Source organism: Gallinula chloropus, assembly GCF_964237585.1.
Source record: "Gallinula chloropus genome assembly, chromosome: 1".
Taxonomy (NCBI): Eukaryota; Metazoa; Chordata; class Aves; order Gruiformes; family Rallidae; genus Gallinula; species Gallinula chloropus.
This window is the reverse complement of record NC_140085.1, coordinates 205,498,232-205,570,016: the sequence shown is the minus strand read 5'-3', so window position 1 is coordinate 205,570,016 and position 71,785 is coordinate 205,498,232. Positions and strand designations below refer to the sequence as shown.

At 43.1% G+C, this 71,785-nt stretch overlaps 1 protein-coding gene across 1 annotated transcript; it reads left to right on the top strand.

Moving 5' to 3' along the window:
* The first annotated feature begins 29,877 nt into the window (after window positions 1-29,877).
* Window positions 29,878-69,891, top strand: ALKBH8 (alkB homolog 8, tRNA methyltransferase). The gene is made up of 11 exons (XM_084261402.1): window positions 29,878-29,952; window positions 32,696-32,936; window positions 33,963-34,094; window positions 34,950-35,045; window positions 36,451-36,555; window positions 37,307-37,377; window positions 53,073-53,179; window positions 57,463-57,617; window positions 58,434-58,699; window positions 68,132-68,281; window positions 69,194-69,891. The coding sequence occupies exons 1-11, from the start codon at window positions 29,911-29,913 to the stop codon at window positions 69,761-69,763; spliced, it is 1,935 nt and encodes a 644-aa protein (XP_084117528.1). The 5' UTR covers window positions 29,878-29,910; the 3' UTR covers window positions 69,764-69,891.
* Window positions 69,892-71,785: the final 1,894 nt, after the last annotated feature.

Sequence of the window (71,785 nt, the reverse complement as noted above, 5' to 3'; positions counted from 1 at the left end):
AATATGCATCTGTCTGAGAGGTTAATAGCTGCTGGAGGCTGAAAGCATTCAAGAGTAAGCCTTAAAAGTCACCTCTTCCTCTGAAGCTAAGGGTTTGTTTTGTTTGCCTTCAAGAATGCTGCAGATACAGCATAATCATTAGATTACAGTTCATCCAAACCTTCCTCTTCAAAAAAAACCCAAAAACTGATTGCATCAGTCATCTTGAGTGCAGAGAAAAAAATAATCATTCATTCACTTATTTTTAGATTTAGTTGTTCTGTTTCAAAGCAGGTTCTTCTGAGCTGAATGACACCAAATACCATCATGATACTGATTTCAGGTTGCAACTTTTCTTTCCAGGAGCATCCTTGGTTGCCACCTTTCATTCACCTCAAAGGCCTATCTGCATTTACCTGTGAGGGACAACAATTTTGAGCTTTATGTCTCCAAAAGTGTTCTGTTACTGTATTTTATTTTATTTTTTTTAATGGGAACATTAATGCTTCTCCGTCCTGAACACCAGTCTGTAATAACTAGGATTAGAAAAGGGAAGAACAGCTGATATATGTTATGAAATGTCCCTTGAGGTGGATAACAAGCTGGCCACAAGCCAGCAGTATGCAAAGACAGACAACAGCACCCTGGGCTCCACAAACACAAGCAGAGCCTGTAAGTAGATTGAGGGAAGGGATTATCTTCCTCTACTCAGCACTCCTTGGACCATGTTTAGATACTGTCTAGTTTTGAGTAATACACAAAGGACACCAATAAACTGGAGAGAGTTAAGCAGAGGCCACTGAAATGATGGGGGAGAAGCTGGCAGGAGATGGTCTTGTTCAGCCCGGGGCAGAGACAGCTTTGGTGGTGACCTACAGAGAGGTCATTGAGAAGACTTAAATGGTCTTTCACTGCAGAGCAGGAAGGTGAAAAACAACAGGCATAAACAGGAGAGGTGCTGCCTGGATACAAGGCAAACATTTTTTCCCCAAGAGGACAGTCAGGCAGTAGCACAGGTTGCCCAGAGATGTTTTGCAGCCTCCATCCTTTGAGGCTTTAGGTCCCAACTGAATGAAGCCCTGAGAAAACCTGACCTCAGAGTTTATCCTGCTGCGAGCAGGAGGTTGGGCTGGAGACCCTCTGTGGTCCCTTCCAGCCTTTGATTCTCTGCTTGTCCCACAGACACTTTTCTGGGGAGATCTCAGATATCCTGAGTTATACCCAAGTACTCATATATACAACAGACAGGAGGACCAGCTCCTTAATATTTTAGTAGTTTAAGAGCTACCAAATTCTCACTAAAGTCCTGTATCAGTGAACTGGAACTCAGACTGGCCAGATCTGTAAAAGACAACTAAAAGTCCTTCTATAGATATATTAACAGTAAAAGGAGGGGCAAGGAGAATCTCCAGTCCTTACTGGATGCAGAGGGAACATCAGTGACAAGAGATGAGGACAAGGCTGAGGTCCTTAGTTCCTTCTTTACCTCAGTCTTTAATAGTAAAGATGGATATTCCCTGAGTACTCATCCTCAGGAACTGGCTGACAGGGAGGGGAAGAATAACAAAGTCCCCATGGTTCAGGAGGAAATGATTAGCGACCTACTTGGCCAGTTAGATACCCACAAGTCAATGGGGCCAGATGGGATCCACCCGAGGGTGCTGAGAGAGCTGTCAGATGTGCTTGCCAAACCCCTTTCCATCATCTACCAGCAGTCCTGGCAGACTGGGGAAGTTCCACTCGACTGGAGGCTGGCAGATGTTACACCGATATATATAAGAAGGACCTGAAGGAGGATCTGGGGAACTACAGGGCTGTCAGTCTGACCTCAGTCCCGGGGAAGATCATGGAGAGGGTCATCTTGGGAGCTATCACGCAGCACATGCGTGATGGCCAGGGGATCAGGCCTAGTCAACATGGGTTTACAAAAGGTAGATCCTGTCAAACTAACCTGATCACCTTCTATGACATGGTGACCCACTTAATGGACAAGGGGAAGGCTGTGGATGTGTCTACCTGGACTTCAGGAAAGCCTTTGACATGGTTTCTCACAGCATTCTGACTGAGAAACTGGCTGCCACTGGCCTTGACAGGTGGACCCTCAGCTGGGTTAAAAAGTGGCTGGATGGCCGGGCCCAAAGGGTGGTGGTGAATGGAACCAAATCCAGCTGGAGGCCGGTCACGAGTGGCGTCCCCCAGGGCTCATTCCTGGGTCCGGTCTTGTTCAACATCTTTATCAATGACCTTGATGAAGGGATTGAATGCTCCCTCAGTAAGTTTGCAGATGACACTAAACTAGGAGGAAGTATTGATCTGCCTGAGGGTAGGGAGGCTCTTCAGAGGGATCTGAACAGACTGGACCAATGGGCTGAGACTAATGGGATGAAGTTTAATGTGGCCAAGTGTAGAGTGCTGCACATGGGACAGAACAACCCCATGCAGCGCTACAGGCTTGGGGGAGACTGGCTGAAGAGCTGTCAGGCAGAGAAGGACCTGGGGATGTTGGTTGACTACAGGCTGAATATGAGCCAGCAGTGTGCCCAGGCGGCCAAGAAGGCCAATGGCATCTTGACTTGTATCAAAAACAGTGTGGCCAGTAGGTCTGGGGAGGTGATTGTGCCCCTGTACTCGGCATTGGTGAGGCCACACCTTGAGTGTGCAGTTCTGGGCTTCTCACCAGAAGGACATTGAGGTCCTGGAGCGAGTACAGAGAAGGGCAACCAGGCTGGTGAAGGGGCTGGAGGGCAAATCCTATGAGGACTGGCTGAGGAAGCTGGGGCTGTTTAGCTTGGAGAAGAGGAGGCTGAGGGGTGACCTTATCACCACCTACAACTACCTGAAGGGGGGTTGTAGAGAGGTGGGCGATGGTCTCTTCAGCCAGGTGACAGGAGATAGGACAAGGGGAAATGGCATGAAGCTGTGCCAGGGCAGGGACAGATTGGATATTAGAAACAAATGTTTTCCTGAAAGAGTTGTCAGGGCCTGGAACAGGCTGCCCAGGGAGGTGGTCGAGTCACCTTCCCTGGACGTGTTTAAAAAAAGGGTAGATGAGGTACTTAGGGATATGGTTTAGCTTAGGATGGGATTGTTTGGACTTGATGATCTTCAAAAGTCTTTTCCAACCTCATGATTCTGTGATAACCTGCAGTGTTTCCCACGAAACAAGCTTGGCTGGAGAATGGAACAAGTTTACTCCCTTTACCTTATCTCTCCCCATCGCTCACACCCAAAAGCCTCCACTGCTCAGACCATAAGCAAGTAATTTTAAGTGACCTACAATTCAAGAGTAACAGTCTACAAGATGCCGGCCAGTATCAATAACACAAAAAGCTGAATATAAATAAAGCCCCAGCAACTCTATGACCCGAGTTTGGTCAAGCTGTGCCAATTCTGAACAAGCACTGTTATCAGCCTATCCCATGGAATAGAGACATATCTACTTCTGCTTTCCGACTTGCATTCAGGCCCAAAGGTGGAAGAGGAGTAATTTTGAAAATAATTTTAAATCCCAGTAAAAACAGAGAGTCTTTGACCATCTCAATTGCAGCACTTAGGCCTGGGCAAGAACAGAGCACAGACCTCTCCAAGTCACAACACATCCTGGGTAATGGCTCCATTGCTGAATGGTCTCAAACCCCAGTTCCATGGAGTTCAAAAGCACTTCATGTTGGCTCTGTAGTGGCTTTGTCTGACACAACAGATGCAGCCACTGGCAGGGCCCACCTCAAAGATCAACAGCAGATGCCTATTTTGTGTGAGTTCGGTTTCCCATCTCAGTATAGAAGGGTATTTTCATTTCTGTGTGCCTAAGACAAGGCTGTACTGAAGAAAGTCTTGGAACAAAATGTCACATTTGATTGATGAAGTTAATAAGCGAGACTTGACTTCAGTCACACTGTCACAGGTAATAACATTTTTTCCTCTCCTAATCTCCATCACACATTGACATTTTATGTTTCTGAATTTCACTTGGAAAGTGAGGGAATGGCGAGGCACCAAGTCGAAATTCACTGAATTATTCCTCTCTAACAGATCCTGTGAGGATGAGCACATACAACATAATTAAGCAATACAAAGAAAGACCCTAAGTAAAAGCTTAAAATCACAGCTGGGCACAGTAGGGAAGAAGCACAAAAACCCCCTTGCCTCAAACCCCAGAACATGCTTTGAAAGCCTGATTCTATAGTCCTAACTTACAGCTTCACTTCAGACCATTACTGCCTCTCCAGAGCGATACATCATCTCACAGATCTAAGACAGAAACAAGGAAGCATCAAAAGGGTCTTACAATGCCAGTAACAGACAGTCATGTAGGACTCAAGAAAACTTGTTTGCCAAATCTCATATGGCAAGTTACCTCTTACACTGTCCAGTTAACTCTTCACACTGCAATTCTTCAGTCAATTTTTGCTCAGCGATAACCCAGTTTGCTGCAGACAGCATCAACCCAAAACACAACACTGTAGAAGCATCTCCACAGTTCATTGTTGATCTCTGCCCTTTAAAACAAAAAGGGGGCTGTTGTTCTGTACCCGTATCTCAAAAATTCCACAAAGGACAGGTACGTGCAAGTGGACATACCTTGCACGCAGAGTCATGGTAACTATCTACTTTTACCAAGTTCTATTAGCTCTGCTCTATTACAATGTTGAAAGATGTTCAGGGGAAAAAAATTCTGTGAAGTCACTTCAGGTCACCAGGGAAGACTTCACTGGGTACCTTCTATTTCTAATACTAAATATGAAGTTAAAAAGCAGAGAGGAAGCTTTCTACATCCCAGAGTACTGTAAACTGGAATCCAATGCTTAACTTCAGCAGGAATCAGAATATCCAAATGTTGCTGCTGTCTATCTTGTTTCTATCCTTAGCATGCTTACTCTGCTTGTTGAAGAACGTGTATTTTGTCCTGAGGAGGCCTGAGTAAATGATGCATCAGCTAAAAATGAAGTCTCATGCTTGCAAACACCTTTCAGCACATAGCAACATTTTTCCTCTCTTCATGTATTATAGAAAGGCATAATTTTTAGCCAGTTCTCATGAACTTTCACTTGACCCTTGATGAATACACCCAGGAGAACTGCAGCATCATCTTGGTGCTTCATGTGAGCCTATATGGTTTGCAGTGCAGTGTTTCTTGGCCTACTTGCTCTGCTTCCATACACATTGTACAACAGCTTGCACTGCGAGGAAGCCTGTTTTAATAAAACATCACACTTCGTAGCAACATTCCTTCAAGTTTAGAATAAATCCTATGAGGCTGGATGCATAAAATCAAAAAGGGCTGCCTGGTAAGCTCCCAGACTAATTACTGCAGAAGCTCCATGGAAAAAACCCTAAAACGATTATTTCCAAAAGTGAATGACTGATGCTCTCTTGCCTTCCCTGCTTGGGTTCCCCCCATTGCCTAGGTGAGAGGAGGGTACCAGGTAAAAGGGAAAGATGAGGTACTCACTTGTTACCAAAAGCCTAGATCTGCTTTAGAACCCTATCAATTCCCAGCACCCACTAGTTTGTGGGGAAGAGATATCACCCTATCAATGGGTCACATGCAGATCTTTAACATGTCAATATAGTCACAGCAGAGATGCTTGCTCTGTCCTTTCCAACACCTGTTATATTTGCCTGGACCAGGTAGCATTAATCCAGCTGTCAGATCAGTACAACCTCACACCAAGCATCAGTGTAAAAGCATGTAGCACTAAGGACTTTCATACTTATTTTGGTAACTGATGACAAAAAAGGAGGAAAGGAAGATAGGAGGGGAGAAGGGGAGAAGACGAGAGTAGGAGGGGAGATATGTCAGGGCAAATGCCAAACACTGCTTTCAGGCTAGAGGAGCATAAAGCAATTGATTTACCCAGGAACTTTGTGAAGGTCAGACACAATTCATACTGATCTAACAGAAAATTGGTGCCTAATTTTCCCATCACTGAATCCAGATTACTTTGGCATGCCAGTGACAACATTTCCATTGAGCCCTTTGAGACAGGCACGCAGGAGTAGGGCACGTAACAGTTTCTGCATGTCCTTCTGTAATGCTACAAACACACTTCCCTAAGACAGGGTTCAAAAATAATGATGTCGTGAAGCACCACATTTGTGAAACTGAGCATCCTATAGCAAGTGTGATGGACCAGCTGTTAGCTGCCTGAGGTCCTGCAATCTGCAGAGGGACTGCAATAAATGAGCAACACAATCTGCAGTCAAGAGAACTGAAAATCCCACTGCAGTTTTTTGCAAACTTCATGGCCTAATATTTAATCTCCTGTTTGCTGCTCAGTGAGATGTTCTGCATCTCAAGGGGCAGGAAACCAGGACAGCTTCAAGTACATGACCTTAATGGAAGTTCTGGTTATGCTTACTGCCCAGAACACCACATGCAGGGTTGATTGCTCTGGTTTTCCCAATCTCTGTTGTGAGAAGTGGAAGAAAGAATCTATTTGCCCATAAAAACCAGAAAGTTTTCTTAAGTTGCTGCAATAAATATTGCATATAGCGAATATAACTCCATGCTTTGGTTGAAACAGGCTTAAGGCCTTCTTTAGGGATAAGTTTTGAATGGTAAAATGGTGGAAAAGTAAAAAAATCACTTTAGATGCATCTTCCAAAGTCTGTTATTCAGACATGACTGTACCAGCAGCCACCAGTTGACTCTTCAACTTAAAGATTCAGAAGTATCTAACTAAATTTTAGTTTCCATTAACAAGGATTGTGAACACCTGTGAAAGTGGCTGTATTTAGATGTGCTTCTCTCTTCTCTAGCTAAAACTAACACCAATCAGCACCAAAAGCAAGCACTACCTCTTCAAGCAGCAGAGAAAGCAAGCTAGGACAGAGTTTGGTGTTGGGGGCATTCACAGCGAGGGGGATACAGTAACACCCTTCTAACATAACAAAGCAATAGGAAATGATGATGGAGATCAGCAAAAGGTAAAGATGGAAAGAATTGTTTGAAGGTCAATAAAATTATACGAGCAAGTGAGACTGATAAAACATACTTTAAGGCACAGCCCAGGAACCATCCATCTGCAGCAATTGCACAAGACACCTTTTCTCAACCATGTAGGGAAAAAAAGTCAGTGGCAAAGGAAGGGTGAGGTGCCACGGTGTTCCCCTAACCTCTGCCACTTCCTGCTTGGTCCTACCAGGCTTTTCCTTTCTTTTAGGTGCTGGCAAAGATGTGATAGCAGAAGATTGGAAAGGAGGGAGAAAACAACATGAGGAGAGAGAAGAAAAGACGACCGCTGGAAATGGTTCCTGCAACACAATTACCAAGGGGTAAGAAGAACAAAAGAGGGTAAGAGAGAATGCAGAACAGGACAGGATGACTGGCAGCATTGCCATAACATACTTATTCTTAACACAATGCAACACAAAGTCTTCTTCCCTCAGCATCTCTTTCCACTTAGAATAGTGGGGCATACATTTTTATAGTCCTACGCTTTACCTCATAAATGTAAAGTAATAGTTAGAAAAACATCAAAGACAAAAAGTAAAGCAACTTTCCAGAACACTTGCAGCAGACACACCCATAATAATAATAATTTAGTAATATCAACTGATCTCATCCTTGAGATGATAACTGATGTGATATCACACAACATGCAGCCCCAAGTGTTCTCCAGATTCAGTGGATTGGTTATTTTCAGTGGGGTTTGTGGTTGTTGTTTGGTTGGGTTTTAGACTGAATGGGAACCACAGTCTCACCTTTCATCTAGTCCTGAATTGTTTGGGTTGCATATAATTTTAACAGGATTGCCAAGATGCTCAAGAGCAAGAGCATTTCCTCATGCTGCAGCACAACTCAAGTTACTGTCTAGAAGAAAAATATCCCTCAGTTTCAAATATTCTCTAAAATGCAATAAATAAGTGTGGGTTGGGAAGAGAAGGCACTCCAGCTAACACAGGCTATACAGTATTAAAAAAACTTCTAATGCTGAAACATTTTATTTGCCCTCCAACAGGAAATGTCAGTCCTACAGTTCTTGGTCATCCTGTTTGCACACAGGTGCCTAAAGACTCCAAAGATGTTGTATAAAAGCAACTATCCCTGAACTAAAACACTTGTACAGTAGGTAGCCAGGACAAAGAAGGTTCAAAGACAAACATGACTATCTCAGATCCTTGCAGATTCACTGTGGTTCCCCATCAAATAGGTGAGGCAGATTGAATGGCATTTTCTTAATCTGTGCCCAGGGTGTGTCCTGTTTTCCATGCCTTCCTCTGGGAGCACCATCCTTCCTCTCCCTTCCTCGCTCTTCCCCCTTCCTCAAACGGTTCAGCAAGAACTCCTCTTTTCCTCCTTCAGTCCATCTGTTCTCCTCGGGCTGCTTTAGCACTGACAGTGTGAAGGCCTAGCAAGCCCAAATTTAACAAACCCCACGTTGATCTTAGTGTTTCAGAGGCACAACCTGTTTGATGGCACACATCCAAGCCAGTGTTGATATGGATGTGGCTTTGTGAAAGCAGAGTGGGAGAGGGAATAAGGGACTTGCTCTTATAACTGCCTGCCAGAGCTATGGAAGAGGACTACAGTTTCCATGACCACAGGAATGCTTTGTATTACGGTGCCCAATTCCCATCACCTGCACGCCCACCCGACTGTGTGAGTATTATCAGTGCAGTAATAACTTGCTGCTACACCATGGCCAAGTCCCAGTATCTGAAGCATGCTAGAGGACAATGAAAGGCAGGGATTGATTTTGGGGTTTAAATATATAAACGAGTCTATGAAAATAAATTTTTCAAGCAGTGACAAGACTTCTGTTCATTATCAGTGCAATCTGGAACTGGCCACTGGAGCCCTCGCTCAATCTGCTGATCCCACTAGCATCACAATTTCTAGGTCCTATGAAGCTTATCAGTTCACCTTCGACAGACACCAGCACACTATACGGGCTGGTGTGGCAGATGGTATACATGCTAAGGAGTAACTCTTATGTTTGTGAGATTGATAGCCAGTTGTACACAGTCCTAAATAAGCATTATTTACAGAAGGGGCCTTTCCTCTTCACACACCTTCAGAAGATACCGGTTAACTGTGAACAAATTAGCAGCATGGTATAGAGAGCTGTGGAGACAGAACCTCATATAACTCACTTCTTTAGATTTCTTTGGTCCTGTCCCTTAATCTCTCTGCCTGAGCATCCTTTCCTGAAGAAGCAAAATCATACCTACCACAGAAGCTACAGCTACATCAGTGCACAGCACAGACCAACAGAAATGCCTCTGCTGAGGAAAAATTATGCCAAGCATTTGAAATTCAAATTATGTAGATGGGGGTGAGAGGTGGGTGGGGTAGATTCTCTTAAAACAAAACAACTGATACAGACACCAGAGTAGCTCCAGCCTGGTACCCAGATCTGAATGCCAGGGTGCAGGACGTGCTCTCAAAACAGACTCTCCCATTTTTTCTCAGATGTTCCAAGACTTGTCCACAAAGTGAGGTGAAGAATGACAAGCAGGAACAACTTGAACATTTGCTTCAAAACCATGCACTCCATCTTAGCTAAAACATTAGCGTAGGCATGTCTTAATAGACTAAAACCACCTCAGAGGTCACCCTGGGTACAATGTCACCAGAGAGGAGAGCACTCACAAGTACCCACAGTTTCCTATAAACAGGCATGAGGACCACAGCATCCTGTACCTCCTAAATCTGCTCTAACAAGTTGTAATTTCACCTGCTCAATCTCCCCATTGTTGTTAATTCCGGTCTCTGCACCGCCTGTATTTCTCCTGTTCTCGAGGCTCCTTCGTACATCTGTGACTATAGCTGGCTGAACCAGAATGAAGTGCTCAGTCTGAGGATCTGCAGGCAGATTAGGACATGTAAAAAACACCACACCCAACCACTTGGTTCCATTCAGGTACTTTATCCACTATAAATGCTAGAAACTATCTTGAAGGGGCTCTCAGCTGTAATAGAAAGCTGAGAAGTGTTTCCTCACATTTTGCAGGAGAAGGGGCCATAGCACTCCAGAACAAGCTGTCAGAAGGCTTTGAAGCTAACAAACTTGGTGTGGGGCTCTTCATTGGTTTTGTGTTAAAGTGGATGAGAACTGCTCACTCAATTACAGCTGAGAGGTACTTTTAAGAAACCACTATCTCTCACACTAGACTCCGTAATTCACTGGAAATGTTCCCAGAGCAGGACTCCTGGCTTAGTTTCATTGGGAGAGTTCAGGTCTCTTGTATAGCAAGACTGCTCTGAGACCTGAACCACCACAAGGCAACTGGAGAAGGTCTCCAGAGGATGTGTCAGATACTCAAGATGGATGTGAGCCAAATCGCTAGTGTAAACATATCCATAATTTGTTACAAGACCAAGTCAAATAGGTCAGTTTTCCATTAAAATGCTTGCTTTGCCTGGAAAAGGAAGAGTGCTCACACAGTCCCACGTAGCACTGAGAAGTGCCTTAGGAGGCTGCTCCCGCAGCCTCTGCTGTCAGACGACTCATTCCACCGCCTGGCAGGAACGAGCAGCGTTTCCACCTCGGGCTTGGCAAATCCTGCGGTGCAGCACAGCTCAGCACTCAGCTCAGTTATGTGGCTGAGCTCATATCACGTTATGTGGATGCTGAGGATGCTAAGCCCAAACCGTAGCCTCAGTCCTGTGCCACCACAACCGTTCTCCACATCTTTTTATATCAGTCTTATTTTTATTTTTCTTTACTTTATCCTTTCCTCGCTGGAATCTCACTGCTTGGCTTCCTTCCCAGCATTCCAGTAAGCCCTACCCTGGAGTTTACCTGCCTTGCCTCCTTCTCAAAGCTTGCGTTCAAGGAGGGTAAGCTATTTCATGCAGTCTTTTGGCCTACATCACTGAGTAAAAGATTTCAAGGGAATATCAAATAAAACAAGCTTTCCAATCAAGAAGGCTGAACAGATGTTAATAAAAAAAAATAAAAAAACTGAGTCTCATGAGCCAGAGGACATTAAATCCAATCAGATTTGATCTCCAGGCCAGCCCAAGCTTGCTCTTCTTGCAATTTTCTGCTAACACTTCAAACGACCCCTTGGGAAAATGAAAGCCTGCCTGGCTGTGTATAGCATTTATGCCCTGTCTGTACAACTAAACAGAATTTTTGTTAACACTGGCTATAGCTGATCACAGTTTAACTGTAAGTACAAGTTCTCCAGACAGCTTGAAAACGCAAAAGATCTAAATACTAGCAGCAGCCTGGAGCCCTACACACACACACACTAGCATTTGTGCAGCAGCGTTTTGTCTGCTTCATCACTGCAAGCAGCAGCGAGACTCTGCACAGGGGAGATGACAGATAACCAAATAACCACTTAATGCAACAGAGCCCTGAAGTTTCCCCTGCTAACTATAGCTTAGCTCGAGGGGCTGTAATTCACTGACCAAAGTGACAGAAGGATTTTGATCAGAGGAAATTCTTGGGTTCACAAGAGTCAGTGGAGCTAATGAGATGCTGTCCCATGGCTAATAAAGCCCTGTCTCAAGAGCTGAGCAGGGAAAGGTTACATCCTTAGCCCTAGCAGGTTTTTACACTGGCAGAATATGTTTTTCCATTACCTCAGTGAACCATCAGGAAAGTTAACAAACATATTGTTACAGGATTTCCCACTGTTTAGTGTTTTCCTGGAAATATTTTCTGCCAGTTTTCTGTCTAGAGTGACACAAACAGCATCCGATGCTGTCACATGATTTCACTCCTGAACATCATAGGCTTCCTGTCTCTGAGCATCTATCAGGCTTGGTGATAAGTCAATTGCTACAGCATTGTGGTTTTGCATTAGTTTTAGCTGAAATATTGCTGCAGATTATAATGAAATTATTATAGCTGAAGAAGTAAAATGATATTTCTAGATGTAATTCCACCTGTTTAGTTTGGAAAAGCAGTGGTCCATGTTTTTTATGAAAGTCAGAGAAAATGAGGCTCTCCTAAGAATCAGTAAGTCTCTCCTGTACTTGTGCTCTGCTAAAAATACTAAATAGACCTAAGTACACAACACCTACTGAATTACTGCACATAATGAGTCTTTGGCTGTTCTCATTTTAGGGAGACGAGATGTTCTCCTCACAAGCACACTCAACTGCTTCAAGTATCCAAGGATCCACCAGTACAAAATAATGTTCCTTAAAAACACATAAGGAAACGTTTGCAACGGAAGGCAAGTGGTAAGCCTGCTGTAGTGCACAGGGATGCTGCAGGAATTAAGAGATGCCATTTCTTCTATTCTACTTCATTTCAGGATAAATTAAGATAGCAAGGGGAGAGGAGGGAGAGGAGAGAAGAATGAGAACCCGGATTTATTAAAGCATGCAAGCCACAAAATAAATTTCTTCCAGTTTCTAAAATGGCTCCTTTGTTTCAAACGCCTTTGTCATAAACACCAGGTTGTTGTGATCTGACTGTTGAGTTGACTGAATTGGGACAAAGGTGTCGTTCTTCCCCCTCCTTCCCCAGCCCCATGCTGACACACGCTTTAGCTACTCTCTTTCAGTTATTTTTCACGGAAACGGTAAGAAAAGCAGGAACGGCGAGGGCATGGAGAGCCATAAAAGCCAACAGACATCAATCCTGGAGTTAACTCAGGAGCAAGTGTAACTTCAGCACACAATGACCATGCGGGGGGATGAAGGGGAGGCAGGGAAGAAGAGAGCGCCCTAAAAACCCGCCGAAATACCATCTCTGTCATGCCCACACCTCAGCGTAACTGAGGTCCCCAGCGCTCGGCAGCTGCGCGCCGCGGCAGCGGGGCAGGGCAGGCCGGCGTTCCCCTGCGCAGGGCGGGCAGCCGGGCAGGGCGCGGAGCACACTGCGGAGCCGCAGCGCCGTGCCCCCGGCTGCCCCCCCGGCGCCGGCCTCCTCCGGCCGTCCCTGCGCGAATTACAGAGGACGGGGGCGTTAAAGAAAAATAACAATTAAAAATTTAAAAAAAAACCCAACAGCAACCAAAAAAACCCCTCCAAATACGCAAACCACCCGGCGTCCCCCCAGTCTCCTTACGCCGCAAGGTCTTCCCGGGGAGAGTCCTGCATTCAGAGGGGCAAAACTTCGCTCCCACCGCCGAGTGGAGGGGGCGGAGGGGGGGGGGGGGCAGCGCAGGGGCAGCGATGCGATGCCCGGAGCCGCCTCCCGTCGCTAGGCGACCCGCGAGGCCGCCGCCAGGGCCCGCCGCCGCCGCCGCGCACTCACCGCTCCGCGCCGCTACATCCCCGTGGCGCGGCGCAGCGCAGCCGCCGTCCCGGGCCGTCCTTCCTCGCCGGGCGGGTGCGGCGCTGCCGCCGCGATCTGGGTCACCCGACGCGGCGCCCGGCGAAGGTGAGGAGGAGGAGGAGGAGGAGGAAGGCGGGTGGCGGTGCCGCCTACCGGCGAGCGCGGGGGGAGGCTGCGGCGGGGCCCGAGCCCGCCCCGTGGGGAGGGGAAGGGGCGCCTGGGCGCATCGGCCCCCTGCGCGTCCTCTGCCAGCGGTACCGCGGCCCCTTCCCCTCCCTTCCGTTTCTGACCTTGCCCTGTCCCAAGGCGAAGACGGATTTCCGAGCCCTGTCCTCCCCACGCTTGCCCAGGAAAGGCGATACCTGTCTGCTCTTGGTGGGAACCCAGCCACAGGGGTACAGCTAAGGTCCCGGCTAGCGCGAGGGTGGTACCCAGCTAGTCAGCATCCTGCCTCCGTATCCCACCCATCTGTCAGGGAGATCAGCATCCCTTCTTCCCCAGCAGTGTATCCTGAAGGCTTTTTGATCTTCAGAGTTTAAAATCTGCTCATGGTGCTCACAGCCATGCCAGTCTGTCTATCTGTCTCTCCTCTTCAAGAGAATAATGACTGTTGTCTGAAGCATCCACAGAATCATTTAAAGTTGCACAGTGCTAGAACTACTGCCAGTAGGCAAACAGTCTGTGTCTCTGTTCATCCCTCCTGCTGCATGCATCTGTCCAGATGTTCCTTTGAAGCTGTAAGCAGGCTGTCAGGCCACATCGGCATCTTCACATCGCCCAATCGACTTGGGTTTTCAGATGTCCTTTGAAAATGCTAATTAACCTCTTTTTCAAAGTATTTTCTGTGCCTAACCTTAAAAAAGCTTTCTGCATGGCTGTTGAAAGGACGTGGTTTAATTTTTTCTGAATCTCCTTTTTCAGTCATTTTGATCCCATAATCGACTGCCACATTCAAGAAGTAAGGTGAAAACACCAGGGTCACAAAGTTAAACATTTAATGACTGGGAAATGCTGTCCCCGTCTTACACACTCAAGGCAAAGCAGACTGCTGCCTAATCCTCGTCCTAGGTAGAGCTGTGTAGCCCCTCTTTCACAACACCAGCATGCCCGATGCACCTGTCTGGCAGTTGCTGCAGAGCAGATTGAACGTCAGGGACGGGTCTCAGCAACCTCTGCGACGGATGTGATGCCCATTAGCAAGCGAGGTCCCATGCTCAAAGGAACCCACTATATGATGGGTATCAGTCTGCAACTTTATTACTTCTTGCCTCATTCTTTGCACACTGAAGTAAGTTTTTAAGCTTGATTCCACGCATCGATCCGACTAGAAAAGTAGCTCTTTCTCCTGTATTATGGTGTTTTTTCAAATCACTAAATCCCAATGAATTACTGCCTGCACACACACACATCCTTGCTCTCAGTTCCTGAGCCTGTGAAGAGCAGCTCTAGCACTAGTGCTGGAACATCTCTAGTTCGGAGGAGCCACTGCATCTCTGAACAGAGTAAACCTGGTATTGGAGAACTTGTCATGGGCGTCAGGAGCAGAGTTCATTTATGCTTCCCAAAATAAGTTTGGGAACAGAGCTTTGTGAGACCATTCATTCATAGTTATGCAAGATCCATCATGAGCATGAAAAGCCAGATCCATGCTACAGAAGCAGCCTTACCTTCTCTGACCACAAACATGGAGGAATTTAAAATGTATCCTGGGAAGGCCCACTGACTCCAGTCCCTGGTATGGCAAACTTAGGGGATCAGACCAACGGGTTTGGAGTTTCCAGATGGCCTCCTGTCCATTCTCTGGAATCACGTAGCAGTACGTAGCTATACTGCAGTCATGCAGTGCCATTCCAGACCGGACTGGACATGTCCCTTGTTACCAGATTGTAGTTTGATGTAGCCGTTCACTCAGCGTCTCAGGATGGGAGTTATCGGGATTATTACACTTCCTATTGTGTTCAGCGTCATTGTTCTTATGGCAAGGTGAAACAAAACAGGATTTTAAAGCTAACAGGGGTCTGGATTAAAAAGCCCCCAGCTCTTTTGATTATAAGCAGTTACAGAACATTTTATGTTGGTGTTCTTCCCTTCTAACTGCATAATTGTTTTTAATTGATGGTAAATGAAAGAAATTATGCACGACAGCAGAAACATAGCCTGTACTTAGAACTGGCAGTGAAAATCATATTAGAAAAATAGATACAGGACCCCACTAGTTGAGCAATGTCACGCTTTTCCAGCAATAGCTCATACAGCCTGCTGTGTGTAATAAAAACCAGCACAGTCACCTGCATGATTAATTTAGCATTGGGAAAAAAGTGACAGAAGCAGCAAAACCCCCCAAAACAGATAGCAGCATACCTAGCTCAGATAGTGCTGAAAAATCAAAAGCTTGGGGCCCTCATTATTTCAGGTAGAAGCTCTTGTTGTTGCACAATTTACTGATAAAGACAAGACTGATAAGGAGTACACATGCTATGCCCTTGTGAAGAACCTAATGTGTTCTGGCACCATCCAGCACTTTGCTCAGAAGATATGCCACCCAAGCATTATTAAATGCACTGTAATGAGTTACATTTTAATTAATGCTTTCAGAATATTGTTTTGTTTTCTTTTTAACAAACAGCATTTTTTTTTCATTCTGTGACAATACAGATGGTGGTAGAATAACTGTCGCTACAGCTGTATTCTTTTACTTAAAATAGGCAAGAGAAAGAATGTATTTTACCTAACAGTCCAAGTACTCCCCAAATAGTCTTTAAAATTGTAGTAAGGAAAGACAAGGAAGGAATAAAACCAACCTGCCCTGTTTATATAAGGGTCTTTGGTACCTCAGTGTTCAAAATTTAGTCCTGGCTATCAACCTGTTTACATTTTACTCAGGATTAATTAGGCTACCCACAGCATAAATTAAAACCTTCTCAGGTTGTTTTCAATCTTCCTCTTCTTCCTGAGGATCGTCAGGGTATGATAAACCACACCTCTGTCATTACTCTGCTAGCAGTTTTCTCAAGACCTGTGTGTCAGCTAAAAGGTTTTAGTTTTTATTTCTTTGTGTTTGCTCTTCTATCTCTGTTAACCCAAGTGTGATTTAAGAGACCATAATACATTAGGCAACTGGGGACAGTGCTGTGTATTTAAAAGAAAAATGCTGTAATAGAAGCATACTGCTAAGTATAATGATACTCATGATATCAAAGGAACAATAGAGGATTAAGTGCTGCAAGACCAGCTGCTGTGTTTCTTTATTACTTTGACTGAGCTGATCAAACTTTTCTGTTTGTGGGGAAATGCTTTGCATTAAAAGGCCATACCTTTCTCTGGTACTCTCGCCTACTGGAACACATGGAATCTGATTTCAGTTTAAACAGTTAATTGCCCTCGCTCCATAGGAAAGGCATCTCAGCTCTTGTTTGGAAACCTGTATGTTTATATGAAACTGTATGGGATCTTGGTGTTAGGCCTCTGGAGGAAATCACTGAATCGCAGAATGTGTAAGGTTGGAAGGGACCTTCACTGGTCATCTAGTCCAACCACCTTGCAGTAAGCAGGGACACCTTTAACTAGATCAGGTCACTCAGAGCCCCATCGAGCCTGACCTTGAATATCTCCAGGGATGGGGCCTCCACTATCTCACTGGGCAACTTGTTCCAGAGATCTATCTACTGAAGAACATTTTCCTAATATCTTAATTTTTTAATATTTTACCTAAATCTCCCCTTTCCAAGTTTAAAACCATTACCCTTTGTTCTATTGCTACACGCCCTCGTGAGCAGTTCTTCCCCAGCTTTCCTATAGGCACCTTTCAGGTACTGGAAGGCTGTTCTAACATCCCCCTGGAGCCTTCCCCTCTCCAAACTGAACAAGCCCCACTCTCTCAGCCTGTCTTCACAGGAGAGGTGCTCTAGCCCTTTCATCATTTTTGTAGCCCTCCTCTGGATGCAGTCCAACAGGTCCATGTTCTTCCATCAAGGGCTCCAGAGCTGGACACAGTTCTTCAGGTGAGGTCTCACCAGAGCAAACCAAACACTAGTATATGGTGAAATGGAGCCTTTCCAAAGCCAGTAGCAAGCAGATGACAAATGACTGATGTAATTAGTGAGTCTGATGGTAACTACAACTTTTGTTCACAGAAGAATCAAGCTCAGATTACTTTTGGTGTAGGATATCATCAACAAACATCCAGTACCTGAAGGGCCCTACATGGAAGATGGAGAGGGGCTGTTTGCAAGGGCATGTAGTAACAGGACAAGGGGTAATAGTTTTAAAGTGAAGGAGAGGAGATTTAAAGTGAAGGAGGGGAGATTTGGATTAGTTGTAAGAAAAAAATTCTTCCCTGTGAGGGTGGTGAGGCACTTGCACAGGTTTCCCACAAAAGCTGTGGCTGCCCCCTCCCTGGCAGTGTTCAAGGCCAGGCTGGATGGAGGGTGTCCCTGCCCATGGCAGGAGGTTCAAACTAGATTATCTTTAAGGTTCCTTCCAACCCAAACCAGATTATGCATTTGGGGTGTAAGTTACTGGCTGAAAAAAAAAATAAAAATACTACAGTGAGGATCATTGCAGGGGAGGAGTCTTGGAGGCTGCCAGCTGAAGCAGGAATCATGTGAGAAGAATACTAACTATAGTGGCCTCTGTAGTGAAAGGTGTCTACAGTGAAGAAATTTCCATCTTCTGGCTTGTACTATGTATGCAACTGGACAGGTGCTCCTGTATCTGACAAAATACATGTCCAATCTCTAACTTCTGTAACTTTGTTTGCTTATGAGATCTGGTTCCCCAAATTAAAAACTATTTTCTTGCTGTGTTTGAGTATCTATATTTCAAGTATCACAATGACTTTGTAATCATTATGATGCTTCAAATCTTTGTCTACTTTGAAATACTGAATGGCTGGCGATTCCTTGTGCCTAGTTCAGGAAAAGCATCAAATACAGAATTGTTCTGAGATGATGTGTTACACGGCTCTTGAGCACTTACATTACAGCAACTAAAGCAGTCTGCATATAAACTTTATGATCGTTTCTTCAGCCTCTCTCCTAGTAATATGTGGAAGAACTTTTTCACTGTGAGGGTGCCAGAGCACTGGAATAGTCTGCCCAGGGGGTTGTGGAGTCTCCTGCTCTGGAGATATTCAAGATCTGTCTGAATGCCGACCTGTGCCACTTGTCCTAGGGAACCTGCTCTGGCAGGGGGGTTGGACTCAATGATCTCTTGAGGTCCCTCCAACCCCTACGATTCTGTGATTTCCGGTGCCACACTTTGTCACACTCATATTCCTTTGACTGAAGGTGCTGTAAAGTTTATCACGGGACACTAACAAAAGCATGTAGATGGTGACAGCATGAAAGATAAAGTGTGTCAGGCTTACTCACAGAGCCTTTAGAGAGATGTCAGCTAAGTAAAGCAGCCAGTGTGCTCACTTAGTTTACCCATCTCTTGAAGCAAAGAATTTTGCCAGAAAGGACTTTGTCTATGTATGAATTAGGAGCATTTAATGTTACAATATCTTAATTTAAATAATTGTTTAATATATCTACATAGAAAATGTAAAATAAAATGATGTAGGCATGAATTTCAAATATTGTATTCTAACACCACCTCCTTTTTTATCTTAATAAAAGTGAACAAACTTTAATATGCTGATTAGCATCAGACTGTGTCCTAATCTTCTTCACTAAGATGTGTATCAACAGTATTATGTCTGTATGAAAAGGAAAGATTTGAATTTGAAATAGGGAACTTCTTTTAAATCGATTTTGAACAAGGATAAAAACAAAAGCAATGTTATAATTTTTATTATTCCTGTCTTCATTTATCCGCTGCCATTAATCAGATCTTTACTCTGAATGCATATGCTACATTTCATTCAAGGATTACAAAGTGTTACACAAACAATGATTCATGAAGATTCACAACGCTTGATGAGTTGGGTAAGTATTTATGTAAATGTCACACAGATTGGCAAACCGAGTCATGCAGAAGTTGTGTTGGTAAAAAAAATTCCACTAAGCTTGAATGCATTTTTTTTTACCTATTCAGTTGAAAAACTTATAATTTCTATTTTGCATATGTGTTGAGTGTGCATACAGATCCAGAGCAGTCAATGAAAACTGGATTACAAGAGCAGGAAGTGCAGTGACCCAAGTAACTGACCATGTTTTTGTTTTTGCATAGAAAATTCTAACTTATGGTCGCACAGTTTTTCTTCTCCCAAAGAAGGTGAATCTACTGCATGAGCAACAGCTAATGAGGCCTCTTGAGATGATTCCTGAAAGGGGCTGAAAGGATATAGCCCCAGTCTGAGGAATACATTGCAATATTCTCTTCAGACTCACTGGAGGCACTGAGGATCTCTCTTAGAATGGAAATGTGACACTCGGTTCTCTGTATGGAAAGAACACCATGCCTTTAAAAATTAACTTTGCAGATTGTGTCTGGACTCCAAGCACTGGGTCCTTAAAAACATATTGATTGATGAAGTAGACAAATGTATTGCTTGATATTTTGTGATTGTCCTTATGATACATTTATGCCCTGGAGTTGTAACTCTTAGAAACGATGGTTTCCAAGGATATGCAGGAAAGCAGACTGCCTGCCTAGTGTAGATGTCAGGGAGGCTCCCTGAGTAGAGTCGCATTGCTTTCTGAGTGCCTACCAAATCCTAATTGCTTGTGACAGAACTGGGTTTTGCCAGGTTAGTGTAAGATTCTGACTGTAGGGCCAGAGAGAAAAATATAATTCTATCAGTAATTTAAAAAAAATAAAAATTCCTATCTCATCGTGGAAAAGAGGCATAAAGAGCAAGAAAAGAATGTCAAGTATGTGCAGGCTTTGAAGAAAAGATGATAATTTTCCGTCTTTGTGCCAGAGAAAACAGAAATATTTTGTTTGAATCTTTCTAACAGCATTGCTTTCAAGGCTAAACTAAACCGTGTGTTGATGGGTTCAGTGATTTGGAGGGAAACCAGTATTTTGTAGGGTTATTTTAGTACTTCTTAGTACTTTTCAGACACCCTGGAAAGTGTCTTAGAGTGGCATGAGAAGATCTTGCCAAGAATTTGCCTGAATTGCAAAGAAAGGGTCACCTGGGCAGTGAAAGCACCAGTTCCTGTTCAGCGGGAAAATTGCCATCTCTTCTGCAAAGCCTGCATGGCTTTGGAAAGATTTAAAGCACTAAATCTCCCAGACTGCTTATGGTCAGAGAACATTTAGAAAATTAAAACTGAAGGCAAAGGAATCCCTTGCAATGTATCATTTGCTTACTGTTGGTGCATGTGGGACTTGAAGGCTGGGAACCATTCATTGAACAGTTTTATGTGAGCGGTAAATCACAGAATCATACACTACCCTGAGTTGAAAGGGACCCCTAAGGATCGTGGAGGCCAACTCCTGGCTCCATACAGGGCCAGCCAAGTCAGAGCATGGGACTGAGGGCATCATCCAGACGCTTCTTGAACTCAGTCAGGCTCGGTGCTGTGACCATTGCCCTGGGGAGCCTGTTTCAGTGCCCAACCCCCCTCTCAGAATAGAACCTCTTCCTGATATCCAGCCTAAACCTCCCCCATCACAGCTTCATACCGTTCCCTTGAGTGGTACAACAAAAATGCTGCCAGTAGCTGCAGTGGGAGATATCAGTTGACCTTCATGGATATCACGCTTTCCAGCGATCGTGCCTGAGGAATATACACCTTGCAGATTCTTCCTTAATCAAATGAGGAAATTCTCTGTTAGTTGACATCTGCGTGCACATGTTGCAGGAACCTGACAGAGCCTGGTGATACTGATAATGAAAGGTCTTCAGACTTGCAGCGTGTGCATCATACCCACAGTAATTTCTGTCTTGTGCCTGGAAGTTCACAGGAATTTTCTAAGAACTCTCCAGGAAGCAAACAAAGATTTTCTGTTTCTTGAAGCCCACAGAGTTATGCTCCTTGTTCTAGTGCCACATTAATGGTGACCCGGCAATGCAGGCACACCTTTGCAGTGTGTCTGACAACAGAAGCTAAATCTGTTCCTCCCTCCTCTAATAACACAGCCTTGCATTTCATTAATGGTCTCTTCAGCCAGGTGACAGGAGGTAGGACAAGGGGAAATGGCACTAAGCTGTGCCAGGGAAGGTTTAGATTAGATATTAGAAAAAAATTTTTTACTGAAAGAGTTGTCAGGGCCTGGAACAGGCTGCTCAGGGAGGTGGTTGAGTCACCTTCCCTGGATGTGTTCAAAAAAAGGGTAGATGAGGTACTTAGGGATATAGTTTAGCATAGGATGGGAATGGTTGGACTGTATAATCTTCAAAGGTCTCTTCCAACCTTGTGATTCTGTGATTCTGTGATTCTGTAATGCAATCTCATGGCACAGCAGAAGCGCTCGTTTAGCCCAATCCTAAACATTCACAGATCGGTTTGATTCTTTGGATGACAAGATCTGTAGCTGTCCCACTACAGAAACTGGAATCTCCCTGCTCAGAAAAGGTGGTGCTGTCATGCTGAAGAAACTCGCTCCACGAGAGGACCGTACCTCATAGAGATGGAAGTGAACCTGCCAATGCATTTGTGAACCATGCATTTGTACCACAAAACCAGTGTTGCTGAACCTGACAAATTTCTGATTACATTTATTAATGTATTTCTTAAAGTTCCAGCACCCTGGGTCCAAAGATTATGGGAAAAGTTCAGCTTTTATTAAAGGAAAAAAAAATAATCTACACAAAGTCTTATGTTTGTGGAAAAAAGCTTGGAGGTAAGAAAAGGGTGTAGCCTAAAGCTCAGAAATCAGAAAGCATGCTGATATTACTTGATGTTTTAAGTGTTTTAAGAGAATAAAAGAGTTGTTTGCTAGTATTTGAAAATCTCATTGATTTTAACAGGGCATAGACTTCCCATGTCTCTTTTTGGTCTTATGCAATTGCTAAAAAATTGTTGTTTCTTGGCTGTTTTTCCTTTTTTAGAAAGAAATATGAAATCTAGCATTGAACAGAACAAACACAGAATCAAAATGACATGCAGTGCAGAGACAGCCTTGCTATCTTCCTGAAAAATACAAGCCTTTGGCATTGCAGAGGTTTTTTTATGGAGAATTTTACTATCACGAGCAGCAGTAGCACATTTTGAATTTAGGTCAACAGATATTTGTCAAAGTCCTTAACTACCACATGAATGCTCTCCTAAAACAATTCATCTTGTGTCTCACCATTTACTATGGTACTCCTCTACGGTACCAGTCATGGGTGATTTTGAGCTGGATTTTGTGCTAAGAGATTTTCTTCTTGTTTCTGTAACAAACTGCTATCCTGAAACATATCCTATTTGTCATGATTCTTAAATGGCAGCTTCTTAAATCAAGAGATTCAATACAGCAAATCCTACCGTCCTCCTGTGATTTTCTTTTAATTGGGTTTGAAAGTGATGGAAATCCAGTGTGATCACATTAGGGTAAAGCATGGCTTGGCTTGCTTTGGTATCAAAGGGACTAAAATTGTCTTTTCTTTTGTCTTTTTGCACCAGTAACCTCTAGTTTGTTGAAGGCAACAGAAGCGTTTACTTACTGTCATATGAAATGGATTCCCAGGGATTGACAAATGCCTCGATTTCCCTGGGAATGTGGCAAAGATAAAATAGCTAACAGCATGGTAAATATTGTAATTTGCTCCTGGGAAAAGTGAGCAGTATTTCATTTCTCACTGATAAGTAAATGGGAGCATGACATTTGCAAGACATGTTTCCTGGTTATCCATTAAAAAACCAAAAAAGCCAGAGCCAATATTTTATGATATTAACTTTTTTTTTTACTTTTTTTTTGCTCAGTGTTTGCTGAAGTTAAAAATCAAAATATTATTGTTGTAGAAAATATATATATATTTAGAATTGTTTTTTTAGATTTCTGCCATAGCACCTTTAATCAGAGATTACATTAACATCAAATGTAAGTGTGTAAATATGTCTAAATCCCCACTTCTATTTTGTGGGTTAGTCTGTGATAATGTTTTTAGCCATATGGAGATGTATCTTCACTAGCCATCAACAAATACTGTGGTATCTGTAGGAGGAGCCTGCACCCATGAGAAGGGACTGCAGTGCTTCAGGACTTGAATTATAAAGGCAATAACAGTTCTGGTTTCACCAAAATAAGCTTGCATTAAAAAAACCCATAACCAGCCTTTGACTGTTTTTTCCTATGTGAGAATGTTGTTTACAGAGGCAAAATCGTGATTTATTTACAAAGGAAATGTTATTGCACTATGCATCACAAATTCTTGACCAATGCTAATCATACAGAGATATTTCAAGAAAAAAATGCACAGGGAGATAGGCTGTTCTCTCCCAGAAAATAATTTTCAAAATAACACAGCAAAATAAACCCAAATGACTGGGAAACACAGCCAGAACCTTGTAGTTTGTGCTCTGAGGTGTGATGTTCCACTAAACCTGTGTTCTACTTTTTACCTACCCAGTGCATCCCAGTGGGACAACCCACACATGGACAGCCAAGTATAGAAGAATGGAGAGCCCACACAATCAGGGCTTTGAACTGGAACATGAGGACTCAAAAGAAACAACCTTTGGGCAGGTATTTTCCACTTCTCAGAACAAATTGGTTACAAGCTGATTTCATTAGGATCATCCTTTCAGCTGCTTTCAGGTTTGGAGATTTCCAGGGCTGAGGACCTGAGAGAATATTTTAATAGAGACAGCAGCCACAGCCTGGTTGTTCTTTACCCCTGTTCATTCTGTTTTACAGAAAGATTAGATTACTCTAATGCTTAGTGTTTGTAGAGGTTCACAAGTTGCCTACTATGCTCTCCTTAGGTAGGCAGTTAGTATTCACACTTTACATGTGAAAAAACTTAAGCGAAAGATCTGTGCTACCCACTGCATGGGTCAAAGATGGAGAGTGACATAATCCCACAGATGGTGGTGGAAGGACAGAAGTGGAACCACTTTTCAGCCTCACATCCATAATGTGTCTGACCTCCTGCACAGTGAACAGCTGTGTCCTCAGTGCAGGGCATGGTATATGCTCCAAGGGAAAGAGAAAGGTATTTTTTCAATCTGGGTAAGCACAGCCCTACCTAACAGCATGTGGACACTCCTCCAGAGTGTGGATCTGGGACAAAACCGAAGAGCTGCCTTCTGATTACAGGTTTATAGACCTATCAGTCACCTTACATACCACCGACCTAAGAATCCCACACCTGATTGATCTTTACAAAGGTTAAATACCCACAGGAGGTTGAGGGAGAAAAAAAAAATCCAAACAAAACCCAAAGAAAGGGAAGAGAAAGTCAGGTTTTACATAGTAAGCTCCAGCAAGAAGTAGAATAAAGGGCAGAAAAAGTAGGCAATCCTGCATTTCCATATTTTGGATAAGAAAGGGGGAAAGGGCTAAGTCTGGGGGCAAAGTATGAAGACGGTGGAGAAAAATGATAGGAAGATTCACATGCTCTGATCTAAGGGATCACTCTCACGCAGGGGAGTCAGGGAGCTGTGGGAAATGCTTCCTTTCAGTGAGGCAGGTTGCTCAGTAGTGTGGGTTTACTAAGCAGCCTTATTGGGGTTGCTAGTGAGCTGAAGAGCTGTGTGGAGAATACATCTGTAGGAGCAATGGGTCCATCTTCATGTGGCGTTGGCATGGTTTTGCCTTCCTCTGTCCCGAGCGTGGGTGTGTGCCACAGGCAACTCGATCAGCGGTGGTCTCTCTATGTGATGGGCGAGCATCTCAGCTGGGGGAAGCCGCCTTTATTCCCCTGGGGATGGGGATCCTGTCAGCTCTTTGTGAAGCTGCTGCGCCGGAGGAGGCTCTGCGCCTTCACTGGGAGCGCCGTGGGGCAGAGCCGGGCCTGCTGTGGGCCCAAGGGATGGTGCCCCACTGCGAGCAGGGTTCAAACATCACTTTCCTTCCGTAGCAGCCTCAGGAAGCCTTTACTGATGGGAAGGATGGCAAGGAGCTGGTTCTACTTGTAGAGAAAAGTGGCCGGGGCGGCCCTGCGGGCAAGCGAAGCTGGGCAGCGCGCTGCGAGCCGAAATAAGGGGAAGGAACAGTTACAACCATCGTGCGTCCGGGGCAGGAGACCGTCCGAGGCCGCCTTACCCTGTTTCCCCTCGCTATACCGGCAGTTGCCCTCGCCCGTGCGGCCACAGAGCCCAGACGTGTCTCCTCCGAGAGCGGCTGCACGCCCGGGGGAAACCCCGCTCCAGTCACGAGGAAAACCTGGCGCAGAGCATCAGCTGGATCGGAGCGGCTTTGGCTTTCTTCGCCGCGCGATAACGGGACAGATCAGCGGATCCTCAAGCAAATCGCTTCCCGACCGGCACCCAGGACCCGTCGGCTGGAGGCGGGTCGCCGCCATGACGGGGCGGTGGCAGCGGGCTGCCCGCCCTCGCCAACATGGCCGCCTCCAGCCAGGTAACGTGCCACCCCGGCCGGGCCTGGGGCTGCGGTGCCCGTCCCGCCCGGCTTGGCGCTGGGAGAGGGGGAGTCGGCAGGGCACTGCGGGGGTTGCGGGAGCGCGGGTGGCCTCCGCCGTGGGCCTCCCTCCTCGCCGCGTATGCGGTTGAGCCGAGCCCGCGGTGGCCTGGCCCTGTCAGGGCCAAGTGGTGTGAGGCGGGGCAAGGCCAAGCAAACTCCGGCGTTGCCTTGCAGCTTTCATGCCCCTTCCCGCGCTTTTCCAGGCAGAGCAGCAGCCGGGCGTTGTGCCAGTTACCGTTGTTTTTAACGAGCGCTGGGAGCCCGGGGAGATGAGGGGTGAGATGTGTGAGGTGGGGGGTGAGGTTTGAGATGCCGGCTGCCGCGATGAGCGCAGGGAGGTGCCGGTACCTTCGGCTGTACTGGGCCGGTTCGTGAGCGATTCAGGCTCCCCGCCAGCACTCCCGAACTGCGGCTTTGGTACCGTGTGTGTTTGTGTGCGCCCGTGTTGACGTGCAGCCGAGCCGGAGGGTGCCCTGGCAGGCTGCATGGCTGAGCGTGGCGCTCCCTCTGCCGACAGCTGCCGTTCGGCTCCGCGCCCCTTTTCCGAGCGGCTTCCGCAGCCGGTGAGCTTCCCTCGTCACAGGAAAGCTGCGCGTTACCCGGTGTAGTGATTCCGGGCCGCTTGTGTGGCGTGTTAGAACCAGCGCTGGCATCGCAAGGGGACACTGTTGCCGTGTATTTTCAGGAGCTGCTTTTTTAGTGCTCGTTAAAGGAGGCGATAACAGCAATGAAGGATCAGTTCTCTGCTGTAGGTCTCTTCTGTGGTCGTGTTGGCCTTTGTAAAGGAGGTGTGAAACGCTGCCCAATAGAGTTTTCCACTTCTGTGTCAGTTGAGTGTGATTCCTTAACTCAGAAACGGAGGCAGAGCGCTGGTTTCTGCGCCTGCAGCACTCAGACTCAGGTGGTGATGCATCAGACAAGGCAGAGAGTTTAAGCCCGGTTCAGACAGAGGCCAAGGGAACGTCTGTCTCAGCAGTGCAGGTGATGCTGTTTGAGATGCCTGCAGGGCTGGAAGCATCTGTGTGATGCTGACAAGCATGATACAGCAGGTAGGAAAGGTCTTCAGCAGCCGGTAGATGGCCTGGCAGTGTCGGTATTGTTTAGGCAGCAGAATCATATCTCATCTGTCCCTGTTCTGTTGTTTAGTTGGGCGGTTATGAAAGAATGGAAAGAAGTCTTTCAACTTCAGTTTCTGTGCTACTTTGCCAAATACTGGGCCATGACTTCTTGGCTTTTGCCTGGAGAATGTGGGCACTTGAGAGGACCCGACTAAATGTCTGACTAAATTCAGAGCTTCTTTCCCCTGAGATCAGATGGAGTCTTCCAGTGCATGTGGCTGCCTCAGGAGAGGCCTGAGCCTTTCAATTTGATATCCTTTTCTTCTGGCTGGGTCTGTTCTGTAGGTGCTGCAAGGCAGTGGTCTGACTGGTATGGGTGATTTACACTGCCCCCATGCTTTTCCTTCTGAACCAAACTGAATGGGTCCCATCCCGTATTTTTACCCTGTACCCCAAACTCATTAAATCAAAGATATGTCTCCTTTACTTTCCTATGAAGTAGTTTGAGACTGCTTGTCCCCTTCCCCAGCTGCACGTGGGCAGTCTGTAAACCTGTTCGCTGCTGTTCGCCTGTGTGTGGCAAATAAAGTTGGGCAGGCCAGGCCTTTTGGACTGAATCTGTTAACTGGACAGCTTGGTTAAGGTAAGCTTGCTGCATGAGCCTGCAAATGAGGTGAATTCTGGTAAGGGTAACCTGTTAGGTGCACTTAGGGGAATGTACTTGATGTAAACTTTAATTTCTCTATTCATGAGACTTTTTTCACCCCTCTCAGGTGCCTTTGCTTTTATTTATTTATTTGTATCTTTTTTGGTGGTGTTTTTTTTTTTTTTTCTGTCTCAACTTGCTTTCTCTAAGCAAGCTTAAGATTTCTTGATCATTATTTAACTTGTGAAGGTTAAGGAGGCTGTTGCTGCCTGAGTATTTAACATGGTTGGAAATAAGTGAAGAATCCTCAATAAGAAAACTATTTTGAACTATTTGTCTTTAGAAACAGGTGTTGTTTTGTGAAAGAATGAGCTGCCAACTCTGTGCAGGTCTGCCATCAAGAAGGGAAAGTGATTATTTAGGAAAGTAGCAGGTTCAGGAAGGAAGAAAACTGGAGCATAAAGTCTGCAAAAAGCCCTTAGCATTATTGCTTTGAAGGGAAATGGGTGGCAGTTGCTAATATATCTGTAATAAAAATAATTTTACAGAAAGGAAGATTGGCTGTATAACTTATTCATCTCTTTAGCCACTGCACTTGATGTTTCTGAATTCACATGAAATAATTATTTCAGTAGTTTCCTCTTTTTTCTGAGACTGTGCCCTGTTAGAGTTTTGTCACTAGTGAAATTTCCCTATAGAATCATAGAATCGTTTGGGTTGGAAGGAACCTCAAAGATCACCTAGTTCTAACCCCCTGCCATGGGCAGGGACACCCTCCACTAGCCCAGGTTGCCCAAAGCCCCATCCAGCCTGGCCTTGAACACTGCCAGGGAGGGGGCAGCCACAGCTTCTCTGGGCAACCTGTGCCAGGGCCTCACCACCCTCACAGGGAAGAATTTCTTCCTGACATCTACTCTAAACCTACCTTCTTTCAGCTTGAAGCCATTGCCCCTTGTCCTGTCACTATACTTCTTGGTGAGCAGTCCTTCTTCCACTTTCCTGTAGGCCCCCTTTAAGATTTGTTAGGTTGTAATTAGGTCTCCCCAGAGCCTTCCCTTCTCCAGACTGAACAAGCCCAGCTCTCTCAGCCTGTCCTAATAGGAGAGGTGCTCCAGCCCCCTGATCATCTTCGTGGCCCTTCTCTGGACTCACTTCAACACTGTTGACCTTCTGAGCTGCTAGTGCACGCTGCTGGCTCACACTGAGCTTGTCATCTATCAGCACCCCCAAGTCCTCCTCGTACGTTTTGTCTCAGTTGCATGTTAACATGCTTGTGCTTGAACATGATCTCTGAGTCAGAGACCCTGGGAACTAGCAAGAGTCTTAACGGTGGTAGGATGGATCTTGGTGCTGAATAATTGATTAGGTGAGGTTTTTTGTCACGCTCAGATGTAAATGTGAGCTTTATGTGGTCAGGATATATGCAAAACAAAAAATTTGAGTGATGCTGAGTGGCCAGGAGGTCGGGATTCCAGCTGTTACAGCCATGCACATGCCATCTCAGAGCTGGTAAGCTTGGTCATAGTCTTCAGTGAGGTCAGGACTCTTCTCTGGTTTGTACAAAGTGGGAAAGGAGAAGGGGAAAGAAAATAAGCTCAGAGGGGTGTGGGAAGGAACTGTATGATCTTAGTATAGTGGTAGACTGGAAGTGGGAAAAGATGTAACAAAATGTGAAGAAGGCTGGAAACCCTTGAGTAACTCACTGATGGGTAAATTCTCTGTTGCCACTAAATTCAGTGGCTAGTCTATGTATGCAGTTCTCCATTCCTTCTCATGACAGGAATGTGATGTGCATGAAGTTTGGCCTTGGGATGTGTGTGAAATGAATTGTGGAGAATCCTGGTTGCTAGTTCTTGGACATCTAAGCATTGAACAGATTTTTCTACTAAAAAAGAGGGCATTTTTTTCTGAATAACATACTCACTTGAAGAAGGCAATTGGGGGGAAAAAGGAGACAACTCAAGCATTAGTTGAGGCATACCTTAGAAGCTAAGAAGATACAGACCTCGTGGCAGTTCCACCTTTTTTTTTTTTCAAATCTGTTCTGCTCTGGAGAGACTGTAGAGAGAAGGAAATTAACTGAAACTACAATGTGAAAACAGGAGGGGGAAGGCAGGTTAAAAACTGTGAATGGATGTAGTGATACTGTGAATAAAGGAGTGAAGAGGAAGAGAAAAACTGGAAAATTTAATCTATCATTGTGGCAGTCTTAGTAAAACTGTTTGGGAAGGTTCCTATTAATAAAAGGGAGTTTAATAAAACTTTAGAGATGGGGAATATCATGCTATTGACTGATAACTTGCATACTCAGTTTTGTAAGTCCTAAATAATGACGGAAACCTGGAATTATTGAAAGTCCTATTATTGTCCTAGAGATTACATGAGATGTGGAAGCTATCTCCCTCCCTAGAGCAGGCTGAATTATTTAAATTTTCAGGCAGGATGCTTACAATGTGTTGCTGCTTCTTACCAGATCACCAGCACGGAAGTTCAAACCAGTGAAGATTGTTCGAAAGCCCATAAGGTGAAGAAGAAGATACTGAGGAAGCAGGTCAGAGCTCAGCATACACTGATGAGACACGAGGGCATTGAGTGCATCTCCCATGCCACACAGGTGACTGGCAGTTCGGATTTTGTTGGTAGTGTGAAAATGCTGCTTATCTATGTTCTGTTCTTGCATATGCTTTTTCTGAAATGGAGTTCTGCTCCAAAATGTGCTTCTTGACATCGAGGGGTTTCTCTGCCTCTTTGGTTTCAAAGCAGAACTGTACTTCAGCCCTTCAATGTGTGGAGAGACCTTGGGTTCTTTAGTTAAGGGGTTTTATTCTATGGTTGTGTTTTCTTGTTGTTTGGTTGGTTTTCTTTTTTGAATCTGAAGCAGTAGTTCCATGAGTTGGGGAGGAGAAGAAAGCCTGGGAAACATTACCTTGTTGAAGCAGATAAACTTATTTTTTTTCTCCCTGTGTGTTTTATTTTCTTCTCTGGCTCTTAGCTTTTGTATCTTTCTTTATATTTCTCTATCAAGTATGATTTGTCTTGTTTAAACTCCCTGTTAAAAACATGTCTGTCTCAGAAATCTTTTCCACATTGCTTGCTTCACCTGAATCAATTTTAGGTGGTGGTTTTGTGGGACTGGAACTAATTGACAGATTTGCAGCTGTTGAAAAGGGGGCAACTTTCTCTTCCCTTACACAGGAGGGGAATAGATAACAGAGAATTCTGCTTTCTTCTGTTCCTCAGTGAAATTCATCACAAACCACTTTATTCCCTAATCTAACAGAAAACTACTCAATTTTTGATTTGCTGTTTTCTGCCACAGTAGAGTTACAGGTGACCTGGCAGATACTGATGATGTAACAAAAAGTGACGAGCTCGCAGACAGAAAGAGAAGTCAGAGTTTATAATTTCTCTCCATCAGATGTGAGGAAATGCTAATGGCTTGAAGGACTGTAGAGCAGTATCATTTACTCTAGCCTCATTCATCTTGGTTTTGCCAGTTCTTTTCATTCAAGCATAGAAAGATCAGGTAGGTCTTTACTTTCTTGTAGCAAAATTAGGCTTAGTCTTTACTTGGATTTCACACCAGGTGGGTGTATGCTAATGTGACCCAACAATCTTCTGTATATTGTAAACTCTTTGGCATAGGGACTGTTTTTCTAGTCTATAATCTGGGACTTGTTCCCCTTGAGATTGCCCCAGGTACCATCTAATTCTACCCCAATAGTAATTTTGGGTCCAGCTAGATGCTCATTGATGACAGTACATTTGAATAAGAGATGTATGAAACAAAATCATAGTAATGATTGATTGCATGCTAGTAATAAACTCATGCCAAGGACACAGAAAATGCTTTCAGGCTTTGTGCAAAAGTCTGATTACATTGAAACTGCTGAGTCAGGATGACACGATCAGTTCCTGTGCATGCTGTGGTTGTGTGGTGACCATCTCTGTAGATGACGTGGCTATAGCCAGTGAGAGCACTGTTTGGAGTCTCTGAGTTTCCTCTACACAGAGGCTTCCCCATTAATAGCATTATGGAAAATAAAGATAATGAGTGTGGTCACCTTTGAAACGCGTGATCAGTAACAGCCAGCCTGAGGCACTGCTAAGAGCGAGTGTTAGCAGAGCCATCACAACAGGCATGATTACAGCAGAACTTCAGATGTGCTCACTGTATACTTTTTTTTTAATAATCCTCTTCAGTTTTAACCCTAATTTTCTGTCTTGTAGAGAAGTGAAACTCTACGGTTTGAAACAGTTGAACACTTTGCCAGCTGCCTTCAGAAAAGGTCATAGAGCTTTTATAGGCTTTAAGGAAAAGATTGTCTGAAAGCTTTCTGTAAAGGTATTACATGGAGTCAGAGTGAATTGTTGCTAGCTATTTGGAGTCACCATAGCTCAATCAAAATTTAGACTGCATCATTTGGCTTTAAGAAAGGACTTCTTTCAACCACCATGAGTGGATTGAACATGCAGTTGTGGCATATAACTATTCTATTTAGATGTCAAAGGAATTTGTTAATTGCTTTGAAAAGGCCTGTGTTTTCAAAAGATACTGCTTTAATAGTGGTCCTTTGAAAAGTTTTCTGGTGTTATTTCTTCTAATACTTGGCAAATCAGGACAGTCTTTGCAAACTGCATGCTCCTTGATAATTCTGAACATAAATCATTATGAAAGTTTAGAATTAAGCAAGTAGGCATTGTGCACGAAATAATCTGTGTTAACTAAGGATGGGACATACATCTCTCTTGTTTATAAAAAAAAAAGAGGGAGAATTTCCAGATAAAAATGCTGGAATGGAACTAGATAGTTTGTTTCTAGAGGCTGCTGCTTTTTTTGGTGAACCTGATACATGTGGAACATGAAGTGGGACTGGAAATACCAATCGCTGCACGTTTGGAGAGACTCTTTGGCAAAGATGAGAAAACCTTTCTCTAAAAAAAACCCCATGATTTCCAAAGTTTTTCTCTTTGTTAACAAGTCTCTGGAAAAATTCCATTTTAGAAACCCCCAAAATGATGCCTGCCAGTGTCACTGTTTACCTGTGCCACACTTGATGCACACGTGTCAGTTTGAAGCTTAAGTGCTCTTGTAATAGTAACAGTGAGCATGAACTGGGAAGGTGTCTCTGGTAAAGGCTGCAGGTCTCTTGTGTGCTGGGCAAACAGGGGTTGCCTTAGCCTCATTGACCAACCTCATAGAAATGTACATACCTTGTGTGGGATACATGAAAGAGTACTCATGGGCTTACTCAATTTGCTCTCTTGGCAGAATGTTAATTTTAGATGAGCCAGTACTAATCACTATTTCTCTTTTTTTTTCTTTTTTTTTTCTTTTTAAATTCCTCTTCAATTAGAGCCTGGTTATTGCCAATGCTGGTCTGGGGAATGGGATGAGTAGACACCAACTGCTGAGGATAGTAGAAGAATTTGGGTTCGTGGAGACACTCTTAATGCCACCCAATAAACCATATTCATTTGTGAAATATGGGACAGCAGAAGAAGCCAAGAAAGCCTTTGATGCCCTTAATGGAAAAGAAGTAACGCTGGAAGACCTTGGCCAAAACATTGTTCTATATATTAATTTTGTGGAAAAAGGTATAATTTTTGTGCTCTCCTGTATATCCAACCTCCTGCATACTACTTCCCTTTGCTTTTACTTCCTGGCTTGCAAATGCAGCTAACAGCACGCTAGTCTTTGTAAGTAGACACAGAGAATGATAGCCAGAGTCTAAGATTCAGGACATAAAATAATCTTTCCTCCTTGCTTTTCATGGTAGGATGCTTTAACGTGAACTCCTTTACTTGGAGCCAAAAGGGAAAAAAAAAAGACTTTAGGTAATTTTCAGACCATTCAATGACAGTTTTGTGATTAAGGGGCTAAATTGACACCCAAGAGATTGCCAATTGGATTTTTTGTGTGACCCTGTATCTCAACTCCAAGAAGGAGAATAGGCACAATAAGATTGTTGTTTTTTTTCACCTTTTCTCCAGGGTTTTTTAATGGTAATTTAGTGGAAGAATCCTTGCTCTTCCTATGAGCTTTTAGTGTGTCTAGTGAAAAAGGTTTCTGGTGTTGGTCTGTCCATTCTTCCAGCTAATAGCTTTTTTTAAGCTGTTGGGATAGCAAACAATGTCTGTACACAACTAATGTTTTGTGTTGACCTAGGTATTGTATTATACACCTCCATATTTGATTATAGATCCCTTCTCTAGGCAGAGGATAATCTGGTGGCTTGGTAAATCACCAAAGTTTTAGAAAATCAGATTAAAGTGCAGGTAGAGTCCTGAAGTGATTGGGAAATTATTTTTACTGTTATTTTGACAGGAAAATCATGAAGTGGTTTTGCATTTGAATAATGTGGAGTCTTGTTGGTCTTGTGCAGTGGTATTTTTAGAAGGTGCTCTGCATGATGCAAAATTTGGGCCTTGCCCTGTTCTGTCATGCCAAAAAGGAATCATTTATGCACCAAATAAGACTCCAATGAGACCTCCATTATATAGTTAAAATAAATATTTATACAGCTATACTGTATTGTCATACATAGCAAATATGACTGTAGGAAACACTTGGTTTTACTTTTGCCAAACAGTGACAATATTGGGTTTTTTCCCTATGCCTAGTTTTCTTGCAGAGTGCTGCTCCTACAAACTTGCCTCCAGGCCTAGCAGTGATTGAAAAGATTATTTCTCCAGAGGAAGAAAGGAGGATGTTGGAAAGTATTGACTGGCTAGGAGATGAAGATGCTCAAAATGGTGGGCTGAACCATAGAAACCCAGACACTTCATACTCTTATGCTGTTTTTTCTTACAGTTTCAGTTTACAAGAAGTTCACGTATTGGTAAATGTATTGCCTAAAATTACTGCGTATTTGTTCTTAGTGTTTGAGAAATTGAGTCTTATATAGCAAGTGGTAAACTCCTGGAGTTTGATGGTCTGAATTGATGTTCTGGTATAGATTTACTTGAATAATATTCCTGCATCCTGAAACGACTGAAGTCTATCTTTAGGTGTCTTACGCCGAGTACAAGGCTGTTCTGTGATGGTTACCCATGTAGGTTGATGTCCAACTGAGAAGTTGTGTCTTCTCTTCAAAAGAAGTCAGTGAGACACACACTCTGCATGCTTTTGTGTTTTCACTTGAGCTCTGTGGACTTAATATATGTATTGTTCTAGGAATTTACTTCAAGGTTTTTGTATAAATTTTGTTTCTTGGAACAACACAGAGGGTTATATTGACCTTAGTTAACATGTAACTTGTGACTGATGAAAGCGAAGGATCCTGCTGCGTTATTAATCGCGTGTGGGTTTGGAGATCAGGGCAGAATAAAGCTGCATTAAACATAGCTCAGGAAGGTTGGTGCTCTCTACTTCTGGCATGTACAAAGACACCATTAGTTTGACTTCAGAGAGCAGTGAATGTGATGATGCAAATACAGAAGGCAATGAAGCAGAACTATGTGCCTTGAACAAGGGCAACTTAGCAGTGTTTCAACTATTAATTAAAGAATATGTAGCTTTAAGTGGTCAGATGGAACAGGGAAGCATAGCAAATTGCCTGTGCTGTTTAATGTAGTCTAATCTTACTGTAAACTTCGGTGTTTTTACAGCCCAGAAGACTTTGAAACATAGAAGAGTAAAACACTTTGGATATGAGTTTTGCTATGATAACAACAATGTTGATAAAGACAAACCTTTACCTGGAGGTGAGAACTTCCCCATTAAATCGTATTTACCTCATGCTGACCTTTGAACCATTATCTGAAGCCTTTAAGCCTCACTGAGATAGGGATGTGGGACTTGAGATTCTAACAAAAGGAGAGCCATCGCTGTGTCTTAAGCACACCTTGAACAGTGCTTTTGAAAGGGACCCATTCCAAATTACTGAGAGTGCTTAGAGGTTTTTTCCAATCACTTGCAGCTAAGGGTTGCTGCCTGTTGAGGAGCAGTTAAATAAGGGGTTTGGGATTGTAAACGTCATTCTTCATGTCATTCTTTTTTTTTTTTTAGCTTTTATTTCATAAAAAGGTTCAGTGTTAAAAATTACATCTTCATTTGTTTAGGGGTTGTGACGTATATATCTATGAATATTCATCATGACTAGCTTGAATCTTGCAAGATGTACACCAAAGCAAAATTTCCTTTGGACTGAAAACAATTTTGGACAGGTTTGAATAACTTACTTGGAGTTGAGAGCTGTGAGTCAGAGCAAAGCGAGTGACTCATCCTATAGTCTTAGATTTAAAAATAGTGAAATAGAGGAATTAAATTCCTACAAAGTTTGAAGGTGCTGTGTACTGTGGTGGACTTAGCTTCCAACAGAAGGATTCTTGTTACATTGCAGTTTTTACAGAGAAGCTATATAATCATAAAAGCATTGATGTTTCAACTGTTTCCTAGTCTCCCATCAAGAATGTTTTGTGTGTGAGAAAAGCAGAAATACTTCACTGTGGGAGAACAATTAAAAATAAAAAGCAATAGATTCATGAAAGGGCTGTTACTAACGTGTTTCTGGGTGCTACCTCCAAAAGAATTTTACAATGAAAGTAGCAAACCAAAGTTTCAGTGAAGACTAACTTTCATTCTTTTTCAAAACCAGCTTAATTGCAGCAGAATTATTTAGTGATAGTTAATCTTGTTCAGTAACAGATTTTTAGGGGGTAGTTTTTTTAGAGAGCTCTATACAACTTCTGGCTTCCTCTGTAATAATGTTGCATCTTGACTGCAACTTTTGCACTGTAGTTGGTGGAAAGTGCTTCTGATTTGACATGCTTTTGTTTAGAGCATGTCAAATGTGCAGAGATAGTGCAGAGATAGTGCAGTTTGCATTTGTAAGGAGTAGGCCTGATTTGCTTCCAAGTGCAGAGGCCTTGGAGTAATGGCCTTGCTAGTTGTGAGAGGTTATAAATATATTGACTTGCAAATCAGGTCCCAGTTCTCTGTGTGTGTGTATTACAGCAAAGGCAGAATGATCGTTTTTAAAGATGGGCTTACCTATCTCTGATGCTGTTTCTGTGTGTTTTGTGCAGTTACTACGTTTATTGTAAAAAGGATAGGTTTTTACATTTTTACTCTTTCTATCTCGCTTACGGTTTTGTTTTCTATAACTAGGTCTTCCTGAAATCTGTGACCTGTTCTTGGAGAAATGCTTGAAGCAGGGTTATATCAAGCATAAACCTGATCAACTGACCATAAATCAGTATGAACCTGGACAAGGTAAGTGTATTAGTCCTTTGAAAATTGTGATCTCTTTACCTTACATTGCAGTTTATCCTTGGTAGGCAACTAAGCACCATATGGCCCCTTGCTCACTCCCCCTCATTGAGATGGAGAAACAGTTGGGAGGATAAAAATGTGAAAACTCATGGGTGAGATAAAGACAGTTTAAATTTTTTAAAAAGTAAAAAATGAAAGAAAAGAAAAAGAAAACAAAAACAAGTGATGGGAAGAAAAACCCCCAACCCCAACCTAAACAATTGCTCACTGTCAGCTGACTGATGCCCAGCCAGCACCCGAGCAATGGTGTCTCTGGTAATCTTCACTTCTGGTTGTATTGTTGATCAGTAGTATCATGTGGCATGGAATATCTATTTGGTCACTTGCTTAGCAGTAGAGGGAGTATTTGGGTTGACTCCTCTCTGAAGAGAATGAGGGAGTAATATATAATCATGGATGAACTAATGCTCAAAAATCACCAAATGTAGTGCTTAGTGCTAAACTGCCAAACTGCCTTCTAGATATTTCTGCTGATTGTCCAGGATGCTTGTGTTAACACTGTGCATCTAATTTAGACACGTAAATCAGATGATTGTCCTGAATTCTTTTGGAAGGCAACTCCCTCCTTATGATGTTTTGTTTATTCATTTGTACTTCCCAGTTTTCTACGTGGGCATCCATGGCAATAGACCTTGTTAACAGAGGTAGCCCTCACTGTTATACTGACTTTCTTTGGATTTTTCTTATGCAGGAATTCCTCCTCATATTGATACACACTCTGCTTTTGAGGATGAAATAATCTCTCTCAGTTTAGGAGCTGAGGTAAAAATTTTTGTGTTTGTTTTGATGATCCTTTACTGAAGCTTAGTTTTTATATTGTTTACTACAGTAATTTGATTTTTCATGGTGCCTGTTCACACTCATCTGAGTTTAATATCAAGCATGTAAGGTAATGTGATATGCTAATTAAATAAGTAACTGCAATGAGATGTTGTCACTGGAAGGTTTGCCAGTGTTTTCAGTGATACCCTATTTTTAAATTTTAGCTTCCAGATCTCCTTCAACCTTCCTTTATTTTGTAAGAACATTACTTTTGTTTATGTTTCTGCTTCCATTTTTTCCCTGTGTCATCCTGTTCTCACTGGTCTGCATTAACCTCCCGTTGTTTTTATATTCAGTATGTTCAGAAGTTAACTAACCAGAGGAAGAAAAGTAAGAAGAATGCCTCATGCATTTTATTCTTAATCTAAGTAACGGAGGAGGGCTGCTGTGGGGACAGTTACCTCCACCTCAGCCAGACCCAGCACACAGGACCAAAGCACTTTATACTATTTTGGTTTTGCTTCTGCAAACTTATGTTGAAAGCAGAATAGTTATTGGCATGTGGCATATGCTCATTTATAATAGGAGGAATCATTCAGTAAGGGTGTGACTCTTCATATGTCTTGCATCAAATAACCTACAGCAATCCAAATTCTTACACTTGTGTGAAATGAGGTGGAAATGTAGAAGTGAGATTCTCCTTTTCCTATCCCAGTCACACAGAATGGCTTTGTCAAGAGGCACAGAGAAATCAAATGGCTCAATTTTGTTGCAGCTGGTGCATTATCTTGTGTTTTGGGGAGTTCACAAGACAGGCTAAACTTGATGTTAAGTAGAAAAACCTCACTATCACTTTGTACTTCTGCCTAGCTTCCATAAGCAACTAAATAATTTGAGGGCAAAGCAGTGAGATTTGATATGTCTTGTCCCATAATACTGTAGAAAAAGCGAAGGTCTCAGAGTAATCACTTCTCTGCTTTTGACCCATTTCTTTGTTGTCTCCTGGGAAACTGCAGAATAAAGTGAGATTCCCAGAATGCCCTGTAGGCTTGTAATGGCATTTTATAAATCACCACCTTCACCCTTTATTTATAGGAGCTGATAAACCGAAAATATTAATGAATAACTGTTTCAATGCTGTTATTAAATGCGACTTTCTTTAAATTAGAGTTGTTAAGGCAGGAGAAGAAAGGCAGTGGGGTAAAATCAGTTCAGAGGTTGGGTTGGGTTTTTTTATTAACCTTCATGTCAAAACAGATGTCTCATGACTGTGAATTTCAGCAAAACAGGAACAGTCCTTTCTGTTGAGAATTTTCTGTATTTACTTGAGGTAGGTGTTATTTTCAGTTCCTCCATTTGGTGTCTCTAAAGATACATAATTTTACACTATTCCAGCTTGGGAGCCAGGCCAAGTTTGCAACTGTCTCCAAAAATTCCTAGTCAAAGCCCGTGTTAAATTTGCTTTTGCAGGTTTGCAGCAGGAGCTCGATCAATATTGAGATTTCTGTTTTTCCACTTCCCTTAATTTGCTGTTTTACATGCTGTCATGTAACCCTTGAGTCATTAGAATTACAGAAACGGAGGGGAAGGATTTCTGTAATGAGCTGAGCAGTGCTATGGGCATATCCCACCCATAAAAGCAACATCCCTTCCTGGCTGCAGAGCTTACCCTGACAAACAGGTAGTGACACCCTGCAGTCGGTCCCTCCTCATCATCTCTGCCCTGGTCTGTCCCAGACTGCTGTGGGACACCCCATGCCAGAGGGTGAAGCACAGTCCTGAAAGGTGTGTTGTGTTGGTGCCATATAATATTTTATGCTGTTCTGTCCCATTTTCCTAATAGCCAGACATGATGTGGAAATCCCAGGCTTGTCATTCTTTTCTCCTTAGCTTCTGCTTTTCCTCCTTGAGTGCCTTACTCTGCTTCCTGTGCCTTGGCCTAGCAAAAGGCTGGTGTAAACTGGCTAGGCCCTGACCTAATCTCTGTGGGAGGGAAACTGCAGGGGGTTGAGACAGATTTGTGGCTCTGCATTAACAGTGAGGCTGGTGTGGATCACCCTTAACCTCTGCCCACCTTCTCTCCAGCTGAACACATATTCATCCTGTCTTAGCCTCCAGATATTAAGTGCCATGATCTATAAGGAAAAGCTGTGACTTTTTTAAGCCTTGAAAGCAGAGAAACCTTACAAAGGAAAATGAAATATGTATGACTGATCATCCTAGAACTGATAGAATGAGGTGCCCTGCTATTACTTATCTCTCAGGCTGATAATTGATCATTTTTCCCTGCACTTTTGCTTATTATCTGTTGATCTGTTTCTAATCTGTCTTGGCTAACAAACAGAAATCTGTAGCTCCTGTAACAGCTGCTTGAGAGATTTTGTCAGAAGGCTTTAGAAAGTCTAAATTGTACCCAGCCTTCAACAGTTGGCACCTGTTTCATGTCTTAGGTGAGCTCTAACAAGGGGGGCAGGCACTGGATATTGTTGTCTTAACATTGTGGTCCTGCTCTTACATTAACATTGCTGCATTTTTCTTTTGAGGGAAGGCAGAGAGTATCTTACCTATTTAGTGAATTACTCTGGTAGTGGCTATGTCAAAGATTTTCCTCTGTCCATACTAACAGTATGGCTGTAGTAGGTGAAATATTAGTAATAGTGATTGATGTTTAAAAATAGAGATAGGATTGATAGAAACAAAATGTCTCTTGGTCCAAATGGAAGGCAATAATTTTATTCATTCAACTTAATGCTGAGTTCAGAAGTTTGTTCAGGTGAGTCTGGTGGGATCTCTGAGGCTCGATAGTGTGCTTTTCAGATCTGTAAGACAGGCTTCTTGAGCTGTACCCTCTTTGCAGTCATGGATCAGTTCTTGAGGAATAGTGATTTGCACTGCTTTCTGTATCATTCTGGAAACCTTGAGGTAGTGTATTTATAGTTATATACCAAATTTAGTTGGCTTGTTCAATTTTAAGTGCTATTTCATTTTTGGAAACTACTGTGAAAGGTGTCCTGAGCACAAGTTAAATGCTTCAGGCTTCCTAAATCTATGTATCCTGTTTGCATTTACTCTGTATAAATGTCATGTGTGTTTCTTCGTGTCATACCATAGTGTACTGTCATTGAGCTTGGATCAAAGACCCATCAAAATCAAGGGAGAACTTTTATTGGTGCAGTTGAACATAGAATTCTGCCCTCTGAGATAAGCAACAAAACCTGCAGCTCTTCATATGGGAATGTTTGTAATAGTTTTATTGTCTTCTCTGTGAGAATTGAATATTCAGTAAATATCCTGTTCTGAGTTTTTCTTTCTGTGCTAGCTGTCTCTTCCCCATTTCCATGCAGGAGTCTGTTCACAGAATCATAGAATGGTTTGAGTTGGAAGGGACCTTAAAGATCACCTGTGTGTCCAGCTGATGTTTCTACCTGATTAGTAATTTTAACCTTTGTAAGGATCTTGAAAGCCCAGCTTTATGTAAATTGTTCAGAGAGAACTTGCCCTGCAATACCCAAATGCCTTCTTCCACAGCCTTGGTTGTTCCTACTTCAGACAAAGGTAACAACAGCAGGACACCCACTGTGTACAGCTAGTGTAGACACCTAGTGTAGACAAGCGTTTGCTACTCCTGTGTTGTGGGGATCTGCTAACCCGTCTTGATGAGCACAGAAAAGCTGCAAGAAGAGCATTTGGACAGAGCTGGCCCCAGAACAATTTTCCTTGCACTATTTTTCTGGAAGTCAGGTGGCAGTGAATTGCTGAGAAAGAAGACAGCACTTACTTCTTCAACTACCTCCTCAGCTGCTTGGGAGGAACAGAATCAAAGCTAAGCTATGACAGAGCCTGTCTCTTAAAGTTTTGTATGTAAAAAATATTTTTTGCTGTCCCCTTTCACCTGGGGAGACATTCCAGTTTCCAGGTGCCTCTTTGTATGAGTTGTCCCTGTGGCAAGTCTCCAAGGTCTGGCATTTGCTACTGGCAGCCAGTACTGGGCAAAGAGCTCTGCAAAACCTTGTCTCCTGTCTGCCTTTTGTTGGATTCATACCAGTCTTCCTTTCTGTTCATGGAAGAAAGAAACTTGTCATCTACCATGCCATTCTGTAAAGTTGTTCCCCACTATAGGAGGCCTAGTAATTCCCAAACTGGCTAGAATCCTACTTTATCACTTGGGAAGGGCAGCCAGTAATGTACTTGCTGGGAGATCTCTGATCTGCAGAATATGCTATGACTTGCTGAGCTGTTTCTCCTGGGTCTGCTAGAGTGGGAAGTTACTGTACTCTGTCCTGTGTGATAGTTGTATATTTCTTGCCTGTGGTTCATTATTTTGGCTGCTGAGAGGGAGGGGAGAGCTGTGGCTACTGGTTCCTACCAGTTTGCTTTCTCCCCACCCGGCTGGTTGCTCTTTTTAGCATCCTGTGCTGCTTTGAGTTGTTGGTGTTGAGAAAGGGACGCGGGCAGTTGCATCAGCAGCACGTCTGAGGTGATTGTGTTAGGAAAAATGAAAGAAATTGCAATTAGGAGGAATAGGAACATGAATTCCACTGAGCATCACATGGAAAAATACAGAGAGGTGCTATGAAAAATGTCACATAGCTCTGGTTAGTTTTCTCACTACCAGACCAGAATCCTACTGTGAGTGAAACACTTCCTGAAATGTTTCAAGTCTGCAGTAGGGCTTACGATTTTCTGACTGTGGTCAGAGCTGGTAAATAATGAAGGAAAACTTCTGCATAATTCCTTTACCAACTTGATTTATCAGAACCTGTTGTCTCCAGGCTGTTTGCTGTTTCTGTAGTGTGCTTATTTTGTATGCTGAGGCAGCATCATTTCATTTCCAATTCTCAGACGTCTGGCTGCTATGGCTTTACTGTGACACACAAATACAGAGACTGATTTTTCCAGTGGAAGAAAATGTGCTCTCTAAAAAGTCCCTTGCTATTGATAGAGATTTCTAATTGGTTTTCATGTGATAAGAAATATGTGTGTATATATATATAGATAAAAAATCTTGGAAAAATATCATATGCTCTTTTTAATCTGAAACCTTTTTCTTCCTTTTGTCTCACTTCTGTGCCCCCATGTACCCTTTGCTATGATACATGAATTGCTCTTCAGTGATGGTGGGATGAATTGGCTGTTCGAATATAAAATTATTGTTTATTCCTGTGACAAATGCAATAATTATAATAAAAGAAAACTAAGCATTTATATTTTGGTATTTTTACAGCTGAAATTATTTTTGAGTCAGGTTTTGGATGTTTATTCTTGAACTATAGTACACACTTTTTATAGGCACCTCTGTATTGTTGTTTGAGTACTTATGGATTTTTTTTTTGAAGAATTTTTAGTTTCTGTGAGAGGTTTTGTCCTGAGTTCTACTGAAAACTGAAAAAAAAAAAAAACCAACAAAACAGCCCAGAACAGGTTTCCAGTGGAAGCTATTTCTATTCCCCATGTTATTTTTAGAAGATCAGTTCGTGATGCATGAAATGGAATACTGGTGTCTGCCACAAATTAACAGCAAACAGGCTGAACTCTGGGGCATTAAGAAGTCGTTATCTTTAGCTGTTGCATTTCAGCTGTACTTCAGTTCTGGAATTCAATAAAGAAACCTAATTTCATTAGCCAGTGATGTCATCTCTATTGTCATAGGAACCTATTTTAAGACTGTGGCAAATTGCATGTACAAATGACTAGTAGTCAGTAATAATAGTCACCAGTAGTCCATAAGCAAGCAAACGAGCTTCGCTTGTTAAGCTCCTGCTGTGCTGTGTTGTCTCTCTTGGCTTTGAACTGGACTTTCGTAATACCAGTAAGTGCAGCAAATGGGGTTAGAAGCCTGTTTGCATTTATACCGTCTATAAATCCGAGCATTTTACACACTGCAGTGTTCTGTTTCTGTTTTTGTTTGCAGCTATGTTGAGTGTTTCAGGAGGAAACACTCACAGAGCTTTTGTTTCAGTAGAGCTGACTGGAAATTTTCATTGAGGAACTGGTAATTTAGAGCAGTTAAAAGCATGCTGGAGCCCCAGCTGTCAGACCTGCTGATATACCTGACAGAAAGATCCTGAATTTAAGCAGGAAGAGGGACATGCTCTTACTGAAGAAGAAAGTGGGTAGGCAGCTTTTTGGTGCAGTGCAGGGGCAAAGCAAGTGAAGCTCTGGTTTTATTACTGGAAGTGGAAGAATGGTGAGAAAGAACCAAGGTTGATGGTGCAGCTGAGAGCAGAGTAAACTGTATAGCTCGCAGTTCCTTGTGAGGTGTTCTTGAACCTCCTCTTCCCCTGTTACTCTGTACTTCTCTCTGCAGTGGGTGTTCATGCAAACCATCGATAACCGCAGGCCAGGTCTGGTGTAACTTCTGGCGGTGTTGTGTGAAGATGCTCATTGGGCTAATGAAGCCAAAGATGAAGGGGATGAGGAAAGAAGGAGATAATGTTGCTTGTGATGGAAAATCAGCAGTGTCAGAATACTGCCTATCCAAACATCGAAATGTGTTTTTGACCAGGTTGTTTTACCTGGTTTAAAATAATATGTGTATGTCAGCTGGGTTATATTTCCATGGGGTGAAACACAGCAATTGTGCAAATTGGTGATACAGTTTTCTTCAAATGATTTTAAAGAACTCTTCCTGGGTCATGCTGTGTTTTGAATTATTCTTTATGACCCTAAGAGATAGCATTAACCAAGAAAGAAGCTTTTTATTTGGTGGTGGTGGTGCGTTTTTGGGAGGGTGGGTGTTTTGTTTCTTTTGGAGTCCCATCCCTCCCCCCGCCCCTTTTTTTTTTTTTCCTATTTATATGCTTTTCTCTGCTAAGGAATTATTTTATGTCTTTAAGCAATTTCTGTAAATTCATGCCCAGATCTCTTTTCCTTAGTAGATTTCCCTTTTACAGTGAAGATACAGAGGATTAAGAAACAGGCCATATGGTAGTTTCTATAGCAATGGATTAAAAACTCTGTCTTGTGAGGTATGATGCAAGATTTCGTTTGTGAGGGCACAGTTCGCATGTGTGGTATTCTGGCAGTTCTCTGTTACTGCAGTGGTCTCTGGAACAGTTGTTGTGGTTGTGAGAAGGGCCAGATGACCTTTGTTTCAAACTCAGGCTGAGTAAACTCATCATTTCATCCTTCTGAATTACAGATCTTGAGCACTGGGCTATTTCCATACTACTATCTCAGTGTGTAGGGGGAAAGATTATAGTAATAACAGTGTTGAAAGAGGTTTCAGTTTAAGGCAGGACTGCTTTAAAAAGAGTTGAGGCATCTGCTGAATCAATACTTGGGTACCCTATTTAATAACTACTTGTCTGTGGCGTTTGGTCCAGGGTTAATACACACTTTAGCCTTTACATGTAGATGTGTACATGTGCACTGTATGCCTGAGCTCCTGTGTAATCAGTGGGGGCTGAGTCAGTCCAGCCTAAGGGATGATTCAGCTCAGACTAAACTAGACATCTAGTGTTTGTTTTCACAGGTTTCAGTTCCCTGTCAGGATTTTTAAAAATCTATGCTCAAATGTAGATGTCTTAATCTTGAACTGAATTACTATTCCCACACCATGACTTACAGTTAGCTTGGATTCCTGTACTACAGTATTACAAGCAAAAAGCTGAGACCTGTAGAGGAGAATAAGGTGTGAAGAACAGCCCTGATGTTTGTGGAGAGTGAGGGAAGATGGTTTTCCACTATACATGGTGATGAACAAACAGCCTGTTTCACCCATGCCCTGAAATACCCTGAACCCATAAGGACTTGGGCTGTTACACACCAGCGATGGCACGCTCCTACATGGTATGAGTGTACGGCCTGGAATGTAAGTATTTCAGGTCCTCTTTCCTGGAAATGACACTCTCATTATGGAGGTGTTTCTTATTCCATGTTTGGCAGCATTTACTCAGCCAAGGCCTGGCTTGTCGGGTATCAGTTGTTAGTTATCTTATGTGCAGGCCCAGTTTGTGGTCCCTTACACCACTTCTGTTGTAGAAAACTTGCAATTAAATGTTATAAGGATCAGTAGCAGGACCATAGATGTACAGGTAGGGTGGCATGGAATAAGATTATGGGTGAAGAGAGTCCTGCTGCATTTATTTGCAGCCTTGGTAATGTGGAAATTGCTGATTGTATCGTGTTTCCACATCCAGCGTGTTTGTCAATGATCAGTGATTTTAGAAGGGTGCTCTTCTTGAACACCTTTCTGAGCAGGTTTCCTTTTCTACTTAGATGTTAAAAATCTCTTGACGATTTGCAAGACAATAATTTGTGAAAGAATTACAGATATGCCACAGCACCATAGGCACAGATGTGCATACTGGCACCCTGTGAGTGACATCATACTTGCATATAAAGTTGTACTTTCAGAACAGCTGCTTCTGTGTTATAAGGACTTGTTCAGTGGGATCTCAGTAGACATTTGGTACAGCATTAAACATGTAAATAAAGATTATTTGCTTGCAGGACATTGAGTAATATATTAAGTACAAGCCTGAGGAGGTGTATTTGAGGATGCAGAACTACTTTCTTGTGATGCCTGGGCATTATATCGTAAACAGATTGAACCACCTGAAGGCCACTAAGATTGGAAAGTAGAAGTTGTGCGTGCTCCATTAGAGAGCAGGTGATACAGAATCTTGGAAACTTCCTTCCCAAAGGAAAGGAAAATGAATGATTTCATACATTTGGGGCACATTCTGCTCTGGTGTAGGTGGATGCAGTTCCCTGTATGTCGGTGTAGTAGCACCCACGGATGTGAGGGAAGACTTATGACTGGGAGAATGGAAAATATTACAGAGGAGGGTAAGTCAATAAAAGAAATTAAATGGAAACTAACAGCATTAGCCTCTTGCTTTCTGTGTCTTAAAAGAGTTAAAGCTAAGAGCTAGGGAGGCAATTTATTAAAGGATGGAAATGGAACGTTAGTGAAATGAAATAAGCTGGATATTGTTGAGAATTTGACTGAGTCTTTGTCTTTGGATTCACAAAAGGACCTCAAGGTCACATGCTGGGGTTGGGTAGCATTTTATGGAAAGGAGAAAGTTACACTGATGGTGGCAGAGGGAGGGAGGCTTTTGTTACGCAGCTGTTGCCTTTTACTGTAGGGCTTGAAAGTCTTTCTGTGTCAGTCTTAATATTCAACACTGAGATTTAACATGGGTAATGATATGAGAAGGTGCAAGGGCCACAGGTAATACCCTCACATACAAGGGAAACTTAATACTTTTAGTTAGGAGGAGGAATCGGCATATTTGACGGGTAGTCTTTAATGAATGAGGTTTGTGTTCTACTCTGGCTGTTCAGTCAGCAAGATTAAACAGTAACCCTGGTATTACAAAGAGGGCCTTTGAAACAAATAAGAGTCAGCTTGAAAAGGTATATGAGTGAGGCATAAATATTTGTAGCAGCAGGGACAGCTCTTGGAGTGGGAACAGCAGCATTCAAAGGTTGGTGTGATGCTGGCACCAGTACCTGTAGCATCCCAACCTCTGCTGAGGCTGGGCAGAGCAGCCACCCAGTTGGACACCATGAGGAGCCAGCATCCAGCTAGAGGGGTGGCAGCACAGGGTGTTGCAGTAGAGATGCACACCTGGAGTGCCTGTGTGTGAGCCCGGGTGCCTTTGCCACTGGTGTGTGCATGGGGAGCACCCACATCTCACAGGAGGGATGTGAGAATAGGGGAGGCCCCATTGCCAGGAGAAGGGTGAGTGCTGGTGGCCTGTGTGGCCTCTGAGGAGGTGGTGTGCAGGTAACTGCACACTGTGGGATGAGAGCTTTGGGGATTAGTTATGAAGGCTACTGTGAACTTTGTAGGTGTTTGTTAATATGTCCTAGGCATCTAGTGCTGTGGTTTTTGTCTGCTGTTCCGGTGACGCTCATGCTCACTGTATAGCTCACTGGTTGCTTGTTATTTGAGCGTTGTTAGTAAATCAGTAAACTACTTTGACCCTGATGTGATTTAAACCACAGGAGTTGAGCATTTTTTCCAGTTACTTAAAGTATAGAGCTAAGTCTTTGAAAGATGTAATGCCACAATGTTGTTAGATTTAGTCCATATGACAGCTGTCCTCATAGGCAGGGTGGATGAATCCTGTGTTTGTCCCCTTTCAGCTGATCTATTTCCCTCCCCATCCTTTTTTCAACACTTGTGCTGTCTCATAAGAAATACACCACTTTCCTGTTTCTTGCTATAAACTGGCAGGCTGAGTGAATCAAACATGGTTCTCCTGATGCTTCAAACACTTTGAGCTGCAAATAGTAATCTCACTTCTGGGAATACATCCAAGCAGTGTGGGTCATTTGGCCTCAGGGCTGGAGATTGTCTCTCATGATCTTTTGTTCAGAAATGTGGGTGTTCCCAGAATGGGTAAGTTTCAGTGTGAGTTGTTCTTCAGTGGCAGTGATCATTAATGAGACCCAGTGGTGGAGGAGTTAACAGTGTATGTCAGCTCTCATGGTTGGTGTTACACTGGTTGAAACACTTCATGTAACTTGGAGTTGGTGAGCCTCAAAGGGGTGTATCCATTGGTACAGGGGGACTGGTGTATATTCCAGCTAGCTGTAACAAGACCTGGAGAGAGAGGATAGGAAGCTCCTCCATCCAACAGGACTTAGCTTGGAAATTGTAATAGTTTTTCCCCTTCTTGTATGCTACCTGAATCTTGTAAACAGAGTACAGACAAGAAGAGAATTTGTTATTGTGGAGTCAGTGGCATACAGAGTAGCTCGGGAAGAAACTATATTGATGTGTGGTTCAGCGGATACACTCTCTTCCTTGAGGTTATCAAGAAAGTCATTCTCTTCTCTGTGAGGTCTGACCTTGTTATGAAGTAATGTCTGTGTATTGAAATAGTTTTTAAACGCTCGGATGTTAGACTTCAGATAAGTGGAGGAAATATATAGGTACTTAAAATGACACAGAGAATTCAGGAAGATAGTCATGCATAACGTGGATGGAAAATCGAGTACAATTTTGGAAGGGAAGAAGCCTGTTAAGTGTGTTTAGCATCTGACTAGCATCACTGTAGAGATGATATGCTTTGGTGTAAACGTGGCATGGGGCAGGCCTGTGCATGTGTTGAGAGATTTTTGAGGTGTGCAGTACTGAAGCATTTCATCATCGTGATTGTCAATGTTGCACTCATTTTCTCAAGTGCGGCCCTGGGGCATGATACAGGATATAAATATCAGCATAGGTTACATAAGCTAGATTTCCTATGATGTGGGTTATTCAGATATTCCTGTTCTTTTTCCCCTTAAAGTTTGGCATTTTTTCTGAACTCCAGATTTTGGAATTTAGGATGTTTTTTGCAGTGAAAGGCCCTGTGTGTTACTGCCTGCCTCAGCCCTGCGTAAGCCAGCAGGCTCTTCTCTCTCCATAGAGCTCCACTGTGTTGTTCCAGTTCCATGTGTGGGTTTTAAACCTCTTAGCTGTCTTTGAAGTAGACGTTCTTTTTCATCTGTTTTACATGTGGGAAACTGCTGTGTAGGCTGCTAATGTGTCTTTGCTCTTTGAAAATTCAGTAAATAATGTCAGAGGCTTGAGAAGCATTCCACATTGTACTTTTTTTAGCTTTAGACTATGTGTCGTCTAAGGTAGTCTATTAACATCAAATACAAATTGCATCAGAGACAGAGCTTAGAGAAACAATGTTGTCGTTGCACACTGTAGCAGTGAAATCCTTATCGACATCATCCTGATAGCCCTGCTGCATTATTGCTGTTAGGCCTTTGGATCGTTACTTATTTGATAGACCAGTCATTCACCTCCATCCTCCTGCTCTCTCATGAAGTGCAGTACCATTGCCCGAAAGGCAGTGCAGACTTCTTGTTCCCTGAGGAGCCTAGAAAGATGAACTTTCCTTTTTCTTTTATGCTGGGTTCTTTCCTGGTTTCTGCATTGTGCTGTGTGTTACACTACAGGAACAATGCTTGTTACGTGGGTGTCGCTTTGCTTTGATGTTTATCCATCCTGGAAAAGCTGTTTACTGCTTCATGTGTTCCCTCATCATGAAAAGTCTCTCTTAAATAAGCTAGCATCATGACAAGATATTTAAATCCTCAAGTAGGTATTATTAGCTGTTTTGTTTCTTTAAAGATTTTTTTGGTATACTTACTGATACGCTTTTTCCATAGTACAAAGAAAGAAGGTGAAAGTTGTATGAGATCAAAGCGTTCACTATTTTTATTTTTGAGTGTAATCCCTGGATGATACACCATGGGCTACCAGGAAATTTGATCTTTATTGATTCTGCCACCTAAGAGAAAAAAGAAAATAGGTAAAAACGAAAGTAGTAATTGGAAATAGCTCCTGTGGAGCAAAACTGTCATGAAGCAGATTGATTCAGCAGCGGCAGAGTTGCTTTGTTGATTGTAAGTCCTTAGTAAATTAAAAAGAGGACCAAATGCGTTAATCTTTTGTGTGCATGTGTGTGACAGTGACAATTTAGAATGTTCTGCCAGGATAAAGACACATATAGGAGTGTGGGAATGTTATCTACTTCATGCAGTAATAGGCTTTTCAGAGATAAGAAGAGAGTTCTTCAAAACCCCTTCTGGGTTAAATGTTCTTTACTGTACTGTAAACAAAGGATGGAAGTGCTCTTGCTTCAGTTTTTTTAGCATTCAGATGCAGTTATTCTCGATAAGGGAATGAAATAGAGGAATTGCACTAATTCTTCTCAGATGTTCACAGCGGGCTCCTTAAATTTGATTCTCTGTCTGAATTGCAACATCGAATTTGTTGTTAATAGAAAAAGCACAAAACTTTAATATGCTCTAGCTGAGGATCTCTGCTTCATAAGCTAAAGTCAGTTTGGGATTTGCTTTTTTGACTCTTCCAGTTACTGCCAATTACTTAATGTCATTGCCCGTTTGCAAGCAAATAAATCCTTTATTTATGTTTTCCTCCCAAAATCATCACTGCTTGTCATCAGGGTGAAATTTATTTAGAAGGGAAGCGGCCACATGGTGTGAGATAACACGGAAGTTTTTCCTCCATGGAAAAGTAGGGAGCAGGGACAGAGCTGGAATCCTGCAATCGTGAGGACTACACTTGCCAGATGCTATATGTAATAGGTGATATCCTGCTTTTCCACCTCAAATCCTGCACCATCAGAAATCTGTTTCACATATTCTTGTTGGCTTAGCATAGCTGAAGTTCAGCTGTGAGGACATGCTCACTTTTACTGCCTGCTATTTTCTTGCCGCTTCTGCCTAAAAATCCAGCTACTAGGGATAGTTTTATGGCTTCTCATTCCCAGCATGCTGTCTGCTATAGAGCACTCTGAACCTCCGCTGTTTTGGATGCACAGTTGTTAACTGGACAGGGCTTGAGGTGCACCTTCTGCTAAGAGACTGGGGTGTGGGAAAAGGAACTGGAGATGCATGAAGCAGCAGAGAAGGCTGGAGGAGCCATGTCCCACTGCTCCGTAGAGTCCCCACTCTGGTGTGCAGAGAAGCGAAAGGGAATGAAGTGATATTCCAGAGCCTGGAGGGAGATGGGAACTGAAGTGTAGGAGGCCCCATGGAGCTGGTAGTCCTTGACTCTTGGAGAAAGTGCTCTTGTTGAACATGTGCAAGAGCAGGGCTTTGTAGCTACTTCTGACACATTTGTAGCTACTCCTGACACAGAAAGAAGTACAGGTAGGTAACTGAGTCTCCGGGAAGGAGTCTGGACAGTCTCATGTTCAGTTTATTCTGCCGTACTTCTGAAGAGACCAGTCTCTATCTTGTCACCTCACACCTCTCCCCTCCCAGCAATGAGGCAGAAAGGCAAAAGACGGACTGACATACCATGTCACCCAGTTAATCCAACCACTTCCTTTCCTACTTCTTTTCTTTTCATACTTCCCTCCCTTGCTGGTCCTGATTAGACATTCTCTGGCTTCTTCACCTTACAGATAGCTACGTCTTGTCAGAGAGGCTTGCATCTAGTTGTGCTCTGTAGGACAGCCCCACCATCAAATCTACGAGCCCTTCCTCACCCCATACCTCTTTGAGGATACCTACAAGAAATTGCTGAGTGCAAGTGAAGGAGAATATTAGCAAGTGACTGCCATTCACTTCTTTGTGTATCTATATAAATTTTTCAGAATCATTAATTGGAGCTTATAGGTAGGCTTTACTCCTGTTCCTCCATATCTCTTCCCTTTCAACATCACTATTTGTCACACTTTTCATTAAATTTAGATAACTCAACAGGACAAGCTGTGTCACTCTGTGGATAGTCCCACAGTGTAAATATTTTTTTTTCTTCCTAAAAATGTAAACACCATTGTAGTTTGCTCCAGTGTTCACACCATTAAATAGCAAATGTTGTAAGTGGTAATTTGTAGTGTTCAGAAGTCTTGCTTGTTCAGTCTCTGTCTTGCTATTTTTTGGTGCTGAATGACTGATCATTGCACCACTCTTTTCTCTTTGTTAAATGCATCTGTATGCAGAAGCAGAACTGTTTAATTTGTTTCTATCTGGCATACTGTAGTAAGTCTGCTTTTAAATTGCATACTTACTAGGTTACAAATCAGGTGGCAGCACTTTCATGGTGCTAATTCTCCAGTGTAGCGGGAACTGCTGACTTGAATAGTTTGTGACCACTTGTCTTTTTTGGCAAGTCTTCTGTAACTCGTTTGGATTGCTTAAATGACCTGCTCCTTATTTTCCACAGCAAGAGTTTCTCTCATCTGGGAAATGTAAAAGGATAACATTCCTAGCCCAAGCAGAAACAAAATGTAGCACTGCCATCTGGGCTGTGAAATTGGAATGAAGCTGACAGCATTACCTCAGTACATTGCCATGGCTAGTAGCCAGGTGGCAAATAATAAAAAGGATGGTCTGGTAGTTGGCATGTTAGTCAGGATCTGGGAGACTGCATGTGCTTGTGCTGCAAACCTCCAAGTATGTGGGCACGCTGGAAATTAGTAGTGTGTCTACCTGAGTTTTAGTTCTGTCCCCTAATACTGGTTATCTAAATGGTGTTTGTCCACCTGAGTTAATTGCCTGAGCTCGATCTGCTGTGAATGGACAGGCATTTCCAGAGGGCATGGGGTCATTTCCACATCACTTCGCTCTAGTTTTAGACAAGGATGAATCGCTCTGTGGAGATACTTGTCTCTGAATAGACTTCACAGAAAGAGAGTAGCTGGCAGCCTTAGCCCAGGTACCCAACTTGCAGATACCTGAGTTTCAGGAAATGAGCCACCTTCTCCTTTTATGCAGTTGCCTTTACCTGAGGGGTAGTAAACCTGTTGTACCTCATAGGTACACACAGAGATTAAACGATGCCACTGTGTTCTCACAATACAAGCAGTAATACTGTGAAAGTAAATAAATATACTAATTTTTAGTAGTTTAATTACCTATATATACACACCTATATAAAAATATATTTATAAATCTGAATATATGTGTATATATATGTATTCAGACTTTTGAACACCATGCTGAAAGGGAGAGTTATTAAGGACAGAGGCCTAGAGGGTTTTACATCCCTAGGAAATATGTACCTGTTTTGTGGCAATATTATCATAGAATCATCAAGGTTGGAAAAGACCTCCAAGATCATCTAGTCCAACTGTCGTCCCCTTACCACCTCTATTACTTACTAGTATTCTCATGAACAAAACTAAGACTTGAGAATGCCTGGCATGTATGTGAAGTGTTGTAAGTCCTGCTTATCTGTGGTGGCTGGTTTTGTTTCTTTTTAGATTGTGATGGATTTCAAACACCCAGATGGCCATACAGTGGCAATTATGCTGCCCCGATGCAGTTTATTGGTGATGGCTGGAGAATCCAGGTACCTGTGGACACATGGGTATGTGCATTGCTGATAACAGGAAAAAGAAGTATACAATGTTTGTTTGCTTTATTCATGACAGCCTGTATTTAAAATTTCTCAGAATCAGGTTTTATAATTGTTATTAAACAAATTCAGACCTCTGCTCCAATGCTGCTCAGGTTAAACTGAAAGAATTGGGGATTTTAGGAAGCTAATTGCCAGTCCCTGGGCTGCAGCTTCCTGCTGCTGCCACAAGTGAAGTTTCCCTCGGAAATTGCTCTTGCTTAGATCTGCAGCGTGAAAGTCCTTAGTGACTCAGAGCTGGCAAAGAATTGATTGTAGTGCAATTAGCTTCACCATTTTCTTTCCCTCATTTCAGCCCACAGCTTTTCCCACTGGGTCACATATGCCAAAGGCTTTAGCGAAAGGCTGGTTTAAGACAGTGCCTTTCCCTGCACGGAGGGCATGAGGTGACAAAAGGAAGTCTTCCTGAGCTCTTCCCAGCCACTGCAGGGACACTTTAATACTGATAAGGCTGCATTGTACTGAGATTTCTTGAAAAGTGTTTTAAGGGTCTGCTTATTGTAGAGTTTAAATACGTGCTTTTTAAATCCTGGACCACTGGGAGATACCTATAATAGGAGTGCTGAAATTGGCAAAAAGGCTAAAACCTTGGTGAGCTCTGAGCCCCAGCAGCGTGCTTCAGGATAATGTGGAAACCCTTATGGGACAGAAATACCCATGGTAAATGTTTCTTCCATTGTTTGACCCAAGCCATCACTAGTTACAACAGTCAATTGGAGACACTAATTGCATTCTGTGCAAATTAAACATCAAATCCTTTTATTGGCAGAAGATTTTTTGCCTGTTAATTTTACTGGTTAATTTGTATTATGAAGAAGGGTGAATGTGAACTCTCCAATGACCTTTAAACTGTTCATTTTTATAGAGCGCTTATACCACCTTTATGTTCCCTCAATAAATTAAATAGTTGTAAAAAGCAGCCGGTACTTTGGACGTGCATCATTATAAAAGCCCTGAGAAGTCTTTGTTACTTTGGGGTATTTTTTGTATGCAAGACTGAACATGGATGCCAGCTTTATAAGCTGCTTATTCTGTCCTGTCGGGTACTGTCAGTCATCTTGTGGAAAGGTTATCTGCAGCTCTGAGAACATAAGACACTCTTCCCGTCAGGGAAGCAGCGGGCAGCCCCCAGCCCTGGGCATCAGGCAGCTCCATGGGAGCAGGCTGAGGCCAGGTTGGGCTGTCAGCCAGGGGGTCAAGGCCAGGATCAGTAGGGCAGTGACTGTGCATACACACATCTGAGGACACCTCTGGGGCTGTAGCAAGGCTCAGTAGGACAGTCTCTGTTTAAAGCAACTCCCAGGGAAGGAGGGATGGTCCTTTCTGAGTCCTCTGGCTGTCTTCACAGCAGCTGTCTCCAAGGCCACCAACTCTGCTCTTTCCAAGCTGGCCCTGGGCAGCCAGTCTCTCAGGACAGGGAAGCATGCACTCGGCACTTGCAGTACTTGCAGCAGGCATTCAAGTGGGGTTAGTGTGCCTGTCTATGAAGATCTGGTATCAGACTATTGCTTAATTCATTTGTACCTCCAAGGGATGCTTGTCTTTTTTGAGAACCAATCACATAAACCGTTAAAAGAAAGATCCCAGGTCTCTCTACTCATGTATGTTGGTCTTGCCCCAGTGCTTGTCCACCTTTCCTAAAAATAGTTTTTCTGTATGTTTTTAAAGGCAGTTACTCAAATAAACACTAGGGGAGCATACTGTTGCAATCAACAACATTAATTATCCAGCAAGCAAATGTAGTTAATTCACTTGTCTATATAATGTCGGGATGCATCTTAGATCATTTGTGACGCCTTTTATCTACTCCTCAGAAGTAAAATTAGAAAGCAGGAAGTTCAGATTTGGAATTAATTTGGAAATGTTTTCAGTGTGTATATTTGAATGCCAAGGAAATTAGAGATTTCATTGTGACCCCGATAAAGTGCACAGGAAGAGAAGTTTTCTTCTGTTCTCTCTGAAAGAGAGACCAATGGTTAAAAAATATGCTACACGGTGTCATCAAGGAGCACAAAAGAGATGTGCTCTTTTTGTTTCATAGGTGAAAGTACACTTAGGGTCCTAATGAGAATCACTTGTGGGTTTTTTTTTCTGATGAGGTTCATATTTGGTTGGGTAACATGGCAAAACACCATTTCTGACACCTGCAATAGAACCACTCTGTGTCAAGCAAGAGGATTTGCAGCATTTTATTTTTGACAATGAGAATCCTATTTTCTAGCTCAGTCTTTATGTAGAATTCTTGCTTCTAGGTTGAAACTAAACCTTGGGGAAAAAAAAAGACTTATTTGTGAAAATATTAGCTGTTATTGCAGCAGGTACAAAAAAAATGAGATAGGAAATCTGCAAACTCAGGATGTGAAGCTCTCCTTTCCAGGAGTCTTGGGCATCCTCAGCTGATTATTCCATCCTAGTTTCATTATCTTTGTTATGCCCAGAGATAGGACAAGAGGCAATGGGCACAAACTTGAATATAGGAAGTTCCACCTGGAGATGAGGAGGAACTTCTTCACTGTGAGTGTGACAGAGCTCTGGGACAGGCTGCCCAGAGAGGTTGTGGAGTCTCCGCCCCTGGAAATACTCAGAACCCACCTGGATGCTGTCCAGTGCAGCCTGCTCTAGTGATCCTACTCTAGCAAGGGAGTTGGATTAGATTATCTCCAGAGGTGATTTGGTGATCTTCCATGAACAAGGCAGTTCTTTATTAGATCCCAGCTTTTCCATAGCTGCCTTTTGGAAATTGCCATTCTTGAGGCTGCTCCATGTCTCCTTTTTGCAGCATCTAGTTGGAGCATCAATGTAGCTGCTTCCTGATTTCCAGGCAGAAAGGACCTGAACTCTTTCCCTGTGACTGGATTAGAGATCAGCTTCCCTGCAGCAGAAAAGTTGGCATACAGCAAAGTTTGTCAATGCTGATCAGGCTGTAGGCTGCCACCTTGGCATTCGGATCACTCTTCTTGGTTAAGCACACGCACTGGTCAGCAGTTTCATGTGACCCACAAAAAAGTTCCAGTGGAAATCTGAGATGAGACTGAATGGCAGGACACTTTTTCCCTGTCCCCCTCCCCCAGGCCCTTTTGGCTCAACCTCTGAGGGTTAAACTCAACTAACCACTGTAGAAGTTAGTTTTATACTGAGAGTTTGCCCTGCTGAGGGTCAAGTACTTTGAAATCAGCAGCTCTGAAGGGCCTTCCTGAGGGATTTTGGTTTAGGTTTGTGTTTTGGGTTGGTTGTTTTTTTCTTTTTAAGAAATTTCTGCATTGATCTTCTTAATGACTAAGATCAGGAGGTGGTTTGGTGTGACAGTAACAGCTTTGAAGTGCTAAGCTATTTCCCTGAAGAGTTTCCAGTATGTTCTAAGAGTATCTACTTTTTCCCATGTGCAAGTGATGGGAAATCACATGTGGGTGCAGCTCTTTCTCTTCCCTGATGTTGAGTTTCGCATTTCACTTTCTCATTTTCTTCTTCTCAACTTTGAGAGATCCATTTGTAGAGCTATTTAAAAGTCTTGGGTTCAGTACTTTTTTGTAATGTAAACCTCTTCATAAAAATTATTTGGAATTTCTGTTACTCCAAGAAAGTTCCAAATCAGTTTTGTTTTACAAATTTTGTCCTTGCAGAAATGTTTTTTTGTGTTCCATTAAGATCAGTGCTAAATCCAGATGTAGGTTGAGAAGCTCTGCTCCTGGTTTGCTTGACTGATAGATTTTGGTCCAGAAATATCTACAGCAGAGTTTCTCCCATCAGGCATTTTAGGAAATCTCCCAAGTGCTACATGCTTTGCATCTTCTGCTGTCAGTAAATGGAAGAGCAATTCAGTCGCAAAGCGGGATTCATTGGAGAGGCCCATTTTTAATAACAAACTTCATTCTACTAATGTAGACCTCAGCCAATTCTGTGCTTTTGTACCCAGAGCCACCATTTTTAGTGGTGTATATTATCTTTAACAATTATATTTTTAATATAAGTCCTAGAAAAATAAACAATCCAAAGAAAAGGCAGGGAGGAAAGGGGAAATGCTACTTGCAATTAAATAACACTTTAATGTAATTAGTTTTATGTGTCAGGATTTCTTTTTTCTTCTGAAATTTATTAAGTTGAAAACTAAGAAGCAGTAGTACATTAAATAGCTTGTTGTAATCACACTTGTCATGGTATTTAAGAAGTGCCTTCTTATAAAGATGGATTGTTTCTGATGCAAATTACTCTTGTATTCTGCATTACTTTGGTTTTAGGATTACACCTCGAAAATTTGATGTCATTCAAGCATCTGAGCTTGGGCAGAAAGTTGGTACAATCACTGCTGATGCTGGAGATTTAACACTCAATCGAAGGGAAACAAGGACATCGTTTACATTCAGGAAAGTGAGGAGAACCCCTTGCAATTGCAGTAAGTGTCTCAAGGCGATCTTCAAGTTGAAATTGTTATTGCCAGTATGTGTGCAAGTGCTTTGGGGGTTGAGGCCGTTTTTTGTGGTTTGTTTGATTGGGTGGTGGGTTTTTTGTTTTGTTTTGGGTGTGGGGGGGTTGGTTTTTTTTGTTTGGTTGGAGGTTTTTAGCAAGCAGGTTTATCCTTTTGGGTCGTTTTGGCAGTCCTGGTATCTGTTCCTGAATGGGTCAGTGTTAGGCATACCATATGGCTGGAACTGGTTGTGTCGACTTGGTTGCTGTAGTTTCTCTATACAGAAAGGCATTTGGCTTGCTCTGGAGCCAGGCAAGTAATCTGGAATCCTGCATTTCACTGGGATCTCAAGACCTAAAATAATGTACCAGAATAGAAGTAGTTCCTATTCCTCAGGTTCATATGAGTTTTTGTTGTTGTTTATCTGAAGAGGACTGTAATTTTGTGGAAATAAGTGCATTAGAGAATGAGAAGCAGTTAGATCTGGAGATAGAGCTACATTAAGTGCCTTAGGGCAGTGCAGATAATAATGGCTCAACAGTTACATGGAATTGAAGTCCATTTGTGCCCTCAGAACAGTATTTCAGAGCTGAATTGCAGTGATGCCATGATCTTTGATATTGGGCCACTGTCAGTTTTGAAAACATAACCTTGTTAATATAGAAGGATGTGTGGTCACTGTAGGTAACCTCTAGTACATGAGGGCAGGTGGCTTGTTTTAAGGTAGATTCGCTAAGTAAAGTTTAACCAACAAAGAACAACTTTAAAATAATGCATCTTTTGTGTGTCTGTTGCTACATGTAGTTTATCCATCTGTCTGTGACAGCCAGAAAAGACAGCAAAGACAGCTCCAACCTTCATTTCCCCACAGTGAGACAGAGGCCTCAAAGCTGGAGCAAGAATACGTGCACAAGGTGTATGAGGAGATAGCCACACACTTCAGCAGCACCAGGCATAGCCCATGGCCCCGAATTGTTGAGTTCCTCAGGTCCCTGCCAAAAGGGTCTATAGTGGCTGATGTTGGCTGTGGTAACGGGAAATACCTCGGTGTCAGCGAGGATTTGTACATGGTAAGTAGTTGTTACTGTCATTTGTTTTGTTGGTACTGTACTGGTGCCTGTTCTATCCTGTGGTTTGCAGCACGTGGAAGCTTCAGTTGTGGGAAGAGTGCCAAGAACAGAAAGCTGTTTCCTGATCCAAGATTACCAATGTCTTAGGTTTCCACATCCATTCACTATGTGCATTGCCCCTTTCTTTTTTCAAAGCCACTTTGGATTTACAAGTCACAATATATTAATTAAAAAAAACGGTAATGGGTGCAGTGGATTGAAAAACTGTAATGGATGCTTTAGCCTTTTTTTTTGTTGTTGAATAAGCTTATTCAAAGGGCAAATGGTTAGGCCATTCCAACAAGCTTTTTGTTGCCTGATGGGAGGGGGACGCAGTGGGTACGTCCCCAAAGTCTCCATGGGCAGTACTACTTTTCAAATATCCTCTTCAGTTCCCTTTCAGCTGGTGCTGTGGTTTCTTTGTGAATGAAGTCATGTTTGCCTGGCCCACGCCTGGCTCTGTGCATAGGGGCAGTAAATGTGCCAACGTAAAATTCACGGCGGAGTCTCAACGTCAGCAGAGATTTCTGGCCCTTTGCTCCCTTTTCTTCACTTACAGACAGTTCTGACTTCATTCTTGCTGATGTTCTCATCACCTTCTCTGTCTCTCTGTGTGTATTTAGCCCAGTTTTACTTCTCTCCCTTTACATGAAACACATAAAAATATGAACCAAGGGATTGTTTTTATTGCAGATATTTCAGATATTTTTGCAAGGGTCAAACTTCCTGTTGTTTTCACCCAAAAGAAATCTTTTGGAAAGGTGTGTGCTATGCTATCAGCTCTCCCCTGATCCAGAGTTGTTTGATTCTTTCATGTGTTTGTACTGTGAAACACTTTGAAATCCATCAGGCTTGCAAACTTCTATGTCAAGCAAAACATTCATTATTAATAATAAAAGTCAGACTTGTTTGTCTGTTTCAGGAGCTTCTGTCCTGCTATTTATATTCTGCTATAAAACAGAAGTTGTTATTTACAGCCCTGTCTGTACAGTAATGGATTTATTTCCATTACTGCTCTTATAAGCTAGAACAAGATCACCTGATTTTTAAGTAGGCGTGTTTATGCCTGGCTGCTGTGGCCTGAAAATAATTATTAATGTTCAGTACACTTCAGTCTTTCAGACTCCTGTAAGAAAAATCAGCAAACCTAAATAGAGTGGAAGAGAGTTATGTAGGGTACCATGAAGGCTACCTAGTCCTAGAATGTTGTGTAGGTCTGTGGTGGACTTTTAAGGTGAAAACTCTGCAAGTTGCTGTGCTGAGAAATTGCTAGCACCAGGGTGTTTTCTAAAGCCCACAGTTAATCAGCAGAGAGAAAGAAAGATCATGTATCTACTGGCGGTCAACTGCAAGTCAGCTCCTCTCCTCTGTTACTTTAGGAGTTATCTCTCTTCTTATGTGCCTGCAGGAGAAATCAAAAACATGGGAAATAACAATTTAAAGGGAGGGAACTTTTAAAGAAGCAGTTGAGACAGTTGAAAAACAGAATTTGGGAATTGCTTCACTCAGTTGGCCTCTGTGACATTTTATTTTCTTCCTGCTTGGAGCAAGGCCCTAGATCTGCACTTGCTTATTTTCATCTGCAAGCCAGCAGAGAGTCTCAGGAGCACAACAGTGCCTCCTGATTTCTACTGTATTTATCTTTACCTGTCAACCAAAGCCAAATCACCTTGAGAGGGGATTCTGCCCCTCTACTCTGCTCTCGTGAGACCCCACCTGGAGAACTATGTCCAGCTCTGGAGCCCTCAACACCAGAAGGACATGGACCTGTTGGACCTGTTGGAGTGTGTCCAGGCTGAGAGAGTTGGGCTTGTTCAGCTTTAGAAGAGAAGGCTCCAGGGGGGCGTTAGAATGGCCTTCCAGTACCTGAAAGGTGCCTATAAGAAAGCTGGGGAAGAACTGCTCATGAGGACAAGGGGTGATGGTTTTAAACTGGGAAAGGGCAGATTTAGGTTGCATACTAGGAAAAAGTTTTTCAATATAAGGGTGGTAGATGACTGGAACAGGTTGCCCAGAGAGGTAGTGGAGGCCCCATCCCCGGAAATATTCAAGGTCAGGCTCGATGGGGCTCTGAAAAACCTGCTCTAGTGAAGATATTCTTGCTTACTGCAGGAGGCTTGGACTAGATGACATCTGAAGGTTCCCTCCAACCTTACACATTCTATGATTTACAAGTATGCTTAATGAAAAACTGCCATATATTGTGTTTACAGATTTTTTTTTTTAAACTTTTGACAAGGTATCTCAAAAAAGACTATAAGAACTGAATTATTGTAGGTGCGAGGAACGGTGTGATGTGACACTGGCTTGGAGACCAAGGAAGGTAGGACTGCTGGTTGCCATGCAGTGCTAATGAAGGGTTGTCAGTGGGTGTCAGTTGACCTAGTGTGATCAACTGAGGACAGTGAGATGATCCAAGGGGACCTGATGGTTTGGGAGTGGGTTAAACAGCAGCAGTCTGTTTTCAGCTGAGCAGACAAAATCCTTTGAGCATGTTTGGTGCCACTGTCGCAAAATGCCAGAAAGCCAAGCACTGGGCAGCAGTCATAGGGAATGAGTCAAATTCTTCTAAGAGACATGAGATCACTTTGTTCATAGTTAATACAAACCCTTATTGACCCAAAGGAGAGTGCCAGTGGACAGGACTTTGCAAGATGTTTTTCTTTTGAACAGCTTTTTAGAGAATGAACTGTCCTGATGATTTTTGTGTGTGTGATCTTCCTCTAGAGCCACTGGCAGTGGCTATTATTTGAAGTAAGGTACTACTTGAAGTACTTTGCTATTTCTGTGGCTGTGGAAGTGCCTGACGTCAGTTCTTTATTTTGTGCATTCTGATTGATGGGCAATCGGTGTTCTTTTATTCTGTAATGGGAAATCAGTACTCATATCCCTTAATGAGAGTTTTACCTCTATTCCCTTGCTGTACTGTTCTATAGGAACAAGTGTTACCAATGCATCAGTATTATTACCAGTAGCGCATCTCCTCGCTGTGGTGACTGTGGTGGATGAGTCAGCCTGTTGAACTGCTCTTTTTGTCTGAGGGAGAAAGGAGCAGTCTTTTCCACTTCTTCTTGTCCTCCTGGGCTCGCTCTTGGGCTCAACAGAAAGGTCTGATTGCACAGCGCTGATTCTTGTATTGTGTTCCTGCCATTTACTAGGGGTTGGACATGGATCTAAGGGCGAGGAATTACCATAGAATGCACTGGGGTGGCAGGGACCTTTTAAAGGTCATCTAGTCCAACCTTTCTGCAGTAAGCAGGGACACCTTTAACTAGATCAGGTTGCTCAGAGCTTCATCAAGCCTGACCTTGAAAGTCTCCAGGGATGGGGACTCCACCACCTCTCTGAGCAACCTGTTCCAAAATTTAGTTAAAGAATAAGGTTTGTGGTTCTGGTGCATCCTTGTCATCTAGAGTGCTCTCTAGATGCAGGGCATTGGTTTCCTCCCTTGTTTATGCCTTTTGACTTAGGAGCATAAAGCCCAGGCAGAAACTTAATAAATTGCTGCAGCCTCCCCTTCACAGCAATTGCTGTGCTTCATGGTGACTTTTTATGCATGGTGCAGCAAAGCTCTTACCCTAAATCTTGTTGGGAATTAGGAGTTACTCAGGGGTTGTCCAGAGCACAGTTCAGCTATGTAGCTTGGTGTGTTTTGACTCAGAAATGCTGAAAACCTGAGGCATGCTGAAAACTCTTCACTTTCTGAAGGCCGGCGATGTACTCTGTTTTTAGATAGGATGCTTTCAATACCAGTGCTAATGGCAGACCAAAGCTAAGGTAGCTCTCCTGATGGCTTTAGTCTTCAGGCACTGTCTGAAGGTGTCTCAGCTGTGGCCTGTGCTACTGTATTTTCTTCAGTTTCTTTGTATGATTACATACAGCTTTATGTACCTGAGTGTGGTTGTGTGACAATGAAATGCTCGTGAGTCCAGCTTTGTTCAGCAAAAATGACAGTGCTGTAATGGCTGCATCACTCTGGCACAGTGAAAGCGCAGCAGTTGTATGAAAACAAATTCAGCTTAAGAATGTTTGAACGAGAGATGGAATCAGTCTGATGTGGTTGGGACAAAGACTGAGGAAAGACTGAATGTAATAAAGTTTCAGGTTATTTTTTCTGTCTGAAGCAGCTTTTTCTTTTTTAAATTGTTTGAATGAATGCAAAAAGAGATAAATGTTTTAAGAGTTGGTTTTGTGTGTTGTCTCCTCTCCCCACACAGCTTCATTTGGGGGAATTATTTAACACTTTAAGTGCTTTCAAGTTTAATATTCGTAACAGTAAACAGGGCTTTATTTTTAGAATGCTACATTTCAGCCTTACCCATCACCCCATCACCACAAGATTTTCATTCCAGAGCCAGCTGACATCACTGCAATGTAACTCATCAATTTTTATGAGCTTGAGCTCAGTCTCCCAGTTTCTGATGTTCGTGTAGGTGTGGTGATGTGTAGGTCCCACAGGAGTATTTAGCATCCTCACAGGGCTAGGGTGTGAGTGAAAGACTGAAAGACATTGTAGTCTTTGAATTTTGTGGTTTACAGTTTTAATTGAACTGATAAACTGGTGGTAAATCCAGTAACAAACAACCAAAAACATCAGTGAGTAGATATTTTTTCTTTATATATAAATTACTCTCCTTGCCCGAATACTGATGCTAGGAAGAAAAATTATGGCAGTGTAGGAGCCCAAATGCTTTGCTTTAATGCAGACATTCCTGGTTTTGTGGTGCATCTCATTAGGGGTAATCAGTAATGTTATTTGTATTGTAAGACACCCTTTTGCTGTGAGATGTGTATTTCTTTATTTTCTGCATTGCTGTCTCCAACTGGGGTCTGCTGGGGCGCTATAAAAGGTTGACTTTGCAGGGTGTGGGGAAGAGAGAAGGTGAGGATTTGCTGTGGTATGGTTGCATAACGTTGTGTGGGGTTTAAGTGTGCTGAGTCCATGTTGTTGGAGAACAGATTCCTATCCAAAGGACTTTAATAGTGGGAGAAAGCAGGAAAGACAAAACTAACTTGCAACAGTGTATTTGGAGCCAGTTCAATGTGTTTTAATGATGAGAGGGCAAGACAGAAGAACCTTTCCTGCCCTTTTCACTCAGTGAGTTGGAATCATTAAAATGATGGGAGATCTGGGTTAAAGAGAGCTCTGAAAGAGGCAACAGCAGCACAAAACCGGAATGAACCTGAGCTGCTCAACTTGGTTCTGATGCTTTGTCATTGAGAAATGAACTTCACCTTGTAGACATAGCACTTTGTTTCCACAAGCAACCCTGACTGTGTGCAATGGCAAACCAAAACACTACGTGAAGGGACTGCTAAAGGCAGTCTCAGACCAACTGGAGCAAGGAGATTTGTCTGTCCTGCTGTGGCTTTGCTGGTGTCTCTTTCTACGTGTGTGTATGTGTGTGTTTGCTGGAATGTAATTTGGTTCCTTGAGGCTCTCGTGCTATCAGTTATGGCTGAGGTGTTTCTCTGGGGAGCCACATAATTTCATTTGGTGGCTGGATTTCAGAATTAGATGTTGTTTTCTTCATCATTTTCTAATGTGCTGAATCAATCAGGTTTCCAGATACTTAAATGGACTCATTCTACCAGGTAGAGTTAATTATAATGAGATAACACAGCAAGAAAATATATAGTGGTGGGCAACATCAACCTGTCTTTAAGTCTGCAAGGTGATTTCTCTCTTGGAGATTTACAGTGCAGTTAGAAAGGAAGCTTTTTATTTAGTATCTTTTGCCCTTAATGATCTATTCCAAACTGCTGCATTAAGTACATTTTATACAACTTAGTTTAGCTACTGCTGGCTGGCACACTGGAGGTGAAGGTGCCTGGGATCACAAAGGAGCGGGCTGGGATGTCTGCCTGTATTATCCCGTTCCCAGACGCCAGTACAGAGCTGCTGCAAACTGGGACAAATCACAGGTGTTACACTTGTTTCTCCCTTCCCTTCCCTTTTTTACCTTAATCTTTTTTTTAATACCTCTGTTAGTCTAAAGGTTTGCATTACCCAGCATGCCCTAAAGAGAGGGTGCTGTATGCCGGACAACACCAGGCTTTACCTCTTCCTTGGTTTTGTGTTTGCTGGGATTTTAGTTTTGGAGTTGTAGGCCTCAGTACTAACACAGATTTCTTGGCTTAAAACAAAAGTTAGATGCAGTTAGTGTGTATCCAGGTACAGGGAAAGTCAGTGCCTGAAATGCCTGTTAAAAATGTAAGTGGGTTCTGAGCCCCAGTAAACATGGATTAGTAGCCACTCTGGGGCTCCAGTGAGCCACTGCCCTCATCACCAAAAGCACTGGGGTGGAGGTGCCTGCTGAAAAGGCAGGGATGTGGGAATGGCTGCCCAGAGTAAAGCCTGAGAAACCTGAGGAGCCAACCTCCTTTGGAGAAATACCAAAAAGTGCAGAGCAACCTGCTGAGAGGTGGGCTCGCCAAGGGGCAGATTCAGCTGGACAGTCAGCCGTGCTGTTTGAGGTAGGTGTGCGAAAGGGCGTGCGTTTGGAGGAGTAGCTGAGCAAGGACTTTGAATTGGAAAACAGGTGTAAGAAATGATTGAGAGAACTCAAGACAATAAGAAATAGGGACCCTGAAAAACACATACAGTATGGCTCACCACAAGATGTACTAATTCTGTTGGGTTTGGACACTGAACTAGTAATACTTCCTCCTCTGTTCTAGGATGTCAGCGGGGACAGCATCAAAATTAGAGCTATGAGCTAACAGAAATCAAAGCGTTTCAGTTTTATCTGGAGAATTGTTTTTAAAATGTTTTGATTCATGTTTAATTAGAGAAAAATAAACCTTTTCTAAATTAAAACATTCCTTTGAACTGTTTCCTGTAAATGAAACTTCATCACATCAAAGCTTTTGTGTGCTTCAGAATATAGAAATCAGTTAGTAACGGAGCTGGGAAAAGTTAACTTTAGGGTCTCTGCCCCTTGCTGTAGATATTTTCTATACTTGGAAAAATCCTAGGCTAGTTTTCCAGCTGCAAGCTGGCATTGCACCGCTGAAGCTAGCTGCTTTTTGCAAGCTTACAGTTTTCAGAGCGACTAAACCCAACATATTTTGATGTTTAATGAATGTGTGTTTCTTGTAAACCAGAAAATGCCAGAATGTGGTGGTGATAATTCTTCTAAAATACTATGCAGAGATAATTTTAGCAAGGATGCTGAATTTGCTTAGCTTCAGCACCAGGCATGTCTGTGTTCAGCATTTAGGCCTATATGCAGAGCACCTGTTAATGTTTACATTTAAAGCCATGTAAAGTTTTAGCCTAATGCACCTATTTCAGAGCAGCTGCGTGTTCAGAGCCAGCCACTTCAACAGTCTGTCTGCTCTGGCTGTAGGCTGACTTTAATAAGTCTGACAATACAAGTAAGCCTGACTTTGTAATTATTTGATATAATTTAGATGCAAATGAGGACTTCACATTCTGGCAGTCGTGCCTTTGTTCTCCTTCTCAGTTCGCTGGATTTCATCAACATACAGTGTAGTCCTTCTCAAGGTCATTTTGGGAGGGGAGGACAGAGTTCCATTATCCAGTCCGTTTTCACTACAGAAAGGGAGGGCTGAAGTAATTCTTTCTGAGAAACCTTGTTGTGAGTATTCTTCCCCCCTCCTTCTACAGAAGTGAATTTGGTGCTTTGAGTTTTATTAAATACTGCATGCTGATGTCTTAATTGCAAGAGTAGTGGAAGGCACTGGTAATGAGGCGTGGAATCTCTAACGTGCAGGTTGTCAGCTAAATCCATGCCATGATGAGAGTAATTTAAAGACACTCCAGTTGGTTTCCAGTGTGAAATGATGGGATTTGTGTTTACTTCCAAGTAAACAAGAGTTTCTTTTTTTTTTTATTCGTAAATAACACTATTCACTGAGTGCTTTGGTAAACGCAGAGATGAGACCAGGAATAAATGGGAATAAAGCAATGCTGGGATTGATCTTTTCAGGTCTCTTTGAAGCTGATTGTCAGGACAATGTGTACATATTCACAGTACCAGTTTTTGTGGAAAATTATCTTGGGTTGTTGGGTTGGCATTTTTACAACTGTTTCATTTACTTTGGACCAAAAGTCAGGAACCTGACTAGAAAGCAACTCACTTGGAATCTTCCAGGATGCATGACTGGAACCGAATCCTGGTCTTCTACAAAGCTGTGATGGTAGATGGAAAACTAAACTTCTCATTTTACTGGTTCATATATGGAAAACATATATTTTAATGAATCATTGCAAAAGAGATTTTTAATTTTAGCAGTACTGCTGTCTCTGTTGGATTAATTAACCATCACAAGTTGTTTGCTATTCTTCTTGCATCAAGGATGGTTTAGTATTCTTTCTATATCAAATGTAATAAACGCTGTCAGCAGTAATTACTTAGCATTCTGAGTCTGTTCTCTTCTCCCTACTTGTTGCTGATCATTGAAAGCAAAAATAAATTTAATATTCTCAAGCAAGCTGAGTTTGATACACAACTGGGTCGCAGGGCTTTGGTTTGAGCATTCAATGTGTGTGGCAGACACAACAATGAGGGTAGTGCATGCCTGGCTGCATATGTTCTTTCAGAAGGCTCATGAGTTTGGATTCATTGTTTTTATTCAAGCACATAAAAAAAACCCCTATCTTCTAGATGCTTCTTTGACTTGGGCACCGGGCAAGGTTTAAAGTGGAAAAAAAGAAACGTTAGATGAGGTGCCCTGATGTGGTTCCCAGGGGTCACTTAGATCAGACTGTATAGAACATTAGAAACTTAGTTGTGCTTAAAGTTTTGTGGATTGTGACACTGAGGGTGAAGAGGACTGTACCTGAGCGCTCCCTTACTTCTCCTGAAGTGATGAAACAGGGTTGATGAGTGAAGCTGTGTGACGTACTCCAGAGATGCCACCAGTGTCACCAGATTGTCATTTATACTTGTAGATTCAGCTTCTGTGAGCTCAGTATTTGTCTACCTCGGATGTCATGAGGTTAAAAATGGCAGCTGAAAAGGAAAAGAAAATTCTGGGGTTGAGTTTGGTCACCTCTCATTTTGCTGGTTTCAAGATAGGTTAAAAGCTGGTTTGGAGGAAAACTTCCATTAAAACCTGTTCTGTCTTAAGCTGGTACAGAATTAGGGCGCTATAATGAGCTGTCCTAATATGCAGCCTGCCATCTTTGTTTTAGGTAAGCATCAGGGTTGGGTTTTTTTCTTTCTGTCTATACCTGGGAGCCGTAGAGCCCTCTTACTCAAGGCTTTTTTCTCACACTCGCTCTCATTTTTATTTTAAACTAAAATGTGTTACCTCAGTGGGAGACTGTGATGACTCCATTACTGTAACCATCAAGCGAAAATCATTTTCCAGTCTTGTAATTATCCTCTTATGAAAAGCTTAATGAAACACTTTCTGTTACAGGTTGGCTGCGATCGCAGCAAAAACCTGGTGGATATTTGTGGAGAAAAAGATTTCCAGGCGCTCGTGTGCGACGCGCTGTCGGTGCCAATGCGCAGTGGCTGCTGTGACGCCTGCATCTCTATTGCTGTAATCCACCACTTCTCCACAGCAGTAAGTCACCCCCTCTCTCTGCTCCCCTGTATCACTGGCAGAGCTGCTACTGCTACAAAAACCTGCTAGTCTGGGCTCAGGGAAGCAAGAGAAGCACAAAATGGGGGGAAATCCAAGGTTTGCACTTGGTGTAAGCAGTTGTCACAGCTGAGTTAAGGTGCTGTGCTGCAGCTGTTTAGACTTTCTCTTTTCATTCTCTGCTTGTCAGGTTTCCTTGTACCTACAGGCACTTTGACCTAGGTGTTTGTGTTTCATTTTGGTCTGCTTATTAATAACACTGGAGAAGGAGGCTCTGCAAGAGATACGGTATTTCCAGGCTCGGTCTTGAGCGGTTCTCATGCTTTGCAAAGAACAGCAGGTCACTAGTCTGCCATATCTCTGGGCTGTGTAAGCGTCTCCTGGCAGGAATTGTGCCATTGCAACAGGTTTTTTTAGACCATGGAGCCCTAATCTGAGGTGGGCCCAGTGGTGTCTCCGTACCAGAAATCCAGAAGATGTTTCTAAATGCAATATAGAAAAGTAGGAAGACATCTGTTTTTGGAGAAGGCTGACTTTGGGTGGTCAGAGGACCTAAATTTAAGCTGCAGGTTTAGGGTATACATCATCTGAATCTTGGAGTTTAGATACTGAGCAGCCTTCTTGAAGAGGTGTGTGTCATTTCCAGCTGGGCTGATATGTTGAAGAAACCATGGTCAGCACAGCACTGTTTTCAAACACAGAATTGTGTTCAGGAACATGTCTTGGCTTGCACATAGTGATGGACTGTATTAGGAATGAAAATGAACAGTGGAAAAAATTCCTCTGATTTTTATTACGTCTCGGGGGGGACACAGTAAGGAGGGGATGCTGCCATGCCATTCTCCCATCTCGTTTTCTGTTTACGAGCTTCATGCTTTCACCTTTCCTTTGTAGGAGAGGAGACTGGCTGCTATCCGTGAACTCACCCGGCTTCTAAGACCTGGTGGAACAGCACTCATCTACGTCTGGGCCATGGAACAAGAGTACAAAAACCAGAAGTCTAAATATCTTAAGGAAAAGAACTCTAGTAAAGACAGAGGCGAGGAAATCAACACTGGCACAGCCCAGAGGCTGCTTTGTGATCAGGTGCGAGCTGGCAGCAGCCGAGGCTCAGCCTGCTCTGACCCACTCCTGAATGACTCGAAGGATGAAGGCTGCGATGCGGAGCCAGCCACAGGCTCCCGGCTGCCTGTTCACACTAACCGGACCTCCTTTCACTCCCAAGATCTGCTGGTTCCCTGGCACCTCAAAGGTGGCACTAAAAAGAAGGGGCAAAATGTTGATACAGTGTCGCTTCCAGCTGGCTCTAAGGAATTGCAAGAACCCAGCCCTGTTTTCCACCGTTACTACCATGTGTTCTGTGAAGGGGAGCTGGAAGCAGCATGCAGATCCCTGGATTGTGTGCGGGTTCAGAAGAGTTACTATGATCAGGGAAACTGGTGTGTGGTTCTAGAGAAGTTGTAGCCTGTGGTGTTTCCTGCACTACCTGTCATGGTTTGTTTTATGCAGTGTGAAAGGTATTTTTAATGCAGGCTGCTGCTATTGCCTCTTTTAAAATAGCAGAATAAAGATTGTATATTGAGTTAATAACAGTACCTAGCACTGGGTGTGTATGTTAACAAAATAATAGCCAAACTAAGACCAGTGAGGTCTTGAGGGTGGAGAAGCCTTGCAGATTACAGAGCTGGGCAATCACCAACAGCATGCAGTTTATCAAGGGCAAGTGCTGGATTCTGCACCTGGGAAGGGCAACCCTGGCTGTGCATCCAGACTGGGGGATCAGACACTGGAGGCCAGCCTTGCTGAGAGGGATCTGGGGGTCTTGGTCGACAGCAAGTTAAACATGAGCCAGCAGTGTGCCCAGGCAGCCAGGAGGGCCAACCATATCCTGGGGTCCATCAAGCACAAAATGGCCAGCCAGTTCAGGGAGGGGATTGTCCCGCTCTACACCGCGCTGGTGCAGCCTCACCTTGAGTACTGGGTGCAGTTTTGGGTGCCACAGTACATGAGGGACACAAAACTATTGGAGAGTGTCCAGAGGAGGGAAATGAGGATGGGGAAGGGTCTCGATGGGAAGACTTACAAGGGGAGGTTGAAGTCCATTGGTTTGGTTAGCCTGGAGAAAAGGAGACTGAGGCTTCCTGACTGGGAGCAAAGGGGTAGGTGCTGATCTCTTCTCTTTGGTGACCAGTGATAGAACCCGAGGGAACGGTATGATGCTGCAACAGGGGAGGTTTAGGCTGAATATTAGGAAGAGGTTCTTTTACTGAGAGGGTGGTTGGGCACTGGAACAGGCTCCCCAGGGCAGTGCTCACAGCACCGAGTCTGACTGAGTTCAAGAAGCGTCCAGACGGTGCCCTCAGTCCCATGCTCTGACTTGTCTGGCCCTGTGTGGAGCCAGGAGTTGGACTCAATAATCCTTATGGGTCCCTTCCAGCTCAGGATATTCTGTGATTCTGTAAGCCAGTACCTGTGCAGAGGGTTTATTTTACTTTTGTGAATTACAGTGAAGAGGATTAAGTGGGGAAAACACTGGCCATGGAAATCAGTAAGGGCAGTGTTGAGCTTTTAAAGACAAAGGGCTGGGTTCTCCCTGCTCTTGCACCAGTTTGTGCTGGTGTGGCTGTGGTGGCCTCCCTGCAGCCCACAGCTAATTGGAATGGAGCTCTGGCCAGGAAAGGCAAGGCTGTTTGCTGTGTAAAACTGTGAGTCAGGGAAAAGGGAATGAATGGCTTGTGAAGCAGTGTGGCTGCAGAGCCAAAACGCTGGCTGAAGTTCAGCAGAGGGTGCTGCCAGTTTGGGTGTCTGTGTGGGTCACAGATCTCTTTCAGCTTGGATTTTCCTCTCTGCTTAGTCATGGTAGTAATGATTTCCTCAAGGAGAACTGGAAGGCCAGTGGCATACCACAGCCCTTTTCCCTGACCCTCAAGCACCCACAGCTGACTCTGTCGCTCCCCAGATTGGTCTCGTGGTGTTTGAAAGCTGCTCTGTGGGGTGAGGGTGCCCATCTGGAATACCCTGGCCAGCTCTGCTATTTGCCTGCGTTCTCGTGAGCACAGGGCCCTGTGCCTGCAGCACCAGGGCCTGTGGTGTGGTCCCTGCCCAGATACCCCTAGGGAAAAACAGGGAGAAGATTAAAGTGAGGGCAATATTAGCGCAGATTTTCTGCAGGGTGGTTTCAACCCCTGAATGCTGGCAATAAATATAAATGAATATTTACTGTGCTTCTGAAGAACAAAGAGCTGGAGCAGAGGGGAGCTGATGCTGGGCTGACTCACAGCAGCCATCGCTGCCCTTGTCTGCAGCGACTGCGTAATTTAACACAGCACCTGCATTTCCAGAGTGGAAATACGATGGAATGGCCGCCGCCTCTGAAATCCAGCACTGCTCAGATGTGCCCTCATCACCCTTTTCCTTGATTCATGGCCTGTGGTTGTAGCAAGATCTATGGTGCAGGCAGGTCACTGCTGCTGTAATTAACAGCAT

Excerpts from the sequence above, each read along its gene's own strand:
- ALKBH8 (XM_084261402.1), top strand. The coding sequence starts at position 29,911 with ATGAGACACGAGGGCATTGAGTGCATCTCCCATGCCACACAG. Across the intron at positions 29,953-32,695 it reads GCATCTCCCATGCCACACAG|AGCCTGGTTATTGCCAATGC; the intron begins GTGACTGGCAGT and ends CTCTTCAATTAG. Across the intron at positions 68,282-69,193 it reads TCCACCACTTCTCCACAGCA|GAGAGGAGACTGGCTGCTAT; the intron begins GTAAGTCACCCC and ends TTTCCTTTGTAG.